Source organism: Oryzias latipes, chromosome 13, assembly GCF_053564925.1.
Source record: "Oryzias latipes strain Hd-rR chromosome 13, Olatipes_Hd-rR_3.1".
In the NCBI taxonomy this organism is placed as follows: Eukaryota; Metazoa; Chordata; class Actinopteri; order Beloniformes; family Adrianichthyidae; genus Oryzias; species Oryzias latipes.
In genome coordinates, this window is record NC_136249.1 from 32,867,132 (window position 1) to 32,939,220 (window position 72,089).

Consider the following 72,089-nt stretch of genomic DNA (forward strand, 5'->3'; position numbering starts at 1 on the left):
GGGAGAACATGTCAATGCAATGGTGGGGTCATCTGGACCCCACAAGACAGCACAACAGATGAAAGCTTTAGCGTCATTCTTCGGCAGCAAATGCTGGAAATTTGTTCTCGTTTCTGCAGAAACTTGGACTAAGAAAGCCAGAATGCTAAAACTTTCAAAGGCTGGACCTCATCAGATGTAGACCCAATTCATTCAGCTCTCCTGAATGGAACAAACTGAAGGTGTTAAAGGAGCCGAATGCAACAGATGGCAGGTGGATTTCCCAAGTTAACCTGAAATAACAGACGAGAACATCAAAGCTGCAGAGGCAGAGCTTTGCTCCTGAGCAGCTTCCCCAGAGCCACCATGTTTGGATTTGACCCATCGCTGCTCTAAAAGCCCCTTTCAACTAGATTTTTTTATCCATTGTGGTCTTTTAATCAGGATTAAATCGTTTATTTAAGACATTTTTACTGGAAATTTGCTTCTGGGTTTTGGCGAGGAAGTAGCCTTGTGTTGATATCCCAGCATGCCTTTGTTTACACTTTCTCATGTTAGCTTATAGCTCTTCCCAACCCCCCAAGCTAGCATTAGCGTAGCAAAAAAAATAGAGGGCAGTGTTAAAGCTGTGCAGCTGTAAAGTTTAGAGTCGGATTCCAGCTCAGACGAGGAAAACGAAGACGTTAATGAATCTACTTGTCTGACAGTGGAAGTGGAGGATTTTCAATGATAGCGGAGCAAGAAAACGTTGGTCCGCCCGTGTCGCAAACCCCAAGCTTCTTTCAACGGCCGGTCTATAATCGGCTCCTGATCAATCCTGATTATAAATACAGAAATAATCTTAAATACTTTTATATTCGTCCTCCATCGTGAGAAAAATGCTGCAACAACATGTTAAAACCGCTGTTTTCTTTGAAGTGTGACGTCTGATCTGCTTTAGAATTCTCTGGTTCTGTAAGGACGAGATCCAGAACCCGACCTTCTGTTTCCAACAGGAACTGAACCCGGAAATCGCTGCAGTTCCTCAAGTGACCTCTGAAGGCCGGTTGGAAGCAGGTTCCTATTGGCTCGTGTTTGACTTTACACCAGTACCATGTCCAGTTCTTTGAGTCCCTCTTCATGACAACTGTGGGATGATGTGGGTGACATAATCTCTGATATCACCCACATCATTTCACTATTATTAACTGAATTTACTCGACTAACCAGCAACTAGTGGATTCACCAATGGAACAACCGAACTTTAAATAAAAAACCTCACTAAAACTCTGACAATTTGAGCTCAGAATTAACTTTGTGCTGGAATATAAAGCAATAAAAAAGCTAAAGATGTCAGAATGTACATACATTCATTTTAAGGTTTAAAAATCTAACCTTTGTAAATGGGAGTCAGTGGAGAATGACTTCCTTCTGCAACCTGCCTCAAGTGGTCGTTGGAGGAACTGCAGCATTTAGTACTTCCTGCTTTGTTCCACGTTTGGGGATGGAAGGCGGGGCTAGGACACATTAGAGTTCTTACGTTACTTGTCCTTCATTTTTTAAATATTTTTCAATATCGGCGAACCATTTTTTTGACTTTATTTCACCGTTCAGAACCCTGTGGGTCCAGTTTACTCTGACCTTTTGGGGTCAGCCCAATAATCTCTTTTGTGCGTGTATGGGTTTTGTTTTCACTAGTGATGGGCGTATTGAAGTATGGATCCCCGAACAACACCGATTTGGGTATCGACCACTCTATCAAAGTATCAATGACTAATTTATACCCGATATTATTTGCCCAATAAAAAGTACTTATCAAAAATAGATCAAAACATGACAACACGTGATAAATGAGAGTGGTTTTCTTTTATCTTCAACCAATAAATGTAACAAAATGAAAAAGAAAAAAATAGGAAGTTTCCAAGCTCACCAATTAATGAAAAATTGGGAATTTAAGAGCAAAAAATTCCTAAAAAATAATCAAATGATAGTAGAAATCTGGTCTTTGGTCCACCCATTCTTGGGACATGAGAGACTTGGCTGGTGAAGGCACAGACTCCTCGACACACAACGTATTGAAATTCATGTCAATAGCTTTGCTGGGGGAATATCACCCAGAGATAGGGCTCTAGGGTTAAAAGTGTGGCATCGCCCATCACTACTTTTGACCTCCCACTGTTCTCCTTCTCGGCCCCGTGGAGGGCTGAACGTACCGGATCATGCCGGTCCAGATGGAGCTACCTGTGGTTCGTGTTGGAGGTGAAAAGATGCCCGCCGTCCTGTGGAGCTCTCATTCTGGACAGCCAGACTTAAAACAGACTATTTATGTAATAGTCAGGTAAATCCGCTTTATATAAGTCAGCTTAAAGGCCAGCAGACCTCATAAAAATAGGAATTAGAAGTTACGAGAATTAGTACAAATGTACAAGTCCTGCCATTGTAAATATATATATATATATATTTAGCTGTAACCACCATTTATACAATGATTATGATACTGGTTTTACCTCATTATTAACATTAAAAAGTACATTTGCACTGGAACTGTGTGAAATGAAGCAACAGTTTTCCTCTGCTGACCTCCTTCTGACAGTTATATAACATTCAGATCACAATCCTCTTTAGGATTTTTTTTTTGGGTGTAGAAAAACAGATGGAGGTGCACTGCAAGCGTTCAAACAAGCCTCGCTTTGATGAAACCTTCCCGGCAAAATTCATTGCTTTTCTGCATCACGCAACATTCCTACCAAAAATTCATTTTTCCCCCACAAATGAAGTGAGGAGAGATTCCTCCACTCCCATATCTCACACTGGAGATTAGCTGGATCTTCGGCTGGATTTATTGACTTTTTCCTCTGACGGTTGAACTTTTTTAAAGCTGTAAATATGTCATTAGCTGCATGGAAAACACATAAAACATGTATTTGGGAGAAAATCTTTGAGGCTAAACTCAGTTGAAGTTCAACAAACAGACAGAAATGAGCCGCGCTTTGACTTGTGTCTTAACAAATGCACAGTTGTGGTCAACATTTAGAGATCCAAAAACAACGTCTAGCCCAGCTTATATCAGGGACAAAAACCAAAGAGATCAATATTTCAAGAAGAAAAGAAGGAACTATTAAAAAGAAAAAGATCATCTGAGTTTCAGCTTCCTTCTGCTTTTTGGTCCTCCTGGCTTCCCGTCCATTATTGGGTTTCACATGTTCCACACTATAAACCCTTTTGTTTGTATCGGTCATTTTTTGGTGTATCGACATCCTGATTTTCTAAAGCCCTGCAGCAGGACAGGTTCAGCACATAGCAGACCATCACAGAGGGAAAAAGTGGCTGAGTGAATCCACTCTGTTGCTGCATCCAACAGATCAGTGCTTGGATGCAAAAGCTAAACTCAGACAAGACTGAAGTCGTCGTCTTTGGTCCACAGAAACAAAGAGAAAGTGTCAGCAGTTCCCTTCACTCTCTGTCTCTAAAAGCTTCAAATCAGTCAGAAACCTGGGGGTCATCATGGACTCGGACCTGAACTTTAACAGCCATATCAAGTCAGTAACATCAGCAGCATTTTACCATCTAAAAAACATTGTCAATATCTAAAAAACATAGTGTCAAAGCCAGACCTGGAGATACTTATTCATGTATTGGTCTCCAGTAGGTTAGACTACTGTAACGGCCTGCTCACTGGCCTCCCCAAACTAGACCTGACTGGAACCAGGAAGTCCCATCACATCAGTGCTGCGCTCAGGTCTCTGCACTGGCTTCCTGTAGCTCAAAGAATAGACTTTAAAGCAGCTCTGCCTGTTTACAAGTCTCTCCATGGCCGCGGACCTAAGTACATCTCTGACATGTTAGCGCCATACGAACCATCTCGCACTCTGAGGACCTCAGGGGCCCCTCGGGGCCTCCTGCAGGGGCCCAGAGTCAGGACTAAACAGGGTGGAATCAGCGTTTCAATCTCATGCAGCTAAAAGCTGGAGGTTTTGAGACTGGCCTCTACTGTGCTAAGGTTCAAATCCAGACTCAAAACATTCCTGTTTAGCCGTGTGTATAACTGAAGGGGCCTTTTTCACACCTCCTTTCGTTGGCTTTTCTATTTCCTTTCTTTTGAGGTAAATTTTATGATCATGTCCTTAATCTTTGCACTGTTATGTATTGTGATTTAAATGCATTTTCCTGTTTTGTGAAGCACTTTGAATTACTTTTTGTGCTCGACACATAAACCTGCCGTGCCAAATTTTCTCTCGACATCTTTTCTCGGGAAGGTAGGATGGACCCGGTGGTCACAGTGGAAGCAGAGCCATGGGAGACTGTGTTGCTTATTTGAACGCCCCAGAACATTAAAAAATATTTGCAATAACCGGTGAATATGGAAAATATTAATAATTTCCATGTGAAAATCTTTGTGGTCTCCCTTTCGGGGTCACAGGGCTGCCGGAGCCGAAACGTGGCCGTTGATGGTTTATTAAAAAATACACTTAAATAAAAGAATTTGGCAAAAATTGTTCCCATGCAATGCATTGTGGTCTATATTCTCCAATCTAGTGAGCATGGATGCACACTGGTGTTTCGCAAAGACTTCTGGGAAATTTCTAGGGCACCGGATTTTGGAATTGTAGATTCAGACAGCACTAGAAAATGGAGAACGCGCTACAGAGTGCACTATATATTCGCAATTCGGACACAACTCAGACAAGAGGCCAACACGTCTCCATGTCTGGGTTCCTCACATCATTCAGAGGATTTTTTAGGCGTTTTTTTTTTACCTTGTAGTCCAGGAGCTGCATCTGAATCTTGGTGGCGTTTTCAGCGGTACTTCCGTCTTTCTGTGACCCGGTTGGATGACTTGCAGTCCCGCGTCAGTCTGAGGACGAAAAAAATAAATAAAAACAATAATAGTATGCAAATAAGAAAAACCATCAGGAAGTCACATTCTCCTCCATGTTTGTTCCGGATACCCTTCATCTGCGACGCCGTCAGCAGCACCTAGTGATAGACACGCCCACAGCGCCCTCTGGCGGTCGTTAGCAGGGATTTTTAACTGACTTCTTAGATTCTTTTGTTATCAGACATGGTTGTGTTTTTGTTTCTCCCCACATACCTGACGTGTTTGGACGGAAACATGTCAGGTATGTGGAAAACAAAAACCGTGTCTGACAATAGAAGAACCTAGGAAGTCATATGAGCCTGTTGTTTTAAAAAATCAGATGTAAGTAGCCTCCGAGAAGAAGTTGCACCTCTGGCTAAATTATGCAAAAGTCCAAAAAAATGCGGTAACTTTGTTCTGGGTTTCAGGATATTCCTGCTGATTTCTTCATGATCTGCTCAGACGTTTGGTCTTCGTTATCACAGCGGTTCTATACGCTTTTGAGAAATGCTGTTTTGTTTTTTTTCCTGCAGAATAATCTGCTTTAAGCGATCAGAAAAAATGCTCAAATGTGCCGTTTTCTGACGTGTCTGTGAGCGTTTCTGACATTCAAATCCCTTTTACCGTGAGTCAGGAGACGAAACACTTCAGCAGGGCTGTTGGGCGCTGGGATGGAGCAGACGTCAGCTGTGTTTCAGAGAGAGAAAAGCCTCTGCTTCATGATGCACAGTCGCTTATTATCTGAAGGTGACCCCCATGATTACATGGCTGCAGCGCCTGATTATATGCTGATGACGACCTGGGCTTTAAGGGAAGCGCCGTCTTCAGAGTGCAGAGCATGCAGACGGATTGCTGCAGCGTCAGCACTTGGAAGAACCTGAAGGTGAACGTCTTGATTAGCTGCTTGATCTGTATTCCAGTCCTGGTGTGCAGTAATGATCGGTGACTGAAGCTCCAACGTCCACACCTTTAAAGGGCTTTGCTGCTCCAATGATCCTATGACAGCTTTGGAACCAAACGACTGTTGATGTTTCATGAAATCCTTTCTTCTGATGAAATCATCAGTATTCCATTTCCCGCTCTTTACATTGAGATCCGGTTTGTTAAGCGGAAGCACTGTCATGCAGTTTTCCCGTATAAAAATCAGAAGTTAATACATTAAATAAACCAAACCACATTTTTACGTTCACGGCCCCACGAACCGGCACCGTGGGCCACCGGGGTGGGGGTCCACTGGTTTAGTTTCAGGATGAGCTAAGAAATGGGAAAAAGACGAAGAAGAAGAAATGTTGTAAAACCTGCTGCAAACAGAAGCGATGAGAGCTTGCAGAGGAAGAGGAGATGGAAAACCTTCCTCCAGGATCACATCCCTGATTAAAACTGTCAATCATGTGGAGAGAAAAAGGTGGAATTTTTTGTTCTTTTGTCCAAGAGTGGAGAACTAAACTTCAACAACATTTAAACAGTTCTCAAAGAAGAAGTGATGATCAGAGCGACAACGCCGTCAGGACGCCTGCTGGGAAAAGGTCATCCTTTTCACGCCAGAGCAGGTTCTGCATCGGCCGGTTCCCCCCTGAGGAGGTTCTCCGCCTGTTCTCCGTGTGCGGTTCCGGGCTGTCCCCGTGCTTTCAGACGGGAACGACGAGCGTCTTCTGGAGGTTTTTCAGACCACTCCTGCTGTCGGGAATTGGGTTCTGGACGTGCCGACTGACCTCGGTGATCAAAAACATTTCATTTGCTGATTTGCTTTAATAATAAAAAGAAAAGGAATTTCTGTGTCTCATCGTGGAGCAATTTCAAACAGTGTGAATAATTAAAATGGGATAAACATTTATTTTATTCAGTGCAGTTTAGGAAACCTCTTTGTTCTTCTGTAAACCCCCCCCCCTCCCCATTCTGCTTCTATATTTGCAGTCAAGGTCAAGTGAAGGAGCTCTGCTCTGTCGCTGCCTCTCACTCAGGTTGACCTGCACACACACACACACGCACACACACACACACACATGCAAAACAACTACACACAAACACACTAAGGTGGTGGGAAGATTTTCATGCTCAAACTACACCAAATCAGCCCGTCTGTCTGTCTGCACGTCTGTCTGTCTGCACGTCTGTCTGTCTGCACGTCTGTCTGTCTGCACGTCTGTCTGTCTGCACGTCTGTCTGTCTGCACGTCTGTCTGTCTGCACGTCTGTCTGTCTGCACGTTTCTCTGTCTGCACGTCTGTCTGTCTGTCTGTCTGTCTGTCTCTTCAAGGCTTTCAAACTCCAAGACTCTTGGAAAAAAAAAAGGCTTTCAGGATATTGAGTGGTCCAAACAATGGGGGGAAATGGCATTGGGGTTTCCATGGTAACTGCTGCATGCTGCTAAGAGGGCTGCTTTGAAAACATATGTCAGACTTGACTGGTTTGTTCTCAGTGAGCCTAGCAACAGATTCTCAGTGCAGCCTATCACACTGTCTCGCACTCCTCCAACATTTGACTCGCTGCAGCCGCCAAGAGGAGGAAGAAAGCTGCTCCCTTCAGGAGGAAAGTTTCTTCATTTAGCAGGAGGAAAGCTGCTCCCATTAAAAGGAGGTGGAAGGAAGCTGCTCCCTTCAGGAGGAGGGACAAAACCAAAACCTCGGCCTCCAGCTGTGAACAGAGATGTTTCTGCGCTTTAATGATTCATTCTGAAGCAGCTCTGTTTCTTCAACGTCCTCCTCCTCGTTTGTTTACACGACTTCCATTTTATTTGTGTGTGTGTGGGGGGGGACTTTTTCCAACTTTTGCTGCGATGGCAAGAAAAAAAATCCTCAACAAACCCGTTTGTTTTGAAGGAAAGCTCAAAGTTCTGAGGTTCTTTGGTGTCACGGATGCTGGAGATCCTGCGTGTCTCTGCAGAGGTGGTGGGTGGGTTTGTGGTATCACTGCCACACAATGTGAGAAGCAATGGGGGGGGGCAGGAGCAAAAAGGGAAGGAAGACGTGTGAAAATAATTGAGAGGAGGAGGATGAGGAGGAGGAGGAGGAGGGGATGCGCCGCGCCACAAACTCTCCTCATTGTCTGCCACAGAATCCAGGTGGCGCTCCGCGGCGAGACGCCTCATCCATCCCGTTATTGATCCCATTCAGCTCCGGCACAGGGGCCTATTAGAGGGCTGCACGTGCACGCCCACGTGCACGCAGAGAATACTGTGCTGCGCGTTTCCAGCTCCAGTCCTTTGTGATGTTTTTGTGTTTTGATGGGGGGGGGGGGGGGGGACTCAGAAAACATTGATGTGTCGCCCCCCACCCCTTGCTCTCCATCACTGCGGTCTTCAGAAGGTCCACGTTTCCATGGAAACGCTCACATTGATGCAGGCTGGCTGGAGCAAAGGCGCGCTGGTTGAAATGGAGAGAAAGCTGAAGGGAAGGAAAAAGAGGGAGCACTGCAGAGGGAGGGGGGTGGGGCAGGTTTTCACTACCCCCCCCCACCACCACCACCAAGTCATCCCACCGCCATGAAGTGGGCTGGCAGCTGAAGGCCTCTGCTCTGCTCTGCAGTCTGCACACGTTGGACCCAACTTTCAGGCTGCATTTATTATTCATTCCTGTCCTCCTGCATGCAGACAGCGCCGCAGCCACCGCGTGCCCCCCCCATCACCCCAAGCAGGGACACGGGCCGGTGGAAGCCTGCGGACGGCGCGATGAGTCCACCATGAACCTCCTCGCCGACCTCTGACCTGCTGCTGCTGCTGCTGCTGCTGCAGGGCGAGGCGGCGACTCCCTCATCTAGAGATGCGGCTGTCAATCATCGCAGCTGCGGAGGCAGCAAAAAGCAGGAAAAAACTCGTCTGGGCGTCGAACTCGCAGCGAAATATTCCATTCGCTCAGTGGTAGCTTCAAGTGAAATTGGCCGGGGATAAAGAGGCGCTAATCTGCCCCCCAGTGGAAATACATTTTAATCATCCAGATGGGTACGAGCAGGCAAGCAACGCGGGCAACGATGATTCTGTGGGAGCCGACATCCATCTGTTTAAACCACAACCAGGCAGAAAGTTCCATAAAGAAGACAGACGTTCCAGAAGAAGAAGAAGAAGAAGAAGAAGCAGCTCGCCTTTGCTGCAGCCAGCGGATACAAAAACATCCCAAATGTGTCACTCAGGAGGATTTCCTCCAAATGAACCAAAATAAAACTAGAAGGAGCTGCATTTCCAGAAGAAAATGCTATCCTGCTGAATGAAAAGGAAAGCCAAAGGGTCATAATTGGCAAAAAAAAAAAAAAAAGAATCAAACCAGCGAACTTCAGCACCACAGAAAGAAGGACAGGTTTTCAAGGATTCCCCATGGATTTCAATGGAGGCAAAAATCCTGGAATATCTTGAAAGATTCAAGGGTTTGAAGGACCAAACGTCATAGCTGGAAAAAGAGGAAAGAGCTGAACGTTTGAATAGTTGAATGGTTGAAATAGCTGAAAAATTGAAGAAGCATTGAAGCCCCAAAAAACGACGGAAGATGGTATAATAAAGAAATAAATAAAGAGAAACAGGAAAACAATGGGTTGAATGCTTTATCACAACTGACACGAGGGGGGGGGGGGGGGGGGGGCTTCACCTCAGAAAGAAGTGCAAAAGATAAAAAGAATTTGCTGCAAAAAAATTAACGGTGTTGAACTTTACCCAAGTATTGATAAGGAGATGCAGAAGCTGCAGAGAAGAAAGTCAAACTGCCCAAAAATAAAAGATGAAAATCCAAGTTAGCTCATGAAGCTCAGATATTGGTTGTGTACGTATTCTTTCCCTACTCACTATTCAGGGCGTTCGCCATTTTGTTTGCTACATCCAGTGCCCTAGAAATTCCATCAATGCTCACCAGATCGGCAAATATAGACCACAATGCATTGCATTGGTACAATTTTGACAAAAAATGTACTTAAATGTATTTTTTTAATAAACCATCGATGTTTTTATCTTCAGGAGACAGCGAACTCATAAATAATCGTCACAAAAAGCTCACATCATTGAGATTTTAACTTTGTGAAATCGATGACATCATTTCCGCCGTTTAAAAAATAGTAAAGCGTCGTGAGCCTTTTGTGCAAATTACTTTTAAGATTCAGGGCACAGCATAGTAGCGCTATATAGTTTTATAGTAGTTTGGGGTTAGGACAGGAATTCGGACACAGCCATTGTAAAAATAAATAAATAAATAAATAAAAAATGTGAAATAAAAACACGGACCAAGAGAGGTAAAGAAAAAAATCAAGTTTGGAAAGTTCAGGCTTTACTAAGGCAAAAAAGAAGGATTTCCAATCAGTTTCTTTGTTTTTTGGATCATTCTGAGTGTGTTTTAATTGACAAGTTTAGCAAATTCGTGAGTGTTTTTTGCTGAATTTTAGCATCTTTACACTTGTTTGGCTTGTTTTGGGTTGTCGTACAGTGTTTGTCAGGACTTTAAAGACTCCCTCTTAAAAATAATCACGTTTCTGGTGTTTCTACACGTTCTGCTGGTATTTTTCCGACAAATGTTTTAAGAAAATGAAGCTCAAAGTCACATTTCTGAGTGAACCAGAAGCAGACCAAAAAAAAAAAAAAAGGGGGGGCGGGGTTGCTCCGCACCGAAGGTCCCGCCCACAACCACTCAAATAAAAACAACAATGTGTGCTTTAGTAAAAGTAAAAACAGTTCATTTTTTTAAACTGTTTTTCACACATTTTAAAAATGCTTAAACAAATATTACTAAACACATTTAATATTTTCCATTAATTAACGATTTAGAGTAGAATACTAGGATACTTATCCCGGTGGGATTCCGTAGCTCAGACTACATTATAGCACGCTTTACAACAATCACTCAGTGCAGTTTCCTCATGGAAGACCTTTAGGTAAACGGGGATTTATTATTTATTTTTTTTTAGTGAGAAGATGGCAAAGATTTCTGTACATTCTGGCTAAAAAGACGACATAGTTATGATTTTTTTTTTTAAATCGCTGGGAACGTTGGTAACGGCTACAGGCGTTACCAATAGATGAAAAGATGATCAGGCTGGAACTTTAAACTGTTTGCTGATCATTTTGTTGTTGGAGCTCATTTTTTCTGATCCACATAAGTTTTAGAAGTCTTTTATTTTAAACTTTAATATACTAAGTAATATGTTTTTTTAGGGTTTGACTTTTCTCTTTTAAACAAATTCATTTTTAGATAAATTAGCATTTAACAAAGGATTCAAACTATTCTTTACCCATTACGTTAAAAAATTGTAGAAAAGTCAAACTATTTAAAAGTTAAGATGTTTTTTTAAACCCTTTCCACTAAAAACATTTCAGAATTTTTTATTTTTATGAAATCAGTTATAATGTATAAGTGTTGTGTCATAACGTTTAAAACGCCTAAACATTGACACGAGTGTTCAGGGGGAAAAACACTTTATTCTCAGATTTGATCCACACATTTTTAATGTTTTAAGATCTGCCAATCTGATGGACGAGTCTGGGTTTGGAGGTTGCCAGGAGAACGGTACATTTGGGACCACATTGTGGCGAGTGTTAAATTTGGTGGAGGAGGAACCATGGTGTGGGCTTGTTTTTCAGGGCTTAGTTCCAGAGAAAGGAACGTGGGCTGCTTCAGGATACCAAAACCATTAGTTTGTTTCCTTTCACCTTTATGATACATCCTTTTACAAGCCCCTGGACAGGGGTGTGACATAAATTGGGGGCTCGTCCGGGAGCCTAACACCGGGCACAAAGCACATGGAGGACAGAGTCTGGGGTGGATGAAGAGGACTGGCCTGCACAGAGGCCTGACCCGAACCCCACAAAACACCTCTGGGACGGATTAGAGCAGAGACTGAGAGCCAGGCCTTCTCCACCAGCATCAGTGTGTGACCTCACCAATGACCTTCAGGAAAAATGATCCGAAATTCCTAGAAACACACTCCTCAACCTTGTGGACAGCCTTCCCAGAAGAGCTGAAGCTGGAAAAGCTGGAAAAGCTGGAGCCACACCGTTTCGAACTCTACGGGTTAGGAATGAGTTGCAAAAGGCAGCTGAGCCGATACTTTTGGTATTATAGTTTTGTTTTAGTAAAGCGAGTGTTTAATGATATTGGGGTCTCAAGAATGTGTGAATGTAGAGACGAGGTTTGCCTGTTTTTCATAAGCTACAGTAGAATGTTGCCGTTTATTTTCTTACGCTTTTCATTTTAGCTGATGTAAAATTGTTCATTACTAGATTTTCTCTTTTTTTTCAACTGTTTAGGCAGAAATTTGATCGTTTTTAATCTGAGACAAAAAGTATCTAGATGTGGATTAAAAAAAAAGATTTGTGGTTTTTGGATTATTAATTATTTGTGTTTTCTGGTTTCAGTAAAAGTTACCAGACACTTTTCTGTGTTTTTGTTTTTATCTAGCAGGAATTTCTTTTCTTTTCTTTGTGTATTTATTGGTTCCGCCGAGTTCCCACATGTTTGCAGACGTGGTTGTTGTTCGTTGGCAGACGTCCCGCACATCTGTCCCCTTCCTCATAAAGCTCTGCCAGTTCTCCAGGATTTCTGCTGAACCTGCAGCTGAACTGATCAAATTTGCTTTAGAACATTTAAAAAGCAGAGAAGAAGAGGCAAAAAGAGAGAGACGGCGGCGGCGGCGGCGGCTTTTCTGCGCCCGGCTGTTTGCCAGCCTGCCCGTTTCTCTTTGTTCATGACCTCAGTCGGATCTGCTGCCGTTTCTTTGAGGTCTGTAGAGGCAAAAACCCAGAACGTCACACAGACGGACTCAGCAGCTGCTCTGGATCCAAAGGCCCGTCTGTTTGAAGGTCAGAAAGTTCTGGATCTGAATCTTTTCTGGAGAACCTCTTCCAGAACTTGACTTTTTCGATTGCAGATGACGATTGTTGACGCCGTCCCAATGAGGTCAAATCAAATCTGGATGCTATTTTGTTATTAATTTTTTTGTTACTGTTTTGGCTGCCGTTACCCAAAATGAACGAACAAAAACAAGTCAAAGCAGCTTTAAAAGCTCAGAGGAAATTTGTTCTCGAGTTCTCCACGCTTCAATTATTTAAATTGATCCCAAAGATGAAACTGAAAACTTGTAAACGTTCAAGCTTCATTTGAAGCTAACTTTTTGTTTTCAACCTTAGATGAATTCTTTACTCACGATTAAATGTTTTTGATCGCCTCTGGTGTTTCTAGATACTCTCACACACATTTCTGAGCGTTTCTGATCGGTTCATTTGTCAGAGCTTTGACAGTTTGTCTTTCTAAAGATCTTACATTAAAGTCAATCATTGCTATGGTTTGTGGAATCTCCAATCAGAAAGAAGCAAACATATAGATTTGTATCCGATTAAAAAAAAATCTAAAATATTAACCCTTGTGCTCCACGTTAACATTGGGGGTGGGGTCATTTGGACCCCATAGGATAGCACAAGGGTTAAGGTGTTAGATTGGGGGGGTAACCCTTGTGCTATCCTAGGCACCTTAACATTGGAAGTTGGGTCATCTAGAGCAGTGTTTTTCAACAAGTGTGCCGTGAGAAATCACCCTCATTCACTGATCTAAAAACATTTTCCATCTCCAGGATTTCAGCTCTTTGTTCATCCAAACAAACCCTGATAAAACACTGAGTAGTTAGGAATATGAAAGATCATAAAATTATTTTTTCTTTGTGTTTATTTGATTCTATTAAAGATATTTTGATAAGAATGACGGTACCGCGATTTAGCTACAGCTGTTTTCTGAAAAGTCCCGCCCCTTTAACTGTCTCCACCAATCATTCTTGGAGGCTTAATCACATGTCATCACTCTGACCAATCAGAAGTGGTTCAAGTCTTCACTTCCTTGTTCTGATTCTGCTCATAAAGTCTCTCAGTTCTAACAAAAATACCAGCTAAAGCTCGTCTTTAGCGGTGTAGCTTTCCACAGAATCCGGTGTCAGACCGTGGAACAAGTGAACAAAACAATGAAGCTCAGAGACGAGAGTATGTCTGCGTTCGGTGGCTGTTTGCACTGCATCTCCCATGATGCATTGGATTAAAGTCACAGCATCTCTGTGCTACAATGAGGCGTCCTTGTTAAATGTCTTGAAACCACAGCGAACAGTTTTTAAATCCTCTAACTTAACTTTTATTACGTCTTTTAGATAAAACAGCTGCAGCTTCCAGCTTTTTCTGCCACAACTATTACAAAAATGCATGTGAGATTGAGGAGGGGCTGTAGATCAGTACAGACTAGGAGTTTCCACTTTTTTTTTTTTAATTTTTGGATGCTGGTGTGTCGCGGGATTTTTTTTAAGGTTAAAGTGTGCCGTGGCTCAAAAAAACTAGACCCACTAGACAGTGCTCTGAACCTTTTTTCTTCAATGATTTGTGATCTTCACTGGTGTCCATGGATTCCATGAAATCTTTCCACCTTTATCCACCTTTGTCATGGCAGGGAGAACACCTCAATGTAAGGGTCGGGTTATCTAGACCCCATAGGATAGCACAAGGGTTAAAGGAATCCATCCATCTGAGCCACGTCTGTCTGTAATTATTCTTACACATAATAGATTTACAGGTATATCTCATTAAAGCCAAATTCTTTCCACCAGGATCCTTTTTCAGGAAGATGTCATTTACTGAAAAAAAGCCTAAAACGTTGTTTTGGGATGTTTTCTAGTTTTCTTCTTGGGTCTTTATCTTCATCATCTTAGTAGTGGGTGTGGCTAAAACATCATTTGGGACTATGAGTTTCTCCTTCTCTGGAGGAAGTGGGCGGGGCTGGGGAAGTCCGGCCACCTTTGCTTAGACTACCTTCAGGGTAAATGATGGTCTAGAAGGGTTTCTGCAAGTCGGCTGTAAAGTCATCGACATCTCTATTATCAGTCTCGGATTCTGATCTTTTCTGAAACGTGACGTTCATGCAGCTGCAGAGTTACACAGCATTTAGCTGGACCCTGATTGGCTGCATGGTGTCCATTGAGTAAGGGGTAATGCCCGAAGACGCAGAAGCATCGTACGTTAATTTCTGATAATAGACACCTTGTCTGGCTTTATCCCATAATATACACCTGGTCACATAACCTGAATGTTGTGTATTATCGCGCTGGCCAAACGGCCGTCAGTGAACAACAGGAACATCGGTGGAAAGATGTCACTCTGGTTTATCATGACAGCAAGACGGTAGAAAAGAGCAGCGTCCTTCAAATGTCTCTATGATGGACATGACAGGATCTCTGTCAGTCACATTTGACCATCAACACCAATGTTGACTTTTTTCTATCTTGTTTCCCTTATTTAGCTTGATACAGAGTCAATAAGTGTTTGTATTATCAGTTAATGAAAGACATTTTTGATCCACATGTAAGTATCAGAGGTAATGGTTTGTAGTTGTGGACTTTGATTCTTTGAAACAAACTTTTTCTTCATCATTTGGACAAAGTCAAGCAGTCAGAGGAAGACTTTCCTTCTGAAATTGTCCTTTTGACCATATAAACCACTTTCCTCCTCATCCTTCAGCCGCAGCCGAGCACGCCTGTAGTTACTATGACAACGCGTCACACCGCGCACCAAATAGTCGACGACTTGTGAGGAAACGATGTGACCGTTAAAAACAACAAACTTCTGATTGATTTAATGTTTATGTCTTCTGGGAGCGGGTAAAAGCGGGACGCCGAAAACTTCCGTCGGCTCAGATCTGCATCAGAAACCGGAATCTGCTTCCCTGAATTCTGCAATTGCAGGCGGCACATTGAAAATTCCCTTTGTGGTGATGAAGCTTCGCCTCCCAACCGCCAGGATTTTCATCCTGTCTGTGTCTGGGAAGCGCTGGAGAAGGGGGGGGGGGGGGGGGGGCGGCTACAGATGGCGAGCTGCGAGCTCATTAAGAAGCAGGACCACGCTCCGGTGCGGAGCGGCGAGGGACGATGGCGAGTACCGCCACCCGGAGCCACCGCCGCCGCTCTCTTCGTGCCTCAGACTGCGGCAGAAGCTCGGCTCCTTAGAACACGACAGCCCAGAAGTTCAGGAGAGGCGGCGGCGCCACAGAGGACGTAAGCTGGACTGTGGCGCCACCTTCCTGTCAGACTGTGTGACTAGAAGCTCAGGTTTACAAAAAAAAAAAGTGAAGGCTTCCCTGAATCGTGGGCCTGACGCCTTCAGCCTGCTGGAAAGTGTTCTGTAAATGTGCGCGGCGTTGTGAGATTTACGAGCCGCAGACGGCGTTCTACGCGGCGCTTCATTCCTTCAGGGTGAAGTCATCGTCATGAGGAGACACCGGAGCCACAACAGCTTTTTCTCCTCATTTCATTTTAATTCAATCACTTTTTAGGGGTTCGTGTCTTCAGGCATGGACCACACGTCTGCGGCCTCATTTCCCAGCAGCCCCTGCTCTGGGTTCTTCCACATCTTTCTGTCAATGATCTGGATAATGAGGAGAAAACAATCCAGGCATCCGTTTACAGAAGAGCCTTCTTCTTCTTCTTCTTCTTTCCTGAAGCCGGAGCGCCGTCACACCAGGCGTCCGGAGGCTCCAGTTTGACAGAGAGCGGCTCCGCCTTCACCTCCACGCCGGCCGCCAACCCCTCCTCCATCTCCCTCTTTTTCTTCTTCTTCTTCCTCTTCTTCGGAGGCTCATCCACCGGCTCCTGTTTTACCTCCACCTCCTCCTCCGTCTTTATCCGCTTCTTCTTCCTCCTCTTCCTTCCTTCCTCTTCATCCCCACTGCCTCCTCCTTCTGCCGCCACCAGAGGGCGCATGGTTCCCTCCACCTCCTCTTCACCCACCTCGGTCAAAGTGGGTGTTCTGCTGCCAAATGGGAGGAAGCGCTGTTTGAGTCCGGGCGGGACGGACGGCGCCGGGGAGGCGGGGATCACCTGGGGGTTCTGGTTGGTGCTGCTGTCGCCGTAGCTTTCGCAAACGTTCAGCTGGCCTGAGAAAGGCGGAGCCAAAACCAGCTGATCCTGTGGGTCGCAGGTGAGCAGGCGAAGCTCCGAGGCGCTCCGCCTGGACGCCAAAACGCTGTAGATCTGATGATCCCTCTCTGGACCCTCGGAACCGGGAACCTTCACGGTCCGGAGACCCGAGAGGGGAACCTTGATGCCGCTGAAGCTGCAGGGTCACAGGAGGAGACGAGGTTAGAAACCTGAGACTGAAAGATGAAGCGCTTTCCAATCTGTGTCCCCACTACACACGTTCACAGGCCTCTGTGAGGCTGTGGTGGAGCGTCTGGCCCCTTCATTTGCATAATGGAATGTTTTATCATTCAACTAAAAAAAAACAAAGATGTTCGAGTCTCCAAGAAAAAGTAAAAACGACTGAGAGACCGAGGACGAAGCGTTCAGGAGGTGGTCAAGGTAGAACGTGGTTAGAAGGTCAAAGGTCATGATCCAACAGAAAGAAACGCTTGAACAAACATGAGAGGCAGGCTCTGCTGAGCAACAAGAACAGAGAAACCTCTGGACAAATGTTCTGATGACAAAAAAGAGGAAGTTTCTGGAAGGCCAGTAACAACCAAACACGGTGGTGGCAGTGTGATCATGTGGGGCTGCTTTTCCTTACATCAACAGAGGCAAGAATTCTGAGCTCAGCCGGAAAATCCTACCGTCCAAACCAAGCAAATTCAGCAGATTTACCTCTGAACAAACAAAACACTACAGACTTTTGTTGGAAGCATAAGCCCCGCCCCCTATCCGTCACAAGGTAAAAGCAAACCAGGAGGACAGTTCCCCATCGGATCCAGCCTTTAAAAAAGTCTCATTTTACACGTTTCTTTCTTTATGTTTTTATTCCTGGGGTGGGGGCTGACTTAGAGCCTTTTTTACTGTGTTCTATTGAGTCACAGGTTTCTGTCCTGTGTTCAGATGGGCAGAGAAAACCGTGGCCAGCATGGCCTCCGGCCTTTGGGGGGGGGTTAAAGGTCAAGAACATTCCGGTTTGTGGACGTAAGCCTGACTGTAATGCAGTGTGATGACCTCGCTCGGTCTTTACTGCTGAAAAAAAAAACTAAAAAATGAAATAACAAAAATAATCTGTGATCACTTCTCATAATCAACAAATCACTTCCTGCACACAAAGGCTGCTTCCTGCACATTGGTGGTGTTCACACTGGTCAAGCAGGGAAGGGCTTCTTCTTCTTTTCCTTCCCTGCTGTGTACTAGCGCATATCCGCCACCTTCAATTGCAGGAGGCTTGGTGTGAAACTCAGAAGTGGTGTAAATCCCGCGATTTGGGCACGAAGCGGTTCCGTTCATTGCTTGTGTCCTCGCGATGGCGCATTTTGAATTCCCATCGTGGTTTATCGTCACTTGAAAAACAAACGCAGACATCGTCAGGTTTATCGCCGTGTCTGGGCTCGCCACATAGATCAGCTACGCTCTGACTTTGGTGCCTTCCACAGTCTCTGATTGGTCAAAGTTTGACCTGGTTTAGCTGCCTTTTGGTACGTAGAGCCTGAAAATGGTCGTAAAAACTCGCATGTGAAGACGAGACGAAACGCGAGTTTCGACCGTAGAAGCCTAAAGTGCACGTTCACGTATAGGGTGATGAGAAGCAGCTGTTATAAAGGTTAACGTAACGCACTTTTTTCCATAACTTTACCAGAAATAAACGCATTTCAGTCAGACCATTGGAGGCGGTGCCGCTGATTCAAACCAAGACACATTTTGACAAATCCGTGTATTTCTGCCTTGCTGACGGGCGTTTCTGTTGTACGGAGGAAACCGCAGTAATGCACAGAAGCGTGCTGCATTCAATTAAGAGAAAAAATAAAGATCTTCGTTCAGGATTTTAAGAACTCGAGAGTCGAGACAAAGGACCTTCAGAAAAACGGAATCTGTTCTATTTACTGCTTTGATATTTGTTGTTTTATACATTTTTAACCCTCAACTTGACTTCAAAATTATGAAGACTTGATGTTTTTCAGTGCTGGTGACCACTGTGACCGAGGATAGGGCGCCGGATCACTAGTCATACATTTGAACAAATAAAAAAAAAAGCAATGATCTAGGCCAAAACACAACATTCACGATTCCTTTACATCAGTCCATCCATTTAAAATAAACAATTTTTATCCATAAAAAAAGACTTTTATGCAGGACATGTTGTGTCCCGACTTTCAGGAATCAGTGAACTACAAAAGTAAAAAAAACTACAAACTAATTGACCTCATCTGTTCATGAAAACCAGAAGATCCGTCTGGTTTCCGTGTTCGTCACCGTATGACCAGTCTGTTCTGTTCTTCCTACTGACTTTATCCACTAACATTAAAGAGCAAAACCTCGGATGTAAAGAGTTTACCTGGAATATTCTTGCATGCAAAGACCAAACTAAGAGCACAGAAATATTAATGTTATGACTTTTAATAATAAAATTAACTTTTTGTTTATATTTTTTAACTCTAAACTCATCTAGATGTGAAAATCATGACAATTAGCTTATAGCTTTAATATAAAGTGGCTAAAAAGTTTTATTTTACGTCAAAGTGGAAAAATTCTGCTGCCTTGAAGTTGATGACGTTTACATTCGGGTTATTCTTTTTGGGGGTGTCAGACTTCACTTCTTGCTGCCCTAAAGAACGGAGGGGAGTTCGTACCGTCGCGGATCGAAGCTGACCGGCGCTTTGATGAGCCACAGCTCCTTCTGGTCATCCTTCAGGGCGTCTGTGGCGGCGCCGCTGCACGCCACGTGACGGAAAGTCACGAAATCTGACGAACAGTGGAACCTCAAAGTCTTCCCTGTGGGAACAAAGGAAACGATTCTCAAAGCCATGAACTCCAACAAACCACCGCAAGTTTGTCGATTTAAACACGAACATTTGAAACAAAGCAGATCAATGAGGTGAAGAAGATCCACTAAAGGGACTTTACTTCAAAGATATGACGGTAATAGTCAAAGTAATTACCAAAATACTTAGCCAGGTGTTAATAAAAAACGTATTTCTAGACAACTCATCACACAAATTTAAGTCTGTAACTTGACAAATCAGGTAACAAGACACTATAGGGAGAATTCCGGTGTTTTAAATATTAAAATAGATATTTTAAAGAGTAAACATAGAATAAGGAAGTGTTTAACAACAGGCTTTAAACTAATGACGAATAAAACAGAGATAAACCACATTGTTGCTGATATTCAACTGCTGCTTTAAATACTATGTAACAGATAAAAACTCGTTTAGTAATTTGACTGAATCCAATTCCAAAACCCATTTGCTGACGAGCGGTGTACCACAAGGATCTATTATAGGCCCCACTCTTTTTTTATGCTGCCACTCGACAACGTCACTAAAAGACATGGCATAGAGCTAAACGGCTACGCTGATGATACTCAGCTCTACATGACCATGTCTCCCGATGACCTACATCCCTGAAACAGATTCTAGCAGATTTCAGCTGCACACATTTAAGCTAGGATGAGGACGAGAGCCCACATCACCCCTGTCTGAAAGCACCAGCTGCCTCTCAGCTTTAGGGTTTTTAGATTCTCCTTCTAGTTTGTAATGGATCAGAACCATGCCCTTCATTGGACCTCAGTCCTTAAAACCCCTCCAGAACTCTCAGACCACCAGGTTCTGATCTATTATCTCTATAAGAACCAGGACTCACGGCGAGGCCTCTTTTCCGTCCGGTGGTCCTCATCTGTGCAACAACTTACCTGAGGATCTGAGAGTTTCTGCATCTGTATAGATGTTTAAAAGTAAATTAAAAACTCATCTTTTTAACTTCACATATAAAAATTTCTTTCATAATTCTTTTTTTTAACTTGGCTTTAAGACAATTTATGGTTTATAATTTGTACATTTCTATCCTGTTAATCTACACAGTTCCTTTTTTAAACTATTAACCATCTGATGTCCTTTGTTGTTGTTTTCAATCACTTTTTAAAAAAAATACATGTTTATATATGTCTTTAATGTCAACCACCTTGTGTTTTATGCGTGTTGTTAAAGGTGCTGTGATTTTTCCATCACGTCTAGGACGAAACTAATAATTAAAAAAAACTTTATTAGAAAAAATTATGCAGACATTATGCAGCTTAAATGCACACATAACCAAAAAGGTAAAATACAGACCATTGTAACTTAACAGTGACTAATAGATCTACTAAAGTCGAAACGTATAAGTACTTTTTTCTGTTTTATAAAAAGTTATTATTTTTATATTAGTCTGTTTGACCCATCTCTGTATTTAAACGACTAAATAACAGCGGTTTTTGAAGCGGATTTTCATTTTCAGAAGCGCCTCCATCCATGTGTCTGCAGTTACCGGGCTGTTTCGGCGGTTCGGCTGTTTCCGGAGCGGGATTCTCCGCTTCGTCTTCGCTTGACGACGACGAAGACACGTCTTTCGGCATTTCTGTGTTTTCAAAAAGCGGCGGTTTGCTGATAAAATACTTCTAAACCTCTTCGGCTCTTGTGGCTCAGGAAGCTGCACATGTGTTGAAGGGGGGGGGGGGGAGGTTAAAGAGGCTTAACTTCCGGTTCAGTTGTCACTGTAGTTTTTCCCCACTGGTGTTTGTATCGCAACAGTTTAAGATTTCACTCCAGCCCCCACAATGCACCTCGTTTCGTTACGTAAGGCTCAGGCGTCCGTCAGAGAAACGGTTGACAGCAGCGAGTGTGTAGGCCAGAGTGGGTAAACAAGGTAAACGTTTGAGAAAGTAACGGAAACGGCGGCGGTGTTGAGGATAGATCTTTACCCCTTACGATGTTTAACGTTGATTTACGGTGTTTTGTGGTTCATTAACGGGTTTCTTTTAGCAGGGGAGAGTCTGCGCACCTGTCAGAGCTAAATAGGTTAACCTTGCTAACCTAAGCTAGCACACTGCGAAGCTAGTAGCCCGCCCAGGTTAGCTCAGGTAGGCGGCCGACCATGTCGTCGCCGTCCTCCTCCAGGCGCCAGTGGTGCTACCTGTGCGACCTGCCGAAGATGCCCTGGACGGTGGTGTGGGACTTCAGCGAGGTGGTCTGCCGCGGATGCGTCAACTACGAGGGCGCGAACCAGATCGAGTTCTTGATCGCGAGCGCGCGGCAGCTGAAGCGCAGCCACAGCATGCAGGACGGCAGCGTCCGCTCGCCCGGTCCTTCGCTCAACAAGCAAGGAGCACCCGCCAGAGGAGAGGCGGGGGCAGACGGAGCCAGGACGCACAACGAGCGCTTCGAGCGGGGAGGCAGAGCCGAGAGCGGCGGCTCGACGGCGCGAGTGCCGCCCAACGGGCTGCACCGCGACGGGCAGCCCGCTCAGGAGGTGAACCGCCAAAGCCCCAGCCTCAGCCGCAGACCCATGCTGGGGGCAGCCATACCCCCCAGTTTAGTGACTCAGAGCATCGCGGGGATCCCGCACGGGCTGTTTGCGGGCGTGCCCGCGGGTCTGACCGCAAGAACAGCCCCCATGAGCAGCCCCATGATCTTCCCCGCCCCGGTGCTGGCGGAAATGAGCCGGAGGCAGCAGCTGGGGATGGGGATGGGGATCCCTCCGTTCATGACCCAGGAGCTGGAGCGGGAGCTGAACTCCTCGCAGAGCAAGACGCAGGCGCACACCACCGCCACCGTGACCGGCAGCAGCTCCAGCAAAACCCTCCCCTCTTCCTCCTTCTCCATGGCCGGGGGCGTGAGCCAGACCAGCCCCAAACCCGCCTCATCGCCCGCCAGGCAGCCACGACCCCCAACAGCCAGGTCCGGAGGGGAGCCGCTGGGATCCAGCACGTCAGCGGAGGCCACCACCACAGCCGCGGCTTTGCCCAACAGCGGGGCGTCTGAGCAGGGGGGGGCGTCTGCCAGCAGCACCCTCTCGGGCGGAAACACTCTGTCGTGCACCCTGTGCCACGAGCGGCTGGAGGACACCCACTTCGTTCAGTGCCCCTCTGTGCCGGGACACAGGTTGGTCTGCCGCCTGCACCTCCTTCATGCTCCAGGTCCGTCCCCCTCATGACCCTCTCCTCCTCCTCCTCCAGGTTCTGCTTTCCCTGCACCAGGGTGTACATCCAGAGCCGGCGAGGCGACGGCGAGGTGTACTGCCCCAGCGGGGAGCGCTGCCCTCTGGATAACTCCCCCAACAGCCCCCCGTGGGCCTTCATGCAGGGAGAGGTCTCCACCATACTGGGCGCAGGCGCAGCTCCCGCCGCAGCAGGCCAAGCAGCCGCAGCCGGGTCGGGCCCTGCGGCGCCGTCTGTGAACGCAGACGTCGCCGTCAAGAAGGAGCGAGAGACGTGATGTTTAGCAGGCAGGTCCTCCTCCTCCTGAGGATCTGGAGGGAACCTTCTGCATCCAGGTCTCTTTTTCTTCCTAAAAGTCGTAACATTTCGATTTGTTTTTTTTCTCTTTAGAATCTCCTTCAAGACGAGGTTTGTTCTCTGCTGGAGGTCCCAGAGGAGGAGGCGTGCCCTTAAAAGCAGCGGCGTTCTCAGCAGGTCCGTCTCCAGAGACTGCCTTCACCCCACCCCCTCATTCCAAACCTCATAGTCTTCATGTAAAGAGAATGTAACACGAAGCTTCTGTCACGCCGCTCGCCATCCAACGCATTGACTTTACCCTCAGCATCCTGCAAACGACGGCTGGGCTCAGACCTTCAGGTTCCTCTTCGCCGCTGAGGATGAGGAACCTCCTCGCCATACTTCTCCTCAGACTGTTTTACCCCAAACGGTGCTTCGTGTACAGAGGAGTCTGCTCTCCGATTCGCCGCACGGACGTTCAGATCCGACGTTTGCCATCATGCTGGGATTTTGACGGACGAGTGCAGAACGCTAAATCCAGGAAGTTCCTGAATCTGTTTGAGATTTTCTCCTTTCTGTTAATATTTACACACAAATGCTCATCGTACTTTAGGCGGCAGGACGCTCCAAATCTGCTACGAGTTTGATTCCCAGCCGGTTTGTTGGTTGGTTTTTGTCGGCAGCACTTAGCGGGAAAATGAAAGTAGCTGCAGTCGGGGCAGTTCCCCCAGCGACCACCAGGTGGCTTTTTACACAAACGAGTCTCGACCTGTTTGAATGTAAAAACCATAAACTAACTCGGTCTTCGGGTTTTGTTTTCACGCCTCCTTAAATCAAAGTTGACCGCCTTTGATTGACAGGTGAAAGTAGAACGGCTCTACTGTGTGGAAGAGCCGTTTAGCCCCGCCCCTTTTCTCGAGCGAAGGTTGCAAACGTTTCCGAGTCACAATATCAGCTTTTTTTTAACCTTCCGGCTTCCTGTAACCTGAATCGACGACGCCTGTCCAGCAGGGGCGCCGTTTCCACCTCTTTGATGACAATCTCCAGAGATGACAGAATCCTAATCCCATAACGGGATTTAGATTAAACAATGATCTTAAAGGTAAACGTTGCTCTGAAACGACAGATTTCTGTTGAGGGTTTTTGCTCAAACATCAAAGCAGAGACTAAATCGAATCCAGCCTACGCTTTACCCCGAATGTAAACAGAGCTAGAGGATCTTATTTTCTACTAGAATGTTCCGTGTCATATCCTGTAAAGAAACGGTAACCGCATAGACGTGCAATCCCTTCGTCCTAGTATATGCAACAAGACGCCGCTCCGCCAAACCCGAGGAAGGAAAAAAAACGCGGCTTCGGGTTTTTTTTCCCGGCAGACTCTCCCTCTGAGCGGGAAACGTCCGCACAGAACCTCACCAACCAAAGGCCACTCTGAGGCCGACCCGATTCTCCTGGATGTAAATGCTTTAGGAAGCGGATAAATCTATAGACAAGTCCTTATTTCTAGACCAACTAGTTCTACCGTTCCTGGATTTGAAGCTCGCCGCGTTCAGCAGGGATCAGCCCACCAATCGGGTTTGTTGTTTAAAAAAAAAAATCTTTTTGGATGAGATTGAGTTTGATTATGCACTGAACCGTGATGCAATCCCTCGTCAAGTGCCTTTAGAAGATGTTTACCATCAGGTGGTGTCTGGGATCCTCAGGGGTGATGTGGACTCTTCATTGTTAAATCCGCCGCTGGTTCGAAACCCCTTTCGACGAGGCGGCTTTTCCTTTCCTCCGAAGCTTTGTGGGTGGATGGTTCTCTTCCCTGTTTCTGTAGGTCTGTTGGTTTTACTTGCAGCTTCATGTACAAAACAGAAATAAACAGGACGGACAAACCTGTGCGTTTCTCCCGACACTAAGAACGTCTGCTGTCGTTTATCTGCTTCTGTCGGTTCCTGTGAGGGACGTCGTTCCGCTCAGGAACCGCTCACATGTTCTGAAAACCTTCCAGCTGGAGTCGAAGAGCCTCAGAGGCCGTTTTAGCGTCAGTCAAGCTGCTTTGGAACGCTCGCCATCCAAAAAAACAAGCACCAGTAACCAGTGAAGTCACTTCCTGTCTGAGGCTGGTTTGAAACCACACGCAGGTGAAGTTACTGTGGAGGACATCAGGGGGGTATTCCAGGAAGCATGTTTAAACTAGCCTGACTTTAAGCCTGAACTCTGGCTGAAATCCGCCTGAACTTGTTTACTCTGGGTATGTTGGTTTCAAAAGACCGGATATGAGTTGGCACAATTACGCTGGACTTGGTAACCCTGGGTTAATGCACATGCATGTCAAGTACATAAAGACATTGTCAATAGATCGCCAATTTCTGGAGTCACCATGGAAACGCGTGGTGAAAAAAAAAAAAAACGCGACACTTGAGACGGAGTCTGAGATTGTAATGACGGCGTATAAAGATTATAAGTCCATCAAAAAAGTAACACGGCTGCATTTTCCAAAAAAAGAGTTTCTGCTTGGAGAAAAATAAAGTAAACGCACGAGTTTCTGATCTTATTTCCATTTTCCTTGTGACGCATATATACATAAACTTAAATAAATTACTTCTATTGGTAACAAATAATTGAGTTAAATTTATTCAACCTAATTTCTTACGTCTATAAAACTCAATAATTATTTATACAACTCAAATTTACATATTTATCTAACTAAATGTCACATTACTCCATTAATCTTTTTTCCATCTTAATTACTTATATTTCTTAAACTCTCATATGTCTAAGTTTGAGCCGGCAGATATGCTCATTTTTATAACAATAACAAGGACGGAAAAAAATGCACGGAGTGCAAAAATTCATTAAAGAATTTACATCACTGTCATTATGTGGGACAATTGTAGGAGTGCTATATAAACTCATCATCCTCTCCTTTACTCTCACTTATGGTGCATAGACGTAAGCATAGTAGGACAAAATAACTCGGTGAAACACAGTAAAACAGCTAAACAACTTTTTTGGTCAAAACTCCACTCTTAAACCCAAATCCGTCCAGACAGGCAAAGGGAATGATATCCCACAATTCCTTGCGGTGCCGATCTAACAGCAGCACCAAAGTTACACAAACTTAATTGAATTAATTTGAATGAAAGGAAAATAAATGTCTGAAAAATGCGTGTTATTTTTAAACTGACTTAACAAAAAATGATTTATCTTAACTGAAGCAAATAATTAATTTAGATCAAAGTAAAAAGTTTCTCTTTCCAACATCCATTTGTGATCTTATCACCCTCTCATGGTGGAAAAAGTATTATCTGAGCTTCTTCATCCACTAAATCATCTTTAAATGGAAACGCCATGCTGCTTCACCTCTCTGAAAACAAACTAACCTTCAACTAAACCTGCTCCGGACCAGGTTATGTTCAGAGCATGAGTTGCTATGGCAACTTGACATACCCTGAAACATGCCTCCATATCTGGAACCAAAAGCTGAGGTTATCCACTTCCTTAGCCTCAAATTTACCGTTGGACCTAGCATAACCTGGTTTCTGGAATACCCCCCTGAAGTGTGAAGCTCCCCTAAAGCCATCATTTGACACCGCCGTGGGCTTCACACTGGACAAGCAGGGAGGGGCTTCTCCCACTGTTTGTCAAAGTGGAAAAACTCTGGGGAATTTGGCTCCAGGCTTCGTCTTTCACAGCTCTATTCCCATACATGAAAGACTTGGTGTCGTAGAATTCCAACCCGGCACAAATCGCAATTATGAATTTCTCCTTCATGATCAATTTCAGAATGAGAAATACTTTATTGATCCCCCACACGTGGCAAATGTGTTTGTTACCGCAGCAGTAAAAGAATAGTAGACACAAGAGAAAATAGAATATAAAAAAACAAAGGAATGTAACAAATAAGGTTGAATAATTTGAATCAGAATCGGCTTTATTGGCCTTTAGAAGGAAGTCAGGAGAGGATAAATAATAAAAAGGACTATGAGGAAGATATAGGAATATTTAAACATAACTAAATAAAAAAAGCAGCAGTAGTTCTGGTGTGACCGTTTCTGTGGTTCCGTGTTCTTGAGTGGTCTGGAGTCAGGAGTTCTTTAAAGTGACGGCTCAGGGGAAGAAGCTGTCCTTGTGGCGAGTGGTTTTAGTGCGCATAGTCCTAAAGCGCCGCCCTGACGGGAGAAGGCTGAGAAGACGATGTCCGGGATGAGAGGTCTCCTTTGCAATCCTGCCAGCCCGCTTCCTGACCCTGGAGCGGTACAGGTCCTGAATGGAGGGAAGAGTGGAGCCAATAATCCTCTCAGCAGATCTGATGATTCTCTGTAGTCTGTTCCTGTCGTGTGTTGTTGCTGATCCAAACCGGACCGTGATGGATGGATGGATGTGGTCAGGAGAGCTTGGATTATTGCCGTGTAGAAGATGGTCAGCAGATCCTGAGGCAGGTTGAACTTCTTGAGTTTTCGCAGGAAGAACAACCTCTGCTGAGCCTTTATGTGGAGGGAGTCAATGTGAGCGGTCCACTGAAGGTGAGACGGTGGACCCAAGGACCCTGTGTGAGTCTGTTGAGGGGACAGTGCTGTTGAGAATTGTGAGTGGGGTAGGGGGGGGGGGGTTCCTCCTGAAGTCAATGTGAGCTATTTACAGACATTACCAGCAAAGATGTGCAAAAAAAAAAAGAAAAATGTGCAAAAGTTATCTGCTACCCTGTGAATTATTGTGCAGTGTTATTATTGTGTTTGGTAGGAGGGATTTCCGGTAGCAGACAGTTTTGGAGCGGAGCTGTCTGATCCTCCTAGAGAAGGAGCTCCGCTGTTTTTCCAGAACGGAGCGGAGAGGATGGTCTGGGTTGTCCATAATGGATAAGATCTTGATCAGTGGTCTCCTCTTCATCGCTGCTTCAAACGTTGTTTGCAGCCTTCCTGATCAGCTTCTTCAGTCTGTTGGCGTCACTGACTGCTATGCTGCTTTCCCAGCAGACCACAGAGGAGAACAAGGTGCTGGCCACCACAGACTGCTAGAAGATCTCCAGCATCGTGCTGCACACATCAAAGGACCTCAGCTTCCTTAGGAAGTAGAGTCTGCTGCAGGCCTCTTTGTACACAGCAGTGCTGTGGCTCCTCCAGCTCAGTCTGCTGACGGTAGTCACTACCAGGTGTTTCAAAGGGACGCCCGTCCACTACCAAATCTTAGTCCCTGATTGGTCAACGTTCAACCTGGTTTAACTGTCAAGACGCATCCAGTGGCTGCATGTTCTGTGCATAAAAACCTTGGTAGAAATCTGCGTAGCAACGCTGGAACACGAGGGTTTTGAACACGGAAGCCCAAAACGTGCATTTATTTACACAGACGGTTGAACGCAGCTTCAGACAGACAACAGGCCAAAGAGGATCTCTAACATGTTGGTACTTTGGTTTCTATGTTTACATGTATGTGAGAAAATGACCCACAACCCAACACTGATGGATTGTGGGTCACTGCTTCGCTGCTGTGAAGCTGGTTTGGTGAAAAGATGGAGGGAAAAAGACACAGATCGTTTTAAACCGGGATTTTTCCACTTCATGACTTCAGCTTTGATTTGAACGACAGCTCTTTATATGTGTCTGCGTGTGCGTGTGTGCGCGCGCCACAAGGCGGCGCTGGTGGCCGCAAGTCACCTCGCCTCTCCTGTTTTTCAATAGATCCAATTGAAAGAGGAACAGCGCGCGCCTGCACGCAGTTTCGCGCCAGTTTGAAGACTTTTCCAAAGTTCACACGGTCAACATGAAAAGGACTCCCGATGCGCCGCTTCCTCCATTACCGCCCGCTCATTACTGCCACCGTTGACCCCGTTAAAGAGACAATAAGGGAGGTGTTAATGGATGGGAGGAGGGGGGGGGGGATTGCAAAATTAGGGACTAAAGGAGAAAAAACAAAAAAAAAGTTAATTCAAAGACAAATCAAAACACAATCCAAAGCGCTTTTTCCTTGTTGGGATTCTGACAAATTTTTTTTAAATGTTTTTTTAAATATAATAAAAATCTTCTTCCTTTCTTTCTTTTCCTATAACCGGATATTTTAACCCCCCAGACCTGACCCCCATTACCCTCATATTTCCTCTGCGTCTCTCCCTCGCGCTCTAATCCCGTCGACCTCCCGCGTGCGCATCAATTAGGCCTCCATTGAGCGGCTTTGACATTCACGCGCCTGCGTCTGCGCCCGGCCTGATGTGTATTCCTGCAGAGGAGGCCGCGCGCTCACAGGATCTGCAGGAGCGGGTCCAATACGCACCCGGATTCGGTCGGAACCTCTCTGTTTACGCGCAGAATCCGGCGCTTCTGTTGTGCGCAAAATGCCTCTGCGCGTAAAACCGTCTACGTTCTCCACCGAAATTCTCAGCATCCAGAACACAGTCTTCTGTCTTTAATGTGCAGCCAAATATGTATTTAAAACTTGTTATTGTTTATTTTCTGCTTAGGCTGAAATGCTGCATCAAAACTGAACCACGTTTCTGCTGCGCAAATCAGTTATTTCATTTATATTTTATTGTAATTATTTTGGATGTGAATTGCGCGGACAATACCGTGTTTTAATGCAGGATTAGAGTCAGTCTATAGGACTGCGGGCTCTCCTCGCCCGGGTGGCCCCGCGGCACGCCAGGGGGCCACATCGGCCTTTTCGCAGGCCTTTTCCTGCATCCAAACTCCTGGTATTCAAATGTCAGGCGCGGAGGCGGGACCCGCTGCACCTTATAAGAACTCTGCGTCCGGACATCTGCATGTGTTTGCGCGCTGCTGCTCCTCTGTGCGTCACTTGCAGACCGAGGGCCGCGCGGCCACAGGAAGAAACGGGTCACCACGAGAAGAAGTGAAGAGCAAAACAAGATCAAGGTTTCCAACCATGGATGACTAAAACTTTCATTGACTTACCTGCAGGAACACGAGACGCGTTTCCCCCCTGAAAACAAACGGAACCAACTTTTTCTCTGGATTTTTTTTTCTCTGCTGAGGATTTTGGATTTTTAGTTGTTTTTTAAGACCCTCTCAAAGATAAAGACGATTCTTCTCCACAGACTTTAGTTGGGGATGTTGAGCTCTGTGAAGATGGAAGCGCACGATATAACAGACTGGAATACAACTTTCTACAGCGAGGCCAGCGAGGTAAAGCCACGTTTGCGCGTCAGTTCTTCACGAATCCTCCCACGGAGAAAAGTTCTAATATTGTATTTTTTCTTACAATCAAAAAAAAAAAAGATGGAAACGTCCCAAAGAGCGCGCGCGGCTTGGGTCGATTTTTCTGAAGAATTTTAGAGTGATTTAAACTTTTCTGACGAGTTCAGAAACATAGATTTTATTTTAAAACGGGTTTCATTCTGACAAAAATTGGTTTAGCAAAGAAAATAATTAGGAAAATCTTTTACCGAATTAACGATTTGACATTCACGAATTAAAAGGTTTTAAAAGTATAATCAAAAGGTGAAATTTCTGTGTTTTTAACGGTTTTGTTTGAGGTTTAATTCACTCAGAGACGAGGGCGACTTGATTTCCTTCACTAATCCAATTAGCCTAATTCCATCAGCAGCTTCTGATGAAATTATCACGGAGAAAACAGTGTGATAATCTTCAACAATCAGTGGGCGCGCTCGCGCTCCGGCCTCGCGCTTTATTTCCGCCCTAGAACTGTATTTTTTCCTGAAATAAAATGTTTGAATCCCGGTGAAAATGTGCGAGTTTCCGCGCAGCCGCGGAGGAGGCCTTCTGAGCCCAGAGGCTCCGTGACGCGCTTTTTACGCATTTTCAGGTTAACGCGTCCGTGTGAAATCCACGTCCGCGGCGCACTGAGAGGCTCTTTGTGCATTGATAAGCGGAGCTGCTTTCCTCACACTTGGAGAAGTTGCGTCATTTTGAAAAAGTTTTGTTCCTGATGTTTTTTTTTCTCCCCCCCTCCTCTAGATGTATTCCTCACCCAGCGCCACCGGGCTGGGCTCCATGGGCTCCATCAACAGCTACATCAACCTGAACGCCGCTGCCTCCCCCACCGCTATGAACATGCCCTACCCCAGCTCCAGCCTCAGCAGCTCCTCTCTGGCCCCCATGGGCTCAGGGCCAAACCACATGTCCCTCTCCCCCGTGGCCTCCTCGCTCAGCTCCGGCTCCCTGACTCAGCTGGGCCCCGCCGCTGCGGGCTCGCTGGGCCCTCTGTCCCACTACCAAAACATGGGTCAGTCCATGAGCCAGCTGGGTTACCCGTCCACCGGGTCTCTGAGCCGCTCCAGCCCCAAGGAGATCCCGCCGAAGCCCTACCGGCGCTCCCTGACCCACGCCAAGCCACCGTACTCCTACATCTCCCTCATCACCATGGCGATCCAGCAGAGTGGCAGCAAGATGCTGACTCTGAACGAGATCTACCAGTGGATCATGGACCTGTTCCCCTACTACCGCGAGAATCAGCAGCGCTGGCAGAACTCCATCCGACACTCGCTCTCCTTCAACGACTGTTTCGTGAAAGTCGCTCGCTCGCCGGACAAGCCGGGCAAAGGCTCCTACTGGACTCTGCACCCGCAGTCCGGCAACATGTTCGAGAACGGCTGCTACCTGAGGCGCCAGAAGCGCTTTAAGATCGAGGACAAGGCCTCCAAGAAGGGAAGCAAGAACCAGGAGGGGGGCTCCGGGAAAGGCAGCCACTCTGGAGACCACCTGGTGGAGAACCACAGCCCTGCCGGTGGGTCGGAGGGGCCTGACTCCGCCCACTCAGACAACTCCCACCCGGGCTCGTCGGACGACCAGCCCCATCAGAGGAACAGCCTGGTTCCTCTGGACTGCCCTCAGCTGTCATCCTCGCACCTCCATAGCCCACCTGTCTCCCTGCCCCCCTCCTCCTCCTCCCTGTCCCTCTCGGGGACCTCCTCCTCAAACCCGCTCCTCCACCCCCAGTCCTTAGCCAGCAGCTCCCACCTCCTCCCCAGCCCCATGCAGCAGCACATGGACTTACAGAGCGACCTGAAGTCCCTGGACCCCCACTACAACTTCAACCACCCCTTCTCCATCACCAACCTCATGTCCAACGAGCAGAAGATGGACCTCAAGTCCTATCAGGACCAGGTGATGGCCTACAACAGCTACACCGCCGGCTCCCCGGTGGGGGCCAAGCAGATCTACGACAGCCCTGGCCCCGCCGCCATGGACTCAGGCGCTTACTACCAAACTCTGTACAGCCGCTCTGTGCTCAACGCCTCTTAAAGGGACTCACAGGCACGTACACACACACACACACGTCTTTTTCTGCTCTAAAATGGACCCCCCCTCCCCCACCTGCCTGGCTCACGTCCAGCGGCCTTCACAGGACTCATCTGAGATGGCGGCCGCGTTTTTTTACCTCCTGGTTTGGGGGCCGGCCGAACCGATGAAGAGGACTCCTCTGTGAGAGTCGCCCCGTCCTGACTGTACAAAATGTAAATACAAGAACCGTGTGTGTGTGTGGTGGGGGGGGGGGGGGGACGTTTGCATTTATTTATGAAGGGAATAAATTTTAATATATCTTATGAAGGGCTCTGTCCACCGGTTACAACCCAAATGTGAGTTTTTTTCTTTTCTGTGTTTTTTCCCTGTTTTATCCCTTTAACCGAAAGGAGCTCAAATGTTAAAAAACACAAACGCGGCGGCTAAGACCCGCAAGTTTGTCTGAAAATTTTAGTTCGGAGACACGGGCAATTTGAAACAAAAAAAGTGGGCAAAATGAATTTTAGCAGCAAAACGACAAAATAAATGAGAAAACCTGACAAAAGATTGGCACAAATGTTTGTTCCGTAACCAACGAAAAACATCAGAACGTCATTCTTTTAGAATGTATCGCCATGGCAACAGAAAAAATGTTGACTCTATGATAAACGTACCTACCCGTCCACGGTTTGATATCTCTGTGGGTGTTTGTTTTTAACGTAAAGTTGCTAAACACTCAAAGGCGTTGAATCCTTCGTTCGCTTACTTAAAACAAAAACAAAAAAGGGGGCAAACAAAAATGTTACCAAAGTGCCTGTTTTAAGCTGAATGTGCCAGTTACTGTTGTGTCAAAAGTGTAAGCAGTGGAAGCAAAAAAAAAATAAATTAAAAAAATCAGTTGCTAAGTAAAAATGTAAATTTACTTTACCGCAGGACCACAAAAATTGCTCCACGCATTCATCAGCCTGAGACATGAAAAAACCTCTATGGTTGCTATGGACTGTCTGCTTCACGGACGCTGTTATTTAGACTCACCATGTTACGTCGCAGCCCTTCAAACGATGTGTGCAATGAGAACCTGAAACCCCAGTGTTTCTGTCAGACCATAAGTAGCTTCAGCTGTTGTTTTCATGACTTTGGCTGTTCCTGGATGGAGGCGAGGGCCAGCTTATGCCTCCCGCATCCTTTTCTTTCTTTTCTTGGTTAGAAAAACCCAAATTGGAAATAAACAGGTTACTTTTTCTGGCAGGTGTTACTGACAGACAGCTGAGCTCATTATTCGTGTTACATTTTTTTTTTTCTGTCTCAAACTTTAAAGGAAAAAGTTGCTTTTCTGGCTCATTTACTGTTTTTTTTTTTTTTTTGCTGTTTTCTTGCGCTTTTCTCATGCAGAAAGAGAAAAAGCTACTGTGGTAAAAATGTTAAAAGAAAGGAAGAAAGTTTTCCAAACGTCTGCTGTTGTGAGCGGAGAAGCGCTCCGTCAGAGGAGCTCAGTCGGTTACCAGGACAGTGGGAGGGAGGAGAGATGCACTATGGAAGGATTTGCATACAGTACTTTGCACTATGGAGCTCCCACAGGTCAGGTGGGCTGATAGTGTGTGCGTTTGGGTGTGTGTTACAACAATGCTTCGGACCCTTACATTGTCAATGCGTCGCCTCGATGGGATCAGGGTTTCAATGACCCCCCCCCCTTGACATCCAGAAAAAAAGTGCCTTTTCTTCAAACCGACGGCTGATCTGATCAGAGATCAGCGTCATCGACCATCTGCTGAAGGATTATTCTGATCAACTGCAGGTCACGTGACGTCCCTCGTGGAAGATTTCTGTCTTATTTAAGGTGTGTTGCTTTTCACACTGAATGTGTGCTGACATAATATATTGTGTTTTTTGTTGTTGTTATTTTTCTGTTGGTTTAAATGTGATTCAAATGATTCTGTTTCTTTTTTCTTATTAAAAAAGGCATAAAATGTGGGAAAGAAATGAGTTAATTGGTGTGTTTGTCATCTTTGGAGGTGGAATAAGGGAGTAGTTCCTCTTGCGAAGAAACATTTCAAACACAAGAAAACTTCTATTTTTTAAAAAGAGCCAAACCTTCGTGTTGTTTGCAGCAGTTCTTGTGTGCCGTTGTAGGTACCTTAACCATTTGACCTGGAACTTCCGTTCGGGGTCCTTCGGGGTCCTGGGACTAGTGCTGACGTCACATGATGTGATTGGCTGGACGTTGGTCCGATGACGTGTCAGATAGCGATTGATAGATATGTTACGATACTAAAATAGAAGAAAATATTATGAAGTCTGATGTAAACAAACACAGCTCCGACCTAAAGCGAGATTGTCTTCTAAACGTGCCTTTATTATTGTTATGATTATTATTAAATGCATGTTCGCTTATAGTTTTTTTAATCTGTGCGCCTAGTGCTTTATTATAGCCAGAACGGACCTGTAAAAACAACATTTAGCCATGTTGGCAACATTTTCAGCCACGGCTGACCTTAAACTGGAATAAAAAGTGGGTTGTGGCAAAATCTCTTTATAAAAATAACACAAGAATCAATCTCAATGTCAGACCCAATTTATGCGGGAAAATAACTTTAAATAAGAAAATGGAACGCGAAATGAAAATTTGTAGAGCAGATCTCGACGCTACGTAGTTTGTCCAAGTGGGGCTACCGTAGTGTGACGTTACCTTCAGTCGTTCCAGGCCGAACGGTTATGGTACCTACACTGGCGTCCTGCAGAAACATAAAAAAAGACTTTTCGACATTTACAGGAGGTCTTCAAGTGCGCATGCACACATGCACGCACATCCAAGATCAACAGGCCTGTCTCTGACCCCGAACTACAAAAACCACCAGTGAGTCAGCAAACAGGGAGGAAGCTGGAGCTGAATTTGTTCCTCCTGCAGTCCAAACACGGCACCTGTAACCACAGAAAATCAGACGCAGGTACGATAAACTTCTGCACATGTGCAGTGAGGCCACGCGTTGATGCATTGATCCCAGCTGAAAGTGCACAGACACTCCAGACCCGGTGATGCGACCCGCCTCAGTAATCCTGAAACCAAACCCATGTCTGCAGCATTCGGCCCCGATTCCTCCGTCTGCCGCTGATGGACATCACAAAGTTCAAGCCAACAGTGACCCAAACAATAAAATGCTCCAGAGGAAATCAAACCTTCACTTTTGAAAGCCCACGTCTGTAATCTGTGACCCACAGATGACCCGTAAGAACCTCGGCACAGAGATCTCAGCTGCAGCAAAAAGCCTGAACATCCCAACAACATGGAGAAAAATTCCTCTCAACAGCCTTTTGCAGGTCCAACGGTTGTAAAAAGGTGTTCACACGTGGAAATAAGTTTACAAAAATCGTTCAGTTTTGAGAAAAATAACAAACTTTTAAGGCAGAATTATAATCGTTTTTTACAGGTTTAAAACGTTTTCTTGCATTTTCGGGCCCTCAGAAAAGCACATAAACACACACAAGTGTTTTTTCTTTATTTTTTTTATAACAGATCCACGTACTCAAGCTCACCTTAGGACCAAACACAAAACAGATCAACCAATCAGCAACAGCCGATTGGTGTGCCGCCTTTCCCAAACCAATCAGATTGCTAAAATACTAATCTCTTCTTTTTTTGTGTGTGAATAATTTTAAGTTCCAGGATCACTTTCTTCTGTCAGTCCATCACATCCTGAGAAAAAAAACACATATCTGCAAAAACAGAAATGTCCGGAAAACAGTTCTGCAACAGTTCCAGCATTTTTCCAGCAAAACTAAATTAAGTCTCTGCCTCAATGGAGGCAGAGATAATAGTTCAAATGCAATGTAAAGTTGGAAGAAAATGTCACATTGTTAATGTCACATTAACATGTTAACATATTTCCTTCTAGACGTTTAGATTGTTCACTTTAAGCCTGTTAGCTACTTCTTCCCAGCATGCATCCTATTAGCTATTTTGCTAAACAAAACGTGTTGTGATGAGCTATCAAAAGAAATTGAAGCAGCTCTGGAGAATGTAAATTTGACTAGAGAGATGGATATTGAACAGCACTGGAAATATTTGAAAGAAACAGTTTATTCTACAAGTATGAACACCCTAGGTCCTGTTTATAGAAAGACTCAGGATTGGTTTTGTGATCATGGTAGTGAAATCGAGAAACTCTTGGAGGAAAAGAAGCATATACATCTTAGACATCTACATGAGAATTCTGAGAAGAGCAAGGGTGCACTTTCGGAAATCAAGGCAAAGGTACAGAAGGAGCTGAGACATTTGAAGAACAACTGGTGGCAGAAGAAAGCAGAGGAATTGCAGAGCATGGCTGATAATCATAACTACCATGGACTGTTTGCCGGTCTGAAGTCTATCTATGGCCCAAGAAGCACTGCTGTTGCCCCAGTAAGATCAGTAGATGGAAGTAAGCTATTCACAGATCTCCAAGACATCAGATCCAGATGGAAGGAGCACTTTTATAAGCTGCTAAATCAAGATGGTTCAGTAAAGTCAAATGCATGTCAAAACCTGGAAAATACACCAAAAAAGACTGAACTGGGTAGACAATTCAGTATGGAAGAACTCAAGTACGCTCTGAAATCAACAGCAAGTGGTAAAGCACCTGGTCTTGATGGTATCCCATCAGAGATCTTGAAATATGGTGGTGAGAAGTTGTGTGAATCTCTGTTGGATCTATTCAACAGATGTCTTATCTCTGGTACTGTGCCACAAGACTTCCGAGATGCTTTAATTGTCACCATCTACAAGAAAAAGGGCGACCGTGCAGATTGCGGAAACCATCGGGGTATATCACTACTGGCCATAGCTGGAAAAGTGCTTGCAAAGATTGTCCTGAATAGATTAAAGACCATTGCTGAAGAAGTACTTCCTGAGTCTCAGTGTGGTTTCCGGGCTGGTCGTTCCACTTCAGACATGATTTTCACTCTGAGACAGCTGCAGGAGAAGGCAGCAGAGCAGCACCAACCACTTTATATAGTCTTTGTAGATTTTACAAAGGCTTTCGATACAGTCAATCGTACAACTCTATGGAAGGTCCTTGAAACCTATGGCTGCCCAGACAAGCTTGTCAACATTATTAGGCAATTTCATGATGGAATGAGGGCACAGGTTTCAGTTGGTGGTGAACCCAGTGACACCTTTCCAGTTAACCATGGCGTGAAGCAAGGCTGTGTACTGGCACCAACCCTCTTCTCTCTATATCTTACAGCTGTACTGGATACTATGAAAGAAGGCCCAAACAAGGGTGTCTTCATCCGCACAAGAACTGATGGTAAACTTTTCAACCTTGCCCGTCTTCGTGCCCACACTAAGACACAGGAGATGTGTGTCAGAGAACTACTTTATGCTGATGACTCAGCCCTTGTAGCTAGTAACGCATCTGATATGCAACAGATTGTAGATCGCTTTTCCTCTGCAGCTGAGATGTTTGGATTGAAGATTAATATCTCTAAGACCGAACTACTGTATCAGCCTCCCACATTATCCAAGAAACACCCAGAGACGATTATGATTCATGATGAACCACTGAAGTCAACAGAGAGTTTTTCTTACCTGGGCAGTACCTTAACTAACTCAAACTCAGCTGATCTGGAAGTGGAACGGAGAATACTTTCTGCCACTAAGGCCTATGGTGCACTACAACAGAGACTGTGGAGTTGCCATGACATCAGTACTAGTACCAAAGTGAAGGTATATGCAGCCGCAGTCATCCCCTGTTTGCTATACTCCATTGAGTGCACCACACTCTACCGCAGACATATCAAGGCTCTAACACGACTTCAGCTTCGCCACCTTCGCTTCATTCTCAACATCAAGTGGCAAGATCGTATCCCAGATGTTGAGGTTTTGAGACGTGCCAACACAGTTAGTGTTGATGCCCTAATAACATCCGCACAACTACGATGGGCAGGGCACGTGTGTCGGATGCCCAACAATAGATTACCCAAAGCAGTATTCTACTCAGAACTTTCTCAAGGAAAAAGGAGCCGCGGTGGACAGAAACTACGCTATAAAGATGTGCTAAAGCGACACATGAAGAGAGCAGGCATCCCACACTACAACTGGGAAGAAGAAGCCATACAAAAATCCAAATGGCGTGCAACTTTAAAGGATGCCATTATAACCATTGAGGACCAACGCCAACGTGAATACCAACATGCACATTACCGGCGTCACTCCGTAGCAACTTCAACCGATTTCAAATGCTTGACATGTGATCGCTTCTGCAGATCCCGAGCTGGACTAGCAGCCCACATGAGAGCCTGTCATTTTTAATCCTCAAACTCAAGACAGTCAACTTCGACACACGAAGGACAGCCATTTTTTATCCAATTCCAAATTATCTTTGTAAAAATTAGAGTTTAGTCACACGTTTCATGTTAAGGGGAGCAAAAAATAAATAAATGAAATAAAACATGTCAAGAGTCAAGAAATGAATCATTGACGTTTTTTGTGCTTTGATCCTCGTCCAGTTGTCCTCCTTTACATTTAAAGATTGTTTTTGCTTGTTAGCTGGTGCTGCTGTTCAAATATCTTATTTTTGAAAAAGATTTTATTTGTCCTTTTAAACACACATTCTTGAAAAGGACACTTTTTACCTGATTACATTATGAAAAGCAGAATTACCCAGTTAAAGGGTATACATCATGCAAAATTCATTTTTTGAGCTTTTAAGTGTTAAGAATGTTTATTCATCATTATAAACAATCTCAAAATTGACATTTTGATCCATTCATGCATTTCTGAGAATTTCTCTAAAAACCTGCTCTCTGAGCACCAGTCCCTCCCAACCCATGAAAACTAACCGATTCTCACATTGTGACATCACTTAGTGGGGAACCGCCCCTTCCAGGAAGAGTCTGCGCTGCCAGCCACGCCCCCCAGGCTAATACACACACCCACTTTAGATTTTAGATTTTTTAGATTTTATTGATTTATGTCAAGCATTGTAGTCAAAGCAATAAACAATTTACACATATTTATCAAACTCATTACAGCAACTGCACTTTGTCAGCGGGGCTAGCAGTGATCGGCTAAATGCTTTGATTTTATATGCACTATACGCACATCCATGTTTGCAAAAGTTCGGATGTTGTTTGTTTTCGTGGCCGAAACGCAAACACGCCCCTGAGGATGCCGTCACGAAATGTGCAGCATCCACAAGGAACGAAAGGCGGAGCCTCAGAAATCAAGTCCTTTTACTTCCGGGTAAAATGAGCTGCGAAAATAGATCTTTCATAAAAAATTGTTCTTTAGTGTACCAATGGTAATAATTTATCATATATATAAAAATAGTTTACTCTGAAAGGCTTGAGAAAAGCAGGACACAACCCCTTTAAGGTCATTTACATGCAACTTTTTGTCGTCTTTCAAGTTTTTTCCTACATTTGTTTTGTTGGTATTTTCCGCTGTGGTTTTTTTCTTTTAGCACAGTTGTTTTTGTTCGCATTCCTTCCTTACCGAACACTGAATTGCGTTCGGTGTGAACGCGGCTTGAACTGTAACCCTTAATCCTAAACTGAACCGTTCCTCTGTGTCCGTGCAGCCAAGAACAAAGTTCAGCACTGGCCGCACATATTTGGAAAATGACGTGCAAATAGTCACTTGCTTTCTGGCATTTCGTTTTATTTGCCGTGTAAGTGAATTCATCAATTTTCACCGTTTCTGAGACTGTCAGTCAGTGTCGTTGGTCCCCCCCCCCTCTGTGTCACGCTCTTCACTCATGCGAGATGCAGCTACCATCATCAGAAAGGGGGCGGAGTTACTCAGCTCAGCCCCAACGGCTACGCCCCGTAGAAGAGATTTTGGAAACAGAGGCTTCAGATAAACACGAAAAAAGAAAAACTTACAGCACAAAAAAAAACCCGCTGTGATTTCTTACCTTGGGGCGTTCGTTAACGTTTTAATCCATGTTACATCCGCCGTTTTTTTTCTATTTAAGCTTCTAAGAAATAAAAGTCCCGCTGCCTCGCTGGATTTGACATGCAAATTTCAGCCAATCAGATCAACCAGAAAGGTTTCCGCCCCCAAGTGACAAACCCACCCCCTGAACACTGCCCGCATACCCAGCAAGCGGGCAGGAGCGCCGCTCAGGTAGGATTACAGTTGTAAAATGTGGGGTCGTTCGGTTAGCATTGCACTTCTTCAATGGCAGCCATGAAACGCCATCTATTGTGTTTCTACCACATTAAACAAGTTGTTAAAAACAGAACCAACACTTTTAGAGCCTTTTTTTGAGTAAAGTTGACCTCAATCAACAGTTATAAGTATCATCATATCTCATCAAGCTTTCTTTTGTGTGTTGATTTTATGAAAAAGCAAAATAAAAAAGTAATGAACTGAAAGTGAAGCTTTTTGCCAGGTGATTGCATAATTCCTCCCTACGTGAGCGCAACCTTGCCGTCACTTTTGGTTGAGTGGGAATGTGTCAACCGAGCTCCAACAGCTTCTCAGTGTGTTGAAGAGTTCACGACAGCCGCCGTCAGGCGCCGCCGCAGGTGAGAGCTGATCCCCACACCAGTACGAAGAGCCTCTGTGCCCAAGGGAAGAGGTTTGTCACAAAAAGACCAAACTTCAACTGCAGACGGGGCCTCTATCCTACTGCAACTGTTAAAAAAATGTAGGAAGGAAGAAGGAAAGTAAGAAAGAAAGGGTGTGTATTTCCAAGATGTTCAATGCAAATGAAGCAGGGCATCCTGGATCCTGTTGGGCGGATGCAATGTTTACCCTTGTTATTGCCCGAGGAGAGTGCTGGAAAGGAGGAAGGTTTCAGGAAGCTTTGACAATGCAACAGTCACTCAAAGAACCTGATCTCTTGTCAAATTTGCGCACGTCCAATTCAAAACCCCAAACCTCTCACACTTAGAAACCTAAGTACGGACTTGGCAGAAGCCCTGAGACAGACACTGAGACAACAGTAGAGAAATGGGAGGGGCTTCATGAAAGGTTCACGCTTAAATTTAAAATCGAGTTCCAACAAACCGGGGCCACAGTGTTATGTTAAAACTGTTCTCAGGCGGAACGCCTTCCTTTGTTTTCAGATCTTCAGAACAAACGAAGGATTTAAAGAAGACCCCCAAAGGAAGGCCGGAGCCCAGGCCGGAGCTCAGGCCGGAGCTCAGACCGGAGCTCAGGCCGGCCGTCCGTCAAGAAGCCTGTCAGTCCATCGGTTAGTGGTTTTAACTCTCCGGCCAAACAAATTCTACCCAAACTTCACATTCTTCCTCAGGAAACCTGCTAGGATGAAAGGTCAAAGTGCGGCGTCACGTGATCAGGTGACTTTTTTCATGTCTGGATGTGATCAAGGTGCGAAACAGTTTTACCTGGTGTGGTTTCAATCAAACAGAGTGAAAGTCATTTCAAAGCATTGACTGTATATGAGAACCGAGTGACTCCTCCCCCCAGTGTTCCAAAGTGGAAGTGGCTCCAAGAAGCCAACTTCCCAAAGACTTCTGTTGATTAAAAAAATAAACAATCATTCTGTTGGTCAAAATAACCATTCTTACTCTGAAACCTGTATTAACATGTTCATAATAATCTTTAATTTTTTCATGATATTTTTTCTGTAGTTCAAATTATTCACGTTATAAACTGACCCAATCAGATTCCTCAATAAAAGTAAGTGGAGCCTGCTGGCCCCCACGACCAACATTCAAAACGTTGGACACATTCTCTGCAGCCCACTTTAAAGGGGTAGGGGTGTGGCCTTCCAACAAGCTCACTGCTGACTGGTGAGAGTGGTTACCATAGAGACGTTGACTCAGACCGACTCGGACCGATCACGACTGACAAACATCGTGGAGCTTATTTTGCAAAAAACGCTGATGTTTCATTGGAAGGAACCCATTTCTATGACGTCACACTCGGTCCAGTTCTCAGTCGACGGTCCAAACCCAACATATGAACCTTCAATGATCAGGAGACCAGCCCTGTGGTGGACCAGCAAACTGTCCGGGGCATACCTCGCCTTCGCCCCTCAGTAGACGGGCAGGCTCCTGTGACCCCGTGACCCCAAATGGGAATTTAGTAAGTTCAGAAAATGGACGGACGGATCAGGAGATGATAAATGCATTTGACACACGTCTGACGGAGACATACAGTACACACACAGGTCAAAGGTGAAGTCCGCGACTATCGTTTTTGTGTGTCAAACATTTGCCCCCAATGTTGTGACTCAAAAGTGAGTCGCTGCACCAACGCTGACCTCACCACCCAAATGAAAACCCCCTGGACTGAGGGGGTGGGGCCAGACCTGCTGATGGACTATAGCAACGGTTGAGCTGTCCAAGCTCTCATGATCACGCCATCGGTGAGGTTGGGTGCCGCTCATCGATGAAAAGTTTGGGCCATCAACACATCGAGGGCATGAAAACGCTGATGAAAGCGCCAAAAGAGAGAAGGAAGGACGGACGAGGCTGCTGCTGATTAACAGAAACGTTAAGAAACAGTTTGGCAGGAGGACAGAAGGTCCATTGGTCAGCTCGAACAGAGAGGCGTTAGGACAGCCTGTCAGTACATTAAACAGTTAGTCAGTATTTCATCCAGACAGACAGATGGACGCAGCGCCGCTCAGCCTCTGATAAGCTGCTGGACTTTGCCCCGTCGACCGTGGGTGTTGCAAAAAGAGCCAGAGATAAACCGCTGGCCTGAGAGCCGAACACAGAGGAGGAGGCTGATTACATTTAACCTGCTGCTGTGTGTGTGTGTGTGTGTTTGCATGTTCCTGTGTGTAGCATCGATCCAAAATGCACCACTGACACAAACACCAAAAAGAGGGAGGCACCGGCGGCCTCCCGGCTGTGCAGCAACGGAACAGCAGGTTAAGGGTCACACTCGTGCGTTGGTTGAAGGTTCCAATCCCTGAAATACAAGCACACACACTTGTACTCACACTTAACCCTTGTGCTGTGCGTTAACTCCCAACGTTAACATGCCTCCAGGAGTTACGTTAGAATTTTGTTGTTTTGCCTCCAGGTACGTTAACGTTGGGAGTGGGGTCATCTAGACCCACTTGACAGTGCGCTGAACCTTTTTTCTTCAATGATTTGTGATCTTCACTGGTGTCCATGGATTACAGGAAATCCTATCCACCTTTGTCATGGTAGGGAGAACACGTCAATGCAAGGGTGGGGTCATCTGGACCCCATAGGATAGCACACATAAAAAGCCTGTTGCTTTGTTTTGTTAGTAAAATGTATCAAAGTTTAATAGATAAAGTTGGTTTAGTTGTTAATAAAACTGAGCTAATGTTATACTCCTGAAGATTTTTTCCACAAAACTCGACTCTACAGACGTAAATAAAGGTGAATAATCTGGGAAAGTGTGTTGATTGTGGTGTGACGGATCCTCCTGGATCCTCATAGATAAGGATCTAACTGCCTCTAACTGCTTCTCCTCTAGAGTTTCAAGTTGTTCGGCAGTCAGGAGGAGGAAACGCGGCGACAGCCTCCCGAGGACTTTGCTCTCCTTAACGCATCTCTGACGGCCTCAGGACTGTATTTATAATGCGGGTCTCTGAGCTGGGGGACATACGCGGGGAAAGTCCCTCCAGAGGCCGTTCCAGAGATCAGATAACGCACGCCGATCAACAAATCACTTTCACTATCTTTGTGGCGGCGCGGCAGACGGCCTATCAGCATCCCAAATCAACCTGATCACGCAGCTCTCAACCCAACGTTGTTGTTTACCCCGAGGCCGGAAAAAACCGCTGGAATCTTTCTGTACGGACTGTTGGCGACAAGTGTCTGTCATTGAAGTTGGCAGCAGAAACTCTAAGCTTTGCCAAACATATTTGTTTAATTTCTAGTCAAATGAACTTGATGCACTGGGGGACTCGGGTGACACGTGGCTGAGTGGGAATGACTTATTAAAACTGCAGAACTTTGTGACTGAAGTACTTTACTTGGTACTTGTAGTACTTGACTACAAGTACTTTATTTAGGAATGAAAACATACTCGATCTGAATGAAATGTGACCTACTTCATCTGACGCTCTGCTTTTATAAAGTTTCAAAGTAAAAGCCAGTGTTTTTAGTTTGTTTTGTGTTAAAGTTTGGCAGAAATGAGGGCGGGGCTTCATGACTCACCTCAGCTCTGGATAGAATAGAATAGAATAGAATAGAATAGATTTTTTTTACATGTATAGCACTTTTCCGAGAATAAATCACAAAGTGCTTTGCAAAAAGGAGCATAAAATCATGTCAAAACACAAAGAAGTAATAAAATACAATAATAATAATACTAAAACAAAACACAGTAAAGCGTACTGGAGCAAGGAATAAAATCAACTGAAAGCTCTCCTGAATGAAAACGTCTTGACCTGAGATTTCAAGCACTCAATGGAGTCGATCTGACCATGGGACGGAGTTCCAGAGACGAGGAGCAACCACTTGAAAGGAGAGATCTCCTCTCGTCTTAAAGCGGGTTTTTGGAACGCTTTCAAGATTTTGGTTGGAAGACCTCAAGGATCGGGCCGAAGAGGATGTGGTTCAAAGGTCAGAAATGGTCAGAAATGTGGTTCAATGGTCAGAAATGTACGTTGGAGCTTGACCATGCAAGGCTCTAAAAACTAAAAGTTCTACAGGTTCTTCTTTGAAACTCTGGAGGTTGGGGAACATGTGAGAGGAGAACCAAAACCCAGATGCTCCTGCACTAGAATGGGTTTGCAGAGACAGAGGAGACGGAGGAGAAAAGCCGTCTCAGAACTTATTTAGAATTTTCTTTCTGAGTCTTCAATAAAGAGTAAATGTTGTGTACTTGTTTAGTGCTTTTCCACCTTATTTCGAGTTCCACAGTACCTTACCTACACGCACACACAGACACACACGCATGGAGGTTCTGCGGCCTGAAGCCTTTCAACCCCCCAAATCCTGTGGAGAGCATATGGAGCTGTTCACCTGCAGCCTGACTGTTAGAAACGATGACATTTTGTGTGGACATCTCACGAGCACGTCCGTATCACGTGCACACCCCGTGCGTGGTCATGAATACGTCCTGGTACACGTATCACACGCACGACAATGGTACGTTCCATTTTGATGGCGTCCTTTAAGGTGGCTGCACGAGCTTTAAGGGAACTGCCAGACACACCTGTGCTCCCCTTAATATGTGGCTGCTCCTCTCCACGACCCTCCAACCCAAAAACCCCCAGCACGCGTCCGGTTCAACCCCCGTATGTACTCCAGTCTCACAACAGGGGCCCTTACATGACTACCCCGTGATGGGTGCATGTGACTCACGCTAACCACCAGGGGTGAACCCCACCTCTGGCAGGAGGTGGGGTCCGACCGCTCTACCTCTGCCACACCCACGCCTCTCATAAAGAGATCATCCACAGAAGTGTGACCCACCCGAGTCTTCGGGTTCAGCGCTTTGCCCCTATAGCCCTTCGACATGTGACCAGGGCAGCTGGGACTTTAACCAGCGACTCGGGTGCTCTGCCTCTGAGCCCCATCCATCCGTCAGAAAACCGCCAGGTGTGTTTGCTCACCTGTGCGGAGTGAAAAACTCAAACTCCCTTCGTTAAATAGCCTGTCCAGGAGCTGCTCCCCGTCTGAACAAACCTCCGACTGGACCGAGACGATGTCAGGGTGGTGCGAGGATGAGACCTCCAGGAATGTTCTCCAGCATCTGGAGCGCATGTGTCGGGCCAGCCGCGCTCCGGCGGGGTGTGTGCGCTCCTGGCTAGACTTTAAGACAACACCACCTCCACCCGAGTGACGGCCACCTCCGTCCGCTGCTGTAAATCACTGCCGTTGGCACACAGACGTGTCCGAGGTCGTGTTTGCTTCCCGGACGGATGCAGACGGAGCGTCTTCTCCTCCTCGCCAGAAGTCGGCTTCTCACCGAGCGATGCGTCAAACGGTTCTGTTGAGCCTGGATCCACTCTGACCTCTGACCTCCAGCTTTAGAGCCGACAGTTTGAAACATAAGAACCAGAAAGATCTCCCCGTTTCTGCTCAGTTTTTGTGTTTGCTTATTTAAGCAAACGAAGCTCCACCTCGTACGGAACCACTGGGTTTCATTCTGAGACGTTTTTATTTTTTATAAAGCAGATTTCACTAAAGGAAAGAGGAGATGAGCATCAAGGAGGAGCACGTCTGTAGTTTGGAAATTCTACAGATTTCTCCTTTTTCAAAAAAAGTTAAAATTTTCAATCAGTGATACGTTGTTTTGTTCAACGCCGGTTCATGTGCAACAAAAACCACAAAATAACTGAGTTCAAAAGCCGTTTATGGCAGAAATCTTTTAATGTTCTGATCGTTGAAGCACAAAGTAGATTCTGAAATGTGAATCCCACTGAAGTTTATTCACAGAACTTATAGTTTGATTTTTTTAAACTCATTTACATTATGTAAATGATTAATTACCTAGAACTGTAAGAATATCATCATTAATGACTAACTTCAGTCTAAAAACAAAAATTTTCTTTGCCCTAAAATCTCTCCTGTTTTCTCGGAGTTCAGCTTCTGAATTTGCTTTTTGGTGGAGGAAGTGTGGTGGTATGGGAAGCTGAAAAAGAACAGATAAAAACATGAAAAATGCAATGAATTACATCATAATTCAGGCTACATTGCAGCAGCAAACAGCGCTGGCTGTGGCTCAGACCTGGTGGGATGCTACCACATTCAGACTGTTGAATTCACTCACGCGGCAAATAAAATACTTTTTTTCTTGGCCGCAGGGACCCAGGGGAAGGGTCAAACTCAGGATTACGTGTTACAGCTAAGATTCGTTCACATCAAACGCGGCAGAGGCAACTAGTTTCAATGTTAACTCGATGGGACAGAAGCGTCCTGTGGCGCAAAAGTCTGGCAGCAGCGCAATTTTAGCACAATTTGGTACCCGTCTGAACCAAATCGCCCAACAGTAGCCGGGACTGGTGCTCCACAGAGCCCATGAGAGACGGGACAGTGAAGCAGCATGAACCTGTCAGTTCTGGTCCAATTATTCAACGACCTTAAATGTTGTTCGTGTTATTTGGCATAGTTTTTCTTTCATTTTTACTTAATTTCCATATTGTTTGAAGGACAAAGAAACGTGTTTTTGCTGCCCTTTTCCGACTCTGAGCCCCTGCCCCCTGAAATCCTGTGCACGGCCCTGCCAACAAGTGTGGTAAAGAAAAAAAGTATGTAATAGAAATGCAGTAAATACACAGAAATATGTCTTTGAAAAAAAAGAAAAAAGAAAAAAAGTATGTAATAGAAATGCAGTAAATACACAGAAATATGTCTTTGTTTACCGTCAGTTTCTTGACCCTGATGTTTTCATTTGAGTGAGGTTTTCTCTGATTTCCAAATCCCTGAAACGTTTGAATCTACCCCGCAATCATTTGGAAAGGAGCGATTTAGATTCCTGCCCTTCATGCTAACACTCAACCAAACATCCTGATGGCAGCTAAAATAAAGCCGATCAAAAACAACAATAGATGGAGCATCAAGGAAGGCCGTGGCTTGGTAAATATTCTCTTGACTTTGATTATTTGCTGCAAATATTTACCGCAAATCAGAATTAATCTTTACGTACAGCTCAGGCAATCCCTGAATGTTTATTATTCAAGCAAACGTCTGCGGAGCAAAAACGAGAGGAGAAGGAATGAAAACCCGGTTTGAGGAGAACCACAGCGGGTTCTGCGGTGAAGCTCCACTAAAGCCCAACGACCAGCAGCAGAAAAGCATTTCTTCTCCCTCAGTGGACTAACGGGGGCTGCTGGAGCCAATCCCAACCACTTCAGGGTAAAAAATACTCTGAAGATTTATAATCTTTAAAAAAACTCGATTAAATACGATTAAATAGTTAAATACTAAATTAATCTGCTTTAATTCTGTAAAAGTGATTATATGTTGTTGAGTCACAAAATCAATATTTAAAAAATGGTGATTGTACTTTTTAAAGAATAAAAGTTTTACTCTTTAAGGTTTGGGATTTCTGATATTATCTCTGTATAATCGTTTTTATCTTAAAGGAAAATATAAATTGATTTGTTTGATTCTGAGAGAAAACTTCTGGACTTTTTCACATTTTAGAACCAGCTTTATGTTTTCTGTCTGCCTGAGACTTAAAATAAGTTTTTTTGACAACAAATGTTAGTCGTTGTAAAATTGAATTTTAGGTTTGAACTTTTGTGTTTGTAAGATTGTAAAAATAAAAAGCACAAATGCAGGTTTATTATAGCACAGAATAAACATTACTGATAATATTGGTTCTTTTACATTTTGACTTGATTAAAAGTAAATTTATAGGTGGTTTAAAACTTGAAAGGCTGATGGGAATTATTTATAGTTACTCTGTACATCCCATAATGGACTACAAACCTAATTTGGTCCAAATTCAGTAAAAAAAAAGTTTGTTATAAAGACTGATGGAAGAATAAAGGAACTTTTCTTATTCTTTCTTCTTAAGTACAGAGATTTCATGGGTCCTTTTATGCATTATAAGTAAAACAAAATATCAAAGTGTTGACGTCACATGACTGGGTTCAAAAACAGCTGATCAACAATACAGGAAATCCTGAAATCAGGAGGCTTTTTTCAAAATAAAATAACGAGCACAAATGTTATTTGTGTTGCGTTTCCTTTCAAACTTGTTCCAGGTTCTCTGAATCCGACTTCTGTTGTGGTTTCAGAGCAGAGTTCCTCAAATTGGGCTCCACTGTGGCCTTTGACCCGACTCACAGAGCCGATCGCACCGTTGTGACAACTGCAACCACTTCATTAGCTCTGTGTGTACAGCTGGACACATAAACATACACCTACATGTAAGCAGGGGCAATATATCAGCTGGGTGGGGGTAATAGATGAGTGCGGCCTGCAGGACTGCAGACTCAAGCCAGGAAGACATTTCTGCTACTGGATAATAAAACTGGAAGAAAATGACACCGTTTTTTATTGAGAGAAGAAAAAAGAAAAACTTCTTCTTTATTTAGTGTCTTTTTATGTTTATTTTAAGCTAAATATTTCTGAAAGAGTTTTGCATTTCTGTGAAGCTCTTTGTGTGTACTGATCCACTGCTCTACAAATAAAATTACTGAGAGCTTGTTTCAACATGACGTCAGCAGCCGGGAAGTAAATGCAGCCTGCGGTCGCTTCTCCGATCCGTACTGGAAACCCCAATCTGCACAGGAAACCCAGATCAGTACCATAAACCTTGATCTGTACATAAAACCCTGTTCAGTTACGGAAACCCTGATCCGTACTAGAAACTCTGATCCGTTACAAAAACCACGATCTGTCCCATATACACGATCCGCACCGGAAACCCAAATCCAAAACGGAAACGCCGATCTGCACCATAAACCCTGATCCATAATGGAAACCTTGATCTGTACCGGAAACCCCGATCCGTACTGGAAACCCCAATCTGCACAGGAAACCCAGATCAGTACCATAAACCTTAAACTGGACATAAAACCTGTACATAAACCCAAATCCAAAACGGAAACGCCGATCTGCACCATAAACCCTGATCCATAATGGAAACCTTGATCTGTACCGGAAACCCCGATCCGTACTGGAAACCCCAATCTGCACAGGAAACCCAGATCAGTACCATAAACCTTAAACTGGACATAAAACCTGTACATAAACCCAAATCCAGAACGGAAACCCCGATCAGCATTTGTTTTTCGAAAATGTTTCAGTGGTTCTTAGAACGTTAGCATGGTTGCTAATGTCACTGTTGTGTTGCTTTTGTGGTTTAACAGATTTTTGTGGTAAAAAATGGATTCTTTAAAATTACATTCAGAGTTTCTGCTTCTAATTTTGTAATTTATTAAATAAAAAAGTGGTTTAAAGAATAAACATAAAAAAACCTGTACATTAATCATCAAACGTGAAAGAATAAACATTCATGTACATTTTTTTGTCCTTTTTTTCAACCTAAACATAAAGAAGCAAAGTTTCAGCCCAGATTACTGCAGAAGAAGTTGAGACAGGATTATTCCTCCAGTTTGACGGTTCAATTCCTCAGTCAGCATCACATTAAGATCTACAAACACACTGGATAAAGAGGAAAGAGACGTAAACATGAAATCTAAAACAATCTATTCCATGAATGTAAATAAATCAAGCATAAAAATAATAAATATAATATAAAAGAGTTATGACTCATAGATTTAACATTTTGTATTTAGCCACACATTCAGGCCGATAAAAACGGACTCTTAGAACCAAACTGGATGCCAAACCTGCTCATTTGAGTGTTTAGAAGCCTTATAGAGCCCTGATCTTCAGAGACGTGACGTGCTTCGGTGAATCTCCTCCTCCACTGATTGGTTTCAGAGGAATGGAGGTCTAGATCCTTTCACAGAGCTGTTACTGCAGCTCATTTGTTTTTCCACCTTGGCCCATCACAGGCCCCCTGGTTGGGACCAATTAACACCAACACACACATTCAGTGACTGACAGCCTGTCCTGCACCCAGCTGGGGCAGGTTAGTAGTCCTCCACCCACCTATTGTCCTCCCGAGACTATCAGGGAGTTTAAATTAACACCCACACACGAGAGGAGGACCCCCCCCCCTCCCCTTGAGTAGAACCAGGATGATCAAAGTTCTACTGGAATAGAAATCTCTGTTACAGAAGCTGTGCAGTTTCTCTGCAGACGCACACAGAATCAACAGCCAAAAAATGAATCTGCTGTTCAGATTTGAAAACAGTTTGGAGATCAGCCGTGGAGTCCTTCAGGCTGTTTCCATGCCAACCAAACATCCCGTCATCCTCTGATGACTTCACCTTCTGCAGGCCTCGCTGTTTTGCAGATTTTTGTGTGTGTTCTGTGTCCTGATTGGCTGTAGTCCTTGCCAATCAATCTCATCCGTGTCGTACATCCAGCATGGCGTCCTTTGGCCAATCAGATGCTTCAATAAAAGTCTGTGATCTCACGTCGAACGGTCCATGGATAGATATCCGGCGTTGAAGTTGAGGGGAGTGGACCACCAACAAGCTCCCTCCTGATTGGTGCCATTAAATCTCAGACCAACTCGGACCAATCATCGCTTGTTGACGACGTTTGGTTCCAACATGGCGGCCGCAAAAGAACGGCGGCTGAATTGACTTCATTTGGTTGGAGCTGGAAGGAAGTTATCGTCTCTGGATAACGTCACGGTTCTCAGATGGAAGCAGATGTTCGGTGTCTTTTAACCAAGTTCCTTCCTCCTCCTCTCACTGCGCTGTGGAGGGGAACACCATACGGGAGGCTTCCACTCACTTTTACAGTAGAAATCAAACACGTTTTTTTCATTGTGTTGATCTCATTTTAACCTGTCTTTTTAATGTTGTGTTCCCAAACATAAAACAAAGGTCCAGCTGTTTACTCGCATGAATGTTTAAACTGAACTCGGTTCAAAACGCCTCTTCCATCGTTCTCAGTGCAGGTTTTGGCGTTGGTGTACACCAAACGCGCTGCCGCTGTGATGTCGTCACTGTGCGACTTTGGAGTTTTAAACAGGACTCACCCAAAAGCCAAAAGCCAAAAAGCTGTTGTCTAAGGGGTAAAGCGCGGCGAGGTGTTCATCATTACCACAAACTAATGTGGAGGGCAGATCACATCGGAACGTAAACTGTGCAATAAGGTATGTCAACATTTATTTTACTACAATAAGATGTTTGTTTTTTCTAATTGTTTGAGATTTAACAAAAATCCTGGGTGTAAAAGTGAATTTTAGAAGTCTGTCATGTCAGGAAAACTTCATAAAGACACTTTCTTTTGCTGTAATTTGGTATTTTATTGCCACAAAGTCCTGAATTTAAATGAAATAACCTAAAAATGACGCTTTACACAGCAATTATTAGGCTGTATTAAAATTATATTAATTAATTAAAGGACATGGTTAACTATTTGGCATGACAGCCGCGGTAAAATCTGATTTTCTTGGATGTTTCCAGTGATTACATGAAGGACTTTTTCTATTTCTGCTTTTTTTTTTTTTTTAAACAGTCTACTTTGAATAGTTTTCTACTGTTAATCACCGTTTTACTGTCCTGCAAATGAAACTTATAATTTATTCAAATCTTCCTGAAGAACAGACAGGCTCCTCATCTCCATCCCTGCTTTCTGACACCAACGGCGGGATCTTTTTTTCCCCCTGAAAGCGGGAATAAAGCGGTCAGGCCTGTGGTGACAGACTGGACACGGTTTGGCGTGGACTCGTGTTGCAGAAGGACTAAGTTCTGAACATCCTGGCTGCTCATCTGAGAGTCTGTTTCTTTTTTCCTGCCTTCCCAGAACCTAAAATGAACATCGTCGCAAACAGCAGAGGGTTGATGAAGAGCGCAGAGGACAAAAAAAGCAGAGGGGAGGTTTTGAGGGCCAGCAGCAGAGGATGGAGGGGGTGGGGGGGGCAGCTGCTGCCGGAGGATGAATGAGAGCCACTATGTCTGCTGGCTCCAGGTCCCGCGTGCGTGCACGTGCGCGTGCACATTAGAGCGCCCTGCTGAACGGGAGTCCTTGAGGAGCGGCCGGCAACCTCTCACGCTCAGGTAGACAAGCTCCGCTTCTTTCAGGGCAGCTGAACAAAAACACACTGCGGCACAGTTTGGCCCACTGCAGACACCGTAGAAAGAAAACATGGACTGTGGCGAAGCAAACAAACACTCTGCACACCTGCACTGAGGAATTCTCCAATCTGGTTTTTGTTGAGACAAAAAGGGAATTTTAAATTATGTTTAGACTTTCTCCTCATTTGAGTAAATGCTTCTTTCCTTCAAACAGATGTTTACTTTTCACACTCTCAAACATCTTTCTTCTCACTTTATTTAGCGTGTGTAACGGCAGATTCGTGGGTTTTGCAAAACTAGTTTTTGGGAATCATTTTGCAGAAAATGTCAGGAACTGGTGGTGCAAGACCCAAAAATGCTCAACAAATAAATAAAAACCATGGAAGCAACAGAAAGGGAGCCAGAGCAGAGCAGATGAGCTGAAAACAGGACACTCAAATAGACTGAGGGTGATTGCCTGAAATGAAGACAGCTTTGGATCATGATGAACCTGAATCAGGTGTGAGTGAGGCACCTGACCAAAACCACAACACAACTGACCAAAACCACAACACAACTGACCAAAACCACAACACAACTGACCAAAACCACAACACAACTGACCAAAACCACAACACAACTGACCAAAACCACAACACAACTGACCAAAACCACAACACAACTGACCAAAACCACAACACAACTGACCAAAACCACAACACAACTGACCAAAACCACAACACAACTGACCAAAACCACAACACAACTGACCAAAACCACAACACAACTGACCAAAACCACAATACAACTGACCAAAACCACAACACACCTGACCAAAACCACAACACAACTGACCAAAACCACAACACAACTGACCAAAACCACAACACAACTGACCAAAACCACAACACAACTGACCAAAACCACAACACAACTGACCAAAACCACAACACAACTGACCAAAACCACAACACAACTGACCAAAACCACAACACAACTGACCAAAACCACAATACAACTGACCAAAACCACAACACAACTGACCAAAACCACAACACAACTGACCAAAACCACAACACAACTGACCAAAACCACAATACAACTGACCAAAACCACAACACACCTGACCAAAACCACAACACAACTGACCAAAACCACAACACACCTGACCAAAACCACAACACAACTGACCAAAACCCTAACACAACTGACCAAAACCACAACACAACTGACCAAAACCACAACACAACTGACCAAAACCACAACACAACTGACCAAAACCACAACACAACTGACCAAAACCACAACACAACTGACCAAAACCCTAACACAACTGACCAAAACCACAACACAACTGACCAAAACCACAACACAACTGACCAAAACCACAACACAACTGACCAAAACCACAACACAACTGACCAAAACCACAACACAACTGACCAAAACCACAACACAACTGACCAAAACCACAACACAACTGACCAAAACCACAACACAACTGACCAAAACCACAACACACCTGACCAAAACCACAACACAACTGACCAAAACCACAACACAACTGACCAAAACCACAACACAACTGACCAAAACCACAACACACCTGACCAAAACCACAACACAACTGACCAAAACCACAACACAACTGACCAAAACCACAACACAACTGACCAAAACCACAACACAACTGACCAAAACCACAACACAACTGACCAAAACCACAACACAACTGACCAAAACCACAACACAACTGACCAAAACCACAACACAACTGACCAAAACCACAACACAACTGACCAAAACCACAACACAACTGACCAAAACCACAACACAACTGACCAAAACCACAACACAACTGACCAAAACCACAATACAACTGACCAAAACCACAACACACCTGACCAAAACCACAACACAACTGACCAAAACCACAACACAACTGACCAAAACCACAACACAACTGACCAAAACCACAACACAACTGACCAAAACCACAACACACCTGACCAAAACCACAACACAACTGACCAAAACCACAACACAACTGACCAAAACCACAACACAACTGACCAAAACCACAATACAACTGACCAAAACCACAACACAACTGACCAAAACCACAACACAACTGACCAAAACCACAACACAACTGACCAAAACCACAATACAACTGACCAAAACCACAACACACCTGACCAAAACCACAACACAACTGACCAAAACCACAACACACCTGACCAAAACCACAACACAACTGACCAAAACCCTAACACAACTGACCAAAACCACAACACAACTGACCAAAACCACAACACAACTGACCAAAACCACAACACAACTGACCAAAACCACAACACAACTGACCAAAACCACAACACAACTGACCAAAACCCTAACACAACTGACCAAAACCACAACACAACTGACCAAAACCACAACACAACTGACCAAAACCACAACACAACTGACCAAAACCACAACACAACTGACCAAAACCACAACACAACTGACCAAAACCACAACACAACTGACCAAAACCACAACACAACTGACCAAAACCACAACACAACTGACCAAAACCACAACACACCTGACCAAAACCACAACACAACTGACCAAAACCACAACACAACTGACCAAAACCACAACACAACTGACCAAAACCACAACACACCTGACCAAAACCACAACACAACTGACCAAAACCACAACACAACTGACCAAAACCACAACACAACTGACCAAAACCACAATACAACTGACCAAAACCACAACACAACTGACCAAAACCACAACACAACTGACCAAAACCACAACACAACTGACCAAAACCACAATACAACTGACCAAAACCACAACACACCTGACCAAAACCACAACACAACTGACCAAAACCACAACACACCTGACCAAAACCACAACACAACTGACCAAAACCCTAACACAACTGACCAAAACCACAACACAACTGACCAAAACCACAACACAACTGACCAAAACCACAACACAACTGACCAAAACCACAACACAACTGACCAAAACCACAACACAACTGACCAAAACCACAACACAACTGACCAAAACCACAACACACCTGACCAAAACCACAACACAACTGACCAAAACCACAACACAACTGACCAAAACCACAACACAACTGACCAAAACCACAACACACCTGACCAAAACCACAACACAACTGACCAAAACCACAACACAACTGACCAAAACCACAACACACCTGACCAAAACCACAACACAACTGACCAAAACCCCAACACAACTGACCAAAACCACAACACAACTGACCAAAACCACAACACAACTGACCAAAACCACAACACAACTGACCAAAACCACAACACAACTGACCAAAACCACAACACACCTGACCAAAACCACAACACAACTGACCAAAACCACAACACAACTGACCAAAACCACAACACAACTGACCAAAACCACAACACAACTGACCAAAACCACAACACAACTGACCAAAACCACAACACAACTGACCAAAACCACAACACACCTGACCAAAACCACAACACAACTGACCAAAACCCTAACACAACTGACCAAAACCACAACACAACTGACCAAAACCACAACACAACTGACCAAAACCACAACACAACTGACCAAAACCACAACACAACTGACCAAAACCACAACACAACTGACCAAAATCACAACACAACTGACCAAAACCACAACACAACTGACCAAAACCACAACACACTTGACCAAAACCACAACACAACTGACCAAAACCACAACACAACTGACCAAAACCACAACACAACTGACCAAAACCACAACACAACTGACCAAAACCACAACACAACTGACCAAAACCACAACACAACTGACCAAAACCACAACACAACTGACCAAAACCACAACACAACTGACCAAAACCACAACACAACTGACCAAAACCACAACACACCTGACCAAAACCACAACACAACTGACCAAAACCACAACACAACTGACCAAAACCACAACACAACTGACCAAAACCACAATACAACTGACCAAAACCACAACACAACTGACCAAAACCACAACACAACTGACCAAAACCACAACACAACTGACCAAAACCACAATACAACTGACCAAAACCACAACACACCTGACCAAAACCACAACACAACTGACCAAAACCACAACACACCTGACCAAAACCACAACACAACTGACCAAAACCCTAACACAACTGACCAAAACCACAACACAACTGACCAAAACCACAACACAACTGACCAAAACCACAACACAACTGACCAAAACCACAACACAACTGACCAAAACCACAACACAACTGACCAAAACCCTAACACAACTGACCAAAACCACAACACAACTGACCAAAACCACAACACAACTGACCAAAACCACAACACAACTGACCAAAACCACAACACAACTGACCAAAACCACAACACAACTGACCAAAACCACAACACAACTGACCAAAACCACAACACAACTGACCAAAACCACAACACAACTGACCAAAACCACAACACACCTGACCAAAACCACAACACAACTGACCAAAACCACAACACAACTGACCAAAACCACAACACAACTGACCAAAACCACAACACACCTGACCAAAACCACAACACAACTGACCAAAACCACAACACAACTGACCAAAACCACAACACAACTGACCAAAACCACAATACAACTGACCAAAACCACAACACAACTGACCAAAACCACAACACAACTGACCAAAACCACAACACAACTGACCAAAACCACAATACAACTGACCAAAACCACAACACACCTGACCAAAACCACAACACAACTGACCAAAACCACAACACACCTGACCAAAACCACAACACAACTGACCAAAACCCTAACACAACTGACCAAAACCACAACACAACTGACCAAAACCACAACACAACTGACCAAAACCACAACACAACTGACCAAAACCACAACACAACTGACCAAAACCACAACACAACTGACCAAAACCACAACACAACTGACCAAAACCACAACACACCTGACCAAAACCACAACACAACTGACCAAAACCACAACACAACTGACCAAAACCACAACACAACTGACCAAAACCACAACACACCTGACCAAAACCACAACACAACTGACCAAAACCACAACACAACTGACCAAAACCACAACACACCTGACCAAAACCACAACACAACTGACCAAAACCCCAACACAACTGACCAAAACCACAACACAACTGACCAAAACCACAACACAACTGACCAAAACCACAACACAACTGACCAAAACCACAACACAACTGACCAAAACCACAACACACCTGACCAAAACCACAACACAACTGACCAAAACCACAACACAACTGACCAAAACCACAACACAACTGACCAAAACCACAACACAACTGACCAAAACCACAACACAACTGACCAAAACCACAACACAACTGACCAAAACCACAACACACCTGACCAAAACCACAACACAACTGACCAAAACCCTAACACAACTGACCAAAACCACAACACAACTGACCAAAACCACAACACAACTGACCAAAACCACAACACAACTGACCAAAACCACAACACAACTGACCAAAACCACAACACAACTGACCAAAATCACAACACAACTGACCAAAACCACAACACAACTGACCAAAACCACAACACACTTGACCAAAACCACAACACAACTGACCAAAACCACAACACAACTGACCAAAACCACAACACAACTGACCAAAACCACAACACAACTGACCAAAACCACAACACAACTGACCAAAACCACAACACAACTGACCAAAATCACAACACAACTGACCAAAACCACAACACAACTGACCAAAACCACAACACACCTGACCAAAACCACAACACAACTGACCAAAACCACAACACAACTGACCAAAACCACAACACACCTGACCAAAACCACAACACAACTGACCAAAACCACAACACAACTGACCAAAACCACAACACAACTGACCAAAACCACAACACACCTGACCAAAACCACAACACAACTGACCAAAACCACAACACAACTGACCAAAACCACAACACACCTGACCAAAACCACAACACAACTGACCAAAACCCCAACACAACTGACCAAAACCACAACACAACTGACCAAAACCACAACACAACTGACCAAAACCACAACACAACTGACCAAAACCACAACACAACTGACCAAAACCACAACACACCTGACCAAAACCACAACACAACTGACCAAAACCACAACACAACTGACCAAAACCACAACACAACTGACCAAAACCACAACACAACTGACCAAAACCACAACACAACTGACCAAAACCACAACACAACTGACCAAAACCACAACACACCTGACCAAAACCACAACACAACTGACCAAAACCCTAACACAACTGACCAAAACCACAACACAACTGACCAAAACCACAACACAACTGACCAAAACCACAACACAACTGACCAAAACCACAACACAACTGACCAAAACCACAACACAACTGACCAAAATCACAACACAACTGACCAAAACCACAACACAACTGACCAAAACCACAACACACCTGACCAAAACCACAACACAACTGACCAAAACCACAACACAACTGACCAAAACCACAACACAACTGACCAAAACCACAACACAACTGACCAAAACCACAACACAACTGACCAAAACCACAACACAACTGACCAAAACCACAACACAACTGACCAAAACCACAATACAACTGACCAAAACCACAACACACCTGACCAAAACCACAACACAACTGACCAAAAACCACAACACAACTGACCAAAACCACAACACAACTGACCAAAACCACAACACAACTGACCAAAACCACAACACAACTGACCAAAACCACAACACAACTGACCAAAACCACAACACAACTGACCAAAACCACAATACAACTGACCAAAACCACAACACACCTGACCAAAACCACAACACAACTGACCAAAACCACAACACAACTGACCAAAACCACAACACACCTGACCAAAACCACAACACAACTGACCAAAACCACAACACAACTGACCAAAACCACAACACAACTGACCAAAACCACAACACACCTGACCAAAACCACAACACAACTGACCAAAACCACAACACAACTGACCAAAACCACAACACAACTGACCAAAACCACAACACAACTGACCAAAACCACAACACAACTGACCAAAACCACAACACAACTGACCAAAATCACAACACAACTGACCAAAACCACAACACAACTGACCAAAACCACAACACACCTGACCAAAACCACAACACAACTGACCAAAACCCTAACACAACTGACCAAAACCACAACACAACTGACCAAAACCACAACACAACTGACCAAAACCACAACACAACTGACCAAAACCACAACACAACTGACCAAAACCACAACACAACTGACCAAAATCACAACACAACTGACCAAAACCACAACACAACTGACCAAAACCACAACACACCTGACCAAAACCACAACACAACTGACCAAAACCCCAACACAACTGACCAAAACCACAACACAACTGACCAAAACCACAACACAACTGACCAAAACCACAACACAACTGACCAAAACCACAACACAACTGACCAAAACCACAACACAACTGACCAAAACCACAACACAACTGACCAAAACCACAATACAACTGACCAAAACCACAACACACCTGACCAAAACCACAACACAACTGACCAAAAACCACAACACAACTGACCAAAACCACAACACAACTGACCAAAACCACAATACAACTGACCAAAACCACAACACACCTGACCAAAACCACAACACAACTGACCAAAACCACAACACAACTGACCAAAACCACAACACAACTGACCAAAACCACAACACAACTGACCAAAACCACAACACAACTGACCAAAACCACAACACAACTGACCAAAACCACAACACAACTGACCAAAACCACAACACAACTGACCAAAACCACAACACAACTGACCAAAACCACAACACAACTGACCAAAACCACAACACACCTGACCAAAACCACAACACAACTGACCAAAACCACAACACAACTGACCAAAACCACAACACACCTGACCAAAACCACAACACAACTGACCAAAACCACAACACAACTGACCAAAACCGAACCGAAGAGTCTCATCTGGGTTTTTCACAGCTGATCTTAATTTAAATGGACACTTTGCCTTTTCACTAAACAGTGCTTTAGTCACAATTTATGCTATATAGCATCTCAAAGTGCTTCCAAGAGAAAGAATAAAAAAAATTATATATATATATATATAATAGTTAAAATAATAAACATAGTAAAAATAATAAAAATAATAATAAAAATAAATGCTAATAATAAATGAATTAATAAAAACACACAAAAACACATATACATCCCTCCATTAAAATCAAAACACATAAAATTAGCTGTTAAAATTTTATAAAATCAAATTAAAACATGTGGACAAGTAAAAGCTTTACTAAAAAGATGTGTCTTGAGTTTTTTCTTAAAAACCTCCACAGTGGCTGAAGCCTCACGTCCTCAGGCAGGCTGCTCCACAGGCGAGGCCCACGGTGCTGAAAGGAGGCCTCGCCGTGGGTTTTAGTTCTGACCTTTGGGACCACCAGCAGACCTGCACCCGTGGACCTGAGGGCTCCGGGAGGGTCATAGACTAAAAGTAAATCTGATAAAAATGAGGGTCCTGTTCCATGTAAACTTTTATAAACTAATAAAAGAACCTTAAAATCGATCCTGAAGCTGACTGGGAGCCAGTGCAAAGATTTCAAAATTGGAGTCATGTGCTCCTTCTTTCCGGTTCTGGTTAAAAGGTGTGTTTTGAACAAGCTGCAGCCGGTTGATAGTATTTCTCTTAGAACCAGAAAGAAGAGCATTACAATAGTCTATCCTAGAAGTTATAGAAGCATGGATTAATATTTCAGCACTGGCTTGAGAGAGAAAGGGTCTCACTCGGGCGATATTTCTAAGATGATAAAATGCAGTCTTTGTAACTTGGTTTGCGTGTGCTTCAAAGTTAAGATCTGCATCTAAAATCACACCGAGGTTTTTTACTTTATTGCACACATTCAGATTAAAAGTTGATAAATAGGATTGGACCCTTTCTCTCTCAGCTTCAGGACCAACAATTAAAATGTCAGTTTTGCCTTGATTGAGCTTTAGGAAGTTCTCTCCCATCCAGTTTTCAATATCTAAAACACAACTTTAAAGGTCATCAATGGGTCCCATGTCATCAGGAGACACAGCCACATATAACTGGGTGTCATCACTATGAAAGTTTATGCCATGTCTCCTTATTAACAGTTTCTAGAAGTATTTGTCTTAAAACGCAACAAAATGAACATATTTTTGGCGACGCTTTATTTTAAAATATTGAATCGTGAAATAAAAAAGCCGATTATCCATCACTGTGAATACGGAGACGGTTGCAGAAGTGTCACTATGACGGAGAATTAGGACTTTAAATTTACTAGAAAAAAAGTTGTAGCTGGTAAATCCAGAGAATCAACACCAACACACACATTCAGTGTACATTGTACATAAAACAGGTACATGTACCAGAAAAAAACACACAAATTTAAGAGACGAAAGTCACAAATCTACGAGAAAAAACACCAACATCGTCTGTTTATGTGAGCTGTGCTCAAAGCTTTACTTCCTGATTGCTTTCAAAAACGACTAGAAATGAAGTTTTTACCAGTGTGACGCTTCAGATGGAAGCGGCACACTGACTTGGAGGAGATCTTGTCCTTCATGGAGGACTGAAGTGGACGTCTGCAGGAACACCCAAAGCTTCATCAACCCCCAATCAAAGAATAAAACATTAATAAACCGTAAATGAAACAAATGAGCTTCCAAACCTTTTCAAAGTTATCGATAAACATTCAATTAACGGATTCAGATCCAAGGCAGGTGGACCACACTGAGGTATCCAAGGAGTGGATCTGCTGCAGCACATGGCATTCACTCGCTGGACTGTGTCTTCAAATGGACTTTAATCTCAGAATATTTCTTTTTTTGTGGTTCTTATCTCGAAAATTCCCATGAAAAAAGCAGTCAATATACAAGTTTTAAATATACTGCTTTAATCTCGTAATATTACTTTCCTTCACTTGTTTTGCGGCCCTAAATCTCCGTCGTAGGTCACTTTTCCTCCAGAGCAGTCGTCCTAACTCTACATAAACAAACCTAGAAACGTCTCTGCTTGGTTGTCAGTTGACTTTTGTTGACTCTAATGGTTGACTTTGTTGGACCTGGAACATTTGGTTTGCTAGTTTGCTGGAAATGAACCACCGTTCTTCCTCCGGAGAGACCGCCGTCGACCGACCAAGTCCTGTTGGGCGATGGCAGCGGTGTTTCCATCACACAAACGCGCAAGACTTTATTAAAATTCTAGAAATTTCAAAATAAAAACACAATTTCGGAATTACACTGTTTCCATGAAATCATCTATTTAATATTCTATTTACCAAGGATGTGTCCCACCAAGGTGGGGTAGCCTAGACAGGGCACACAATTTTTAACTCCCTCCGTCTCTTCCCCAAACCCTCCTCCTTCAGTGTGTGAGTGCGTGTGGGTGTGTGTGTGTGTGTGACTGGTCTAAGTATTGTGAAATCATAATTATGCAAAAAAACATTAACTAACGCAATAAGTCATTCAAAAACATGGCAACGGATGTGGTATATCGCAGATACAGTCACATGGAGACGTCGATGTCTTCCTCAGGCCGTGGAGCGGCGAACTACTTACACGTGGGAGGGGCTACATAGGAAGACGTTTTGGGAAATGGTGGTTGGTGATTTTCCAGAGGAAGTGTGAATCCAACAATTCCACATGACACGCCCAACTTTTGACGAGCTGTGTGACGCTGTGGGACCTCTGGTGGCGCCCACTGTGCAGCGCCCAAGGCCGCCAGTTCCTACCAAGACCCTTATCGCCATCCGGTCTTTGGTCACGTGATGATGTTAATTGGAAAAAAGTGTTTCCAGTGCAGTTTTGGGAAATATGTCAATTTTGATACACATCAAACACCACCTCCTCCAAGCACAACATTTTTTTTTGGTGTCTCCATTAGCCATTGTGCTATCTTAGGCATTTTACCATTGGGAGTTGGGTCATCTAGACCCACTAGACAGTGCTCTGAACCTTTTTTCTTCAATGATTTGTGATCTTCACTGGTGTCCTTGGATTACATGAAATCTTTCCACCTTTATCCACCTTTGTTATGGTAGGGAGAACACCTCAATGCAAGGGTGGGGTCATTTTGACCCCACAAGACACCACAAGGGTTACGCAGATTTATTATCGCAAACCCACTTTGCACAGTTTCACAGTGGAGGGAAACCCAGCTTCTGGTGGAGAGTGTCGGCCCTGTCTGCTCTGTGGAAGAAGCGTTCTGCCACCGTGTTTGAAGAGCTAACACGACCTAAGCCGCCTTTGTTGACCTGTCCCTCCTCGACACCTGCAGGTCTCCGCCCGTGACCCACCTTGAACATAAAGCGAGGCTCAGCCAGCTCAGTCTCTCCCAGGCTGGAGGTGACCATAAAACATCGACTTTAACAGTCCGGCTCTCTGTCTTTGTTTTTGGACTTGGAGGAATGTCCCAACCAAAATACCCTCTCGTCGTTTCTCCTCTTTTCATTCTCCTCTGCCCTCCCCTCGCTCCCCCATGTCAAATAAACAGGTTGAGAGCTACCCTTCTTTTCTCTCAGACTCTTTACAGGCTCGGTTTTGGGCTCTGCTGTGATCCTCCATAGATGTGTGTGTCTCTAAAGTATTTATAACACTCCTGGAGGAGTATTTTTTCTCTCCTCTCAGCCCCCGGCATGGCATCTGACATAACCACCGCCGGCCTTCTCCCTGTGGCGCTGCGTTCCTGGCAGATAGAGGGGCCGTGGACCTCTGCTGGGGGAACTTTCCTGGCTTGGGAAAGCCGCCGGACAATCACACCTTTCATGGCCCGCAGAGAACGCCGCCCATCCAGCGGCTCCGTGGGCCGCGGGCAGGGAATGTCTCTCCTTCTTAAGACCTCCTCCTGCTCCTTTTCTGATCCTGTCACCAAATTCTGACGCTGGCTGATTGCAGCCAGCCTGTTGGACAAAACAAAACAAGAAAACACAGGTGGACGTAAATTGCTAATGTCAAAGTTTTCAGAGCTTAAAATAATGTTAAAGCAATGGGCTGCTGCATCTTCTAGCAGTCATTTTTCTTCCTTGATCTCCTGGTGTTTTCTCTGCAGACCTCAGTCCCTCTGGGTCCACCTCGGAGTCCACAAAGCCACCTTTTTGCAGTTTAAATTTAGAATCACACTCTCTGTGACTGCGGGTTGTCTCAAAGAAAAAAAAAAGCGGTTTCACAAACTCCGGATTTAGCAGGTTCTTCAAAGACAAATTGGAAAAAGTCTGTTTGAGAGGAGCTGTTGTGAGGTTGCCCTCTGCACTTCCCAAACGCCGGCAGAGAAGCCGGATTCAAAGAGATGCGGTGAAACGCCGAAGATCAAGTCAACGCCGTGGAAACTCCAATGTGGACTTCTATGAGCGGTGGGGGGGGAAATTTAGGAAAGGCAGAAAAAATATGACATGTTTGGAAAAAACAAAAACAAAAACAAAATTCCTTTGACGCTATTAAATGTATACGACTGAGTTTTAGGGCCAGTATACAAACAACTTTTTTTTTTAATTACAACTTTTAAGTCGTAAATTTTTCGAGAAAAAAACGCGTACCTTTGCGAAACAAAATGTCATGATATCATTAAAATTGGCAGATGCAGGAACCCGGAAGAAAACCCAGGAGAAAAAAAAGGTAAATTGGATAATTTAATTTACAGAACATAGATTCAGTGGCAAATATGAAGGCAGAGTTCAGCTGATGAAAGGCAAGATGTGGATCGGGAATCTTCGCTTGGAGTCGTGGCGTGGCTGGAGGGTTTGGCGTGAACAGGATCCAAGGCGAAGTCGAGGAATATGGATTTATCTGGAGACGGAAACCAGGTGAGCACTCGTGAGGGATCTTTCCTGTAGGTGAGGCGTAAGGATAAGATTAGCGAGAGGAGACAAAGGATGAACAAGATGCATGAGGCGACTATGCACCGTAGAGGAACAACGAACTGGCGATGACTACTGGAACTGGATCTCCCTAAGAAGGGCTGGACGCTGATGAGGTGAGTAGTCACAGCTGGTCTCGTCAGGAACAGAGCAGAGAGGGGAGGGGGAGGAGAACTGCCAGAGGCACCATGACACAAAAACGTGTGAATCTACGAGAAAAAACTTGTACATTTATGGAAAAAAAACCTGTACATTTACGAGAAAAAAACTTGTACATATACGAGAGAAAAACTCGTAAATTTACGAGAATAAAAATTAGATTAATGAGGAAAAAACACCAACGTTGTCTGTTTATCGGAGCCTAGTTTAAAGATCAAAGATGTGGAGCCTTTTGTGAAGCTTTTATTCCGGATAAATCTAAAAAACAAAGAAATTTTGAACCTTTTTAAAATTAGATTATTGTAAGTGTGGCCGGCTTTCCGGGGTTCGGTGCCGGTAAAGTGGAGTTTCATAAAATAAGGAGCTCAGAGACACGTTTGGGTGTAGATGTAGCTACTGTATTCAGCCCTGATCCTTCACATGCCGAGAAGTCCATTTGTCACCTTACGTCATGAACCTGTCATGTCCAGAACATCAATGCGGAACGTCCAGTTTCTACAACAAACAACAGAGATGAAAATAGTCTGTTATATTAGCATTAGAACGCTGAAAATGCCAAAAAGTGCTTCTTCTCAGACGGACACGTCACACAGACAGAGATCTTGTCTTTGGTGGAAGAAGAAAGGATTGAAGTGAACATCTGCAGGGATACAGATGTCTTCGTCATCAGGCTACGGAGATCTTACAATCTACCAATCAATAAATAAAACATTAATAAATCGTAAATCAAACAAATGAGCTTCCAAACATTTGGAACATTACCAATAAACATTCAGCTCACCTATTCAGCTGAGTTTAGTCGGTCTGCTCTGCTGCTATGTGGCGTTCACTTGCTGCTGCTGCTCTGTATGCTCACTTCCACTTTAAATTTCGTAAATGTACGAGTTTTTTTATTGTAAATGTATCACTTTGAATCTTGTTATTTTACTTTTTTTCTTCTTCGCTGGCCCTAAAACTCTGTAGTAAATGCACATTTTTCATCATTAATGTTAAAAATAATAATTTTGTGTAAAAAACAAACCCATTGTGGGCGATCCAGCTGCAGGAGAAACTGAGACTTTCTGGACACAAACATGAAGGATTTCATTTATAAACGTAAAAACTTTAAGAGAAGCAGGCCGATCCCAGATACAGAAGGGCTAACAAAGCCACATCAGATAAAATAGATACACTGAAGACGATGTGGACTACTGATCGGAAACACAAACAGCTGGATGAAGTCAAACCTGGTGTCGATTCTACAGGAGACGTGGAAACTTAAACCACAATATGTAAAGCAGAACCACAAAACCGAATCGGGAACATTTGCAAAAAGCACCTCACATCAATCCTCACATTTGAAGGATTGGAAAGTTTTTCTTCTGTAAGTCAGCATTTTTCCAGAATCCACAAAGATGGCCATCGTTTTTGGTCATCGGTTAATAAAACTCCACAGAAACCGGACCGCTTCGCCGGTGCTGGAACCTGGAAAATCTTTAAGCATCAGAAACGAATAGAGAGTTTTAATGGGACACAAAATGTAAAAATGAAAGCATGAAGGTTTCACAATCACTGGAAACCATCAGGTGGGAGTTTGTCTCAAGAACTGAAGCAGATACGGAAATTACTTTTTCGGTAAATATATTGGTGTCATTTCTTTGGATTTAACTCGGATGCCCTGACTCTTGATAATAAGGATGAGTTTGTGCAACCAGAAGGTGAGATGCAGACGCACTTGTCCGTGCACACGCAGAGGGGCGGGGCCTGCTCCTGCAGAGCAGTCTTGCATCCTGGTGTCACGTCAGCCCTTTTAATTCCTTCCTGGAACCTGCGAGGATCTTCCCTCCCCGTGCTAACAGTGTGTACTCATGCGTGAGTCACGCACCAACAGCTCACCACTCTTCCTCCCAAATTTCCCCCGTTCTGACTTTTATTATATCTCTCAAAGTTAAAAACTGCATTTTTTCAGTGAGCATCCACGCACAGATGCAGATCTTGTCTCTGCGACACGGTCTGTTGCCTTTATTTACTCAGACTCAGGTGTTCTCAGCTTTCTGTCCAAACTCCATCATCTCAGGTAATTAAGTGCAATCAATGTTTCTTTTAGCGGAGCAGCCGGAGGGCTCGCCATCATTTCTGCTCAGCATCTCCGTTGCCAGAGGCGGCGTCTATGGGAGCATTCAGGACTGGGTTTGCTGCAGCCCGGATCTCTGGAAGCCAAGCTGCAATCAGGCTTCCACGCACATCCCAAACAGAAATACTTTCGCCATTTTTACAAAGTGTTGAATGTACGATTCACGCGATTCAGAATTTACGCTTAAACCACAAAAAACAACATTTTTAAACCGCTGTACAAACTTTGCTTTTCAATTTTTTCCCTCGTGTAAATAATCTGGACCGTTTCTAAAACGAAAATGTGGTGAAATGATCATAAATTATGCCTCAAGTGAAGCTGCAGCTCAAGATGATGTCTTTCGTCTGATCTTTTCCAGTGAATCTTATGGGAAATACCATCGTTTAAAAAAAAAAACAACTTTTATCTAAACAAACAAACACTGTTGTCATCATTCGGGGAGGGGGAGACTTTTATTTATTTGTTATTTTATTTGCAAAGACTTGAGAAGTTGAACAGGTTTGAGGATCGGCTTTATTCACTTTTATCATAAAAGTATCAGAAATGATTTAAATGAATAAATAATACAACCTTTCATATCTGACAAGATAAAAACAACTTAAAGAAAGCCAAATCACCAGGACTGGCCAAACTACAACCATACATTAAAGTATTTAATGTGGTCAGCATACTAGAATAAATCCTATTGATAGTCCTTAAAAATGTTTGGTCCCCATACACCCCAACCTCTGTTAAGGTGCAGAAAATGATTCGGTCTTCATGTGGCGTAGAAAGATTTGTTGTTTGCTTACGTTCTTGTGGGACGGGCATTTTTCCGATCATTCCAACGTCACATGAACGTAGCAATTCTCTAAATTTGCATTTTTTCCTGAGGAACATGAACTCATCAGTACAACTGGCCCTAAAATGCAAACAAAAGCAACAATAGTTAGTATATTTTATGTAGGGAATAAATCTTTTTAATGGGAAAACTGTTTTGCAGCCTTACAATTAAATACTTTTAATGTATTTTTTGGGGATTTTAGTTTTGCCTTTTCTTAAAACTGTATAAACTGAGAGGTTGGAGGTTTTCGTTTAAACTGCAGTAGTGTTCCTCCTGTCATTAACAATCAAGCTTTATTTGTATTTGACTCTAGTGTGATTACAAATCACAGAGCTGGTTCATGGTCAACAATGTTTAAAATATCTGTCAAAGTGGCGTGAGTCGACCTGCTGGTTTTTTTTGATTTTTTGATTTGAAATGGTTTATTTCAAGCAATCAAATAGAAGTTATACACAGAAGCAATATAATCATCACTTATACATTCATACAGTAACTAATCAAACTTAGGATAATTAGACATAATTAATAAATATTGCTTGAAAGGGAGTGGAAGGAAACAAACTTATATAATTCCACCCCGTTATACTATAACCATTTTATTACATGATTTATCAATATCCGGTTCCTAGGTTTTATCAGACAGAATTAAGAATCATAAGGTATCAATAAGGCACATGCCAAAGATGAATTACTTAAGTACTACGTCAAAAATAACTATTTTAGAAATTAACATGAAATGCAGCATCTGAAATATATGCAAATTATGTTACTTTTAAAAGTCATTCATATGCATTAAAACATAATACTATATCAGTAAAATAGACACAACACTGTTTTAGGAATTTTCATAGCAAAATTTCATCAAGTATCAAAAGTTAAAAACATGTGCAAAGTTATGCTACATTAGGAAAGATTTTTGAATCAATTTATCAATTTTAGGAGCTAGTGCAGTAATATCATCAAAAGTCAATCAATTTAACAATTTTCAAAAGTGATTAATCATTTGTTTTACTCTTTTTATATATATATATTTTTTTTATAATAAAGTAATGCTGTTGGGGAAAAATAAAAAGGGTCCATAAACTGTCGAATTGTCCAAGGTTGGTATTTCTTCTTTTACTGATAACAGCTGATCTCCTGGGTTCAAAACAGTTAATAGTTTTCTTCGATGTTATGTCTGCAGACATTAGATTCAGGTCCATATCCTTCTTCAGCTGATATCAGCTGCGGTGAAAGTTGAGGTCAAGTTGTCTGCATGTCAGAGCTCTGCTGTTATTCAGGTGACGTCAGACATACAGAGAAAGTGATGATTCCAGGTGTCATATTTCTTGAAATTATTTGGCTCTTTGATTTATTACTCCACGTTGTTTCAGACAACCGTAATCAAGCACTTCTCAAAGTCCTTCATGGTGTTCACCACCAGAACCTTGGACCGGTCCTCTGGACCGAGTGGTTTGACGTAAATCCTGCAGCCTTTAAACCAAGTATTCTCAATCTGCTTACGCTTCCTGAGAAGCCGTGCATGTTTTGAGATTTCAGCATTCCTTCTGGTCAGATGGTCGTTCAGATAAGCAGCAGATCCTCTGAGATTTTTGCGTTGATTCATCAGAGCTAGTTTGTGTTTGTGATTCACAAACCTGATGAGGATCGCTGGTTTATCCGTCTCCTTTCTCCTGCGGAGCAGGTGGCAGGTCTCGATGGTATTGAGATCCAGGGAAATCCCTTTAGATGTGAGAAATGAATGTATTTGCTGCTCCAGAGACTCTCCACCGACCTCCGTATTAGCACTGCCAGCTACGCTAGCGCTAGCATTAGCAGTGCTTGTTCCTGCTGTCAGTTTCGCTCGAGGCTTGATTGGTACTCCAGTGAGAATGACATTATTCATCCTTACTTGCTGATCCACATCGTCCAGTCTTTTCTCCAGAATCTCGACCCGGTTTTCTCGCTGCTCGTTTTGAGCCCGAAATCTTCGGAACTCTTCCATCATATCCCACAGTGGTGTTAGCTTAGCCGACACTTGATCCATAAAACTTTTCAGCGTTTCTTGAATAATGTCAAGAGACTTTTTGAGTTCTTCATATTCCTGGGGTTTCTTCGGGGGCATGGTCAGCTCTCTTTTTTGGAGAAAAATCAACTTTTTAAGTAATTTGAAGATAGTTGTAATCGCAGAGAGGCACCCCACGCGTCCGGTTGTGTAACCCGGAACCGGAAATCCCCACATCCATTAACCACACTGGTGTTTGTGGTTAATGGGAGTTTTTTTCTGCGTCCTGATTGGCTGTTGACCTTGCCAATCAGGTTCCTTTGTGCCGCGTCTTCTGTCCAGAATGCCGTCATTTGACCAAATCTACGTCTTCGATTTCATTCTATAATCATGGACTTATTTTTCTATAACGGTTTGAACTTTGAGAGTGATTCATGATTATTTTGTAATGAAACATAATTTGCAAATATTTTAACTTTTGATACTTGATCAATTCATGTCTATTTTGTGATATAGTATTTTTCTCATCATATGCATGATTCTGTTTTTCTAATGAACATAATCTGCATTTTTGTTGATTTCTAAAATAGTAATTTTTACATGATAATTAAGTAATTCATCTTTATTGCTTTATTGATACCTAATGATTCTTAATTCTGTCTGATAAAAGTTAGGATCCGGATGATGATAAATCATGTAATTAAATGGTTACTGTAAAACAGGGGTGGGATTATATAAGTTTGCTTCCTTTCAAGCAACATTTGATTTTATGTCTAATTATCCTAAGTTTGATAGGTCATAGTATGAATGTATAACTGATGATTGTAACCATTTCAAATCAATTCAAGTCAAGTTTAATAGGAGAGAAAAGTGTGAAAATGTTGAAGTCTGTCTGAGAAAAGTAGATAAAGTGTGTAGTGAGGAGTTTTGCAGCCTTAAACATCTAGAATTATTCCAAACATAAAGATGACTACGATGACCGATTTAGTTTATAGAACATCATTTCTGCAAGTTGGGCATTTTTCACACGATGGATGAGACATGTTCAGAAAATGAAAATGAAAATTGCGTTTCCAAGTATTTCTAACTTTTGAACCAGGAGCAGACGATAAAATGACGTTGGAAAAAACTCGTTGCTGTGACGTGGGTCCCACAATCTGAGGGGCCGCACGCTTCCTGCTCCATTCTGATGCAGACAAACAGATCCACGAACGTCTTTGTTTTCCTCGTCTGAGCTGGAACCTGGATCCAGATTGGACGGCTGATTGGCTC

The 72,089-nt window shown here is 43.9% G+C and overlaps 3 protein-coding genes across 3 annotated transcripts; 2 read left to right on the plus strand and 1 right to left on the minus strand.

The window, feature by feature from the left end:
* Positions 1–16,040: 16,040 nt before the first annotated feature.
* polr1g (RNA polymerase I subunit G) lies at positions 16,041–21,200 on the minus strand. The gene is made up of 3 exons (XM_004075243.5): positions 21,013–21,200; positions 19,341–19,482; positions 16,041–16,858 (listed from the first exon to the last, which is right to left on the minus strand). The coding sequence occupies exons 1-3, from the start codon at positions 21,098–21,100 to the stop codon at positions 16,207–16,209; spliced, it is 882 nt and encodes a 293-aa protein (XP_004075291.1). The 5' UTR covers positions 21,101–21,200; the 3' UTR covers positions 16,041–16,206.
* A 90-nt stretch (positions 21,201–21,290) lies between these two features.
* On the plus strand, positions 21,291–24,863 carry LOC111948510 (interferon regulatory factor 2-binding protein 1-like). Its single transcript, XM_023962070.2, has 3 exons — positions 21,291–22,625; positions 22,700–22,968; positions 23,072–24,863. The coding sequence occupies exons 1-2, from the start codon at positions 21,619–21,621 to the stop codon at positions 22,956–22,958; spliced, it is 1,266 nt and encodes a 421-aa protein (XP_023817838.1). The 5' UTR covers positions 21,291–21,618; the 3' UTR covers positions 22,959–22,968; positions 23,072–24,863.
* Positions 24,864–29,698: 4,835 nt separating this feature from the next.
* On the plus strand, positions 29,699–32,487 carry foxa3 (forkhead box A3). The gene is given in 2 exon segments (NM_001104693.1): positions 29,699–30,080; positions 30,873–32,487. Coding segments are annotated over 2 exon segments (1,362 nt in total). The 5' UTR covers positions 29,699–30,005; the 3' UTR covers positions 32,160–32,487.
* The last annotated feature ends 39,602 nt before the right edge of the window (positions 32,488–72,089 follow it).

Coding starts and splice junctions, on each gene's coding strand:
- polr1g (XM_004075243.5), bottom strand. CDS start 21,100: ATGCCGAAAGACGTGTCTTCGTCGTCGTCAAGCGAAGACGAAGCGGAG. Junction 19,483..21,012: donor CGAACCGCCGAAACAGCCCG/GTAACTGCAGAC, acceptor TTGTTCCCACAG/GGAAGACTTTGAGGTTCCAC. Junction 16,859..19,340: donor GTCAGCTTCGATCCGCGACG/GTACGAACTCCC, acceptor GTGACCCTGCAG/CTTCAGCGGCATCAAGGTTC.
- LOC111948510 (XM_023962070.2), top strand. CDS start 21,619: ATGTCGTCGCCGTCCTCCTCCAGGCGCCAGTGGTGCTACCTGTGCGAC. Junction 22,626..22,699: donor CCCTCTGTGCCGGGACACAG/GTTGGTCTGCCG, acceptor CTCCTCCTCCAG/GTTCTGCTTTCCCTGCACCA.